The 72089-nt window shown below is 37.6% G+C and overlaps 1 protein-coding gene and 1 pseudogene across 1 annotated transcript; both read right to left on the bottom strand.

Moving 5' to 3' along the window:
* Positions 1–1783: 1783 nt before the first annotated feature.
* LOC101280124 (peroxiredoxin-4-like) lies at positions 1784–3680 on the bottom strand (annotated as a pseudogene).
* Positions 3681–11990: 8310 nt separating this feature from the next.
* Positions 11991–53468, bottom strand: EMB (embigin). Its single transcript, XM_004265942.3, has 9 exons — positions 53140–53468; positions 42297–42386; positions 29606–29792; positions 29286–29374; positions 19078–19205; positions 16217–16496; positions 15391–15424; positions 12987–13041; positions 11991–12408 (listed from the first exon to the last, which is right to left on the bottom strand). Exons 1-9 carry the CDS (start codon positions 53246–53248, stop codon positions 12391–12393), a joined length of 990 nt encoding a protein of 329 aa, XP_004265990.1. The 5' UTR covers positions 53249–53468; the 3' UTR covers positions 11991–12390.
* Positions 53469–72089: the final 18621 nt, after the last annotated feature.

The raw sequence follows: 72089 nt of genomic DNA, 5'->3' as shown, positions 1-72089 counted from the left end.
GACTAGCAGTGGGGATAGGAGACACCACTGCATTGTTCCCAAACTTAAAAAGAAAGCTTTCCAGTTTCACCATTAAGTATGATGTTAGTTATTGGATTGTGTAGATGTTCTTCATCAAGTTGAGGATGTTCCCCTCTGTTCCTCATTTTCTGAGTTTTTATCATGATTGGGTGTTGCATTTTGTCAAAGGCTTATTTTGCACCAATTGTTGATAATTGTGATTTATCTCCTTTACACTGATAATATGGTGGATTACAAGGATTGATTTTAAAATATTGAGCCAGTTTACATCCCTGGAGTAAATTCCACTTGGTCATGGTATATAACTCTTTTTATATATTGCTAAGTTCCATTTGGTAATATATTTTTAAGGATTTTTGCTCTATATTCACAAGGGGTATTGGTCTATAGTTTTCTTTTGTACTATCTTTGGTTTTAGTGTAAGGGTAACACTGATTTCATAAAAATTATTGGGAAATGTTTGTTCCTCTTTTATTTTCTGAAACAAATTATGAAGAATTGGTGTTATTTTCTCTTTAAATGTTTGGTAGTATTCACCAGTGAAATTATTTGGGCCTGGAGATTTCCTTTTTGATATGTTTTAAATTATCAATTTAATTTCCCTAATAATTGTAGAGCAATTCTATTAACTTTTGTACATTGTGTGATTTGTTTGTGTGGTAATTGTGTAGTTTGTTCCATCTAAATTGTCAAAATTTATGTGGGCAGAGTTGTTCATGCTATATCTTTATTATCTTTTTAATGTCTGCAGGTTCTCTAATGATATTGCCTTGTTTCCTTCCTGATATTGGTAATTTCTGTCTTCTTTTTGCTTTGTCAGTCTTGCTGGAGGTTGTCAATTTTATTGACCTTTTCAAAGGACCAGATTTTTGTTTCATTGATTTTGTCTATTATTTGTACTTTCAATTTCATTGATTTATGTTCTTATATATATTATTCTTTTCCTTCTGCTTGCTTTGGATTTATTTTTTCTTTTTCTAGTTTCTTGGGGTGAGAGCTTAGATTGATTTCAGACTTTTCCTCTTTTCTAATGTAAGAATTTAATGTTATGAATGTCCCTGTCAGCATTGCAATAGCTGTATCCCATAAATTTGATGTTGTATTTTCATTTTCTTTCTGTTTAATGTATTTTTAAAATTTCCCTTGAGATTTCCCCTTTGACTCATAGGTTATTTACAAGTGTATTGTTTAACTTTCAAGTTTAGAGATTTCCTGTTTGCTTTCTGTTACTGATTTCTACTTTGATTCCATTTGGATGAAAAAAATACTCTGACATTAGTTTTTGTTTTTTTTTTAATTTGTTGATGTTTGGGTTATGATCCAAGATATGATCTATCTTGGTATGTGTTCCATGGGCACATGTTCTGCTGTTTTGTGTTAGTGTTCCATATATGTAAATTAGATACTATTTGTTGATGGTGTTGTAATAGGGAAGAACAAATCCGACTCCATATTGGATCTGTTCCTTTTACTTTAACCTTGTGCTTTGTTGCCTGTGGTTAATCATGCTGGCTCTGCAGCTTTTGTAAAAGAACGTTGCCTAAAAAAAAAAAAAAAGAATGTTGCCTATAGCCTGAAATATATAGGAGCCCTATTCTCAGGGCTCTGACCTGTAAGAGTCCATTCATATAGAGATAAAAAGTTGCACAACAGAGTATAGCATGTGTTGGAGCTTTACAGGAACATCTTGACCTGACCTTCGTGGACAGCTGCAAGAACAAAGGGTTTCAACACCAAGAAGTTTGTAGCAACTAACCACTCTCCCCCCCTCCCCCCACCTTGCCTTTAAAAGTGCTTTGCTGCAGCCATTCAAGGAGTTCAGGGCTTTTTGGACACAAGCCACCTGTCTCCTTGTATGGCTCTGTAATAAACATTTCTCTGCTCCAAACTCTGACGTTTCATGTTTCAGTTTGTCCTCACTGTGTGTGGGGCACAAGAACTTGTATTTGGTAACAGTGTTGTTATTTTACATGCTTGCCATTTTTTCTGTCTAGTTGTTCTATCAGTTGAGAGAAGGACGTTGCAGTCTCCAACTGTAATTGTGGGTTTGTCTATTTCTTCTTTCAGTTCTATTAGTTTTGCTTCACATATTTTGCAACTCTGCTGTTGGTCTACATTTGCTTGGTGGGTTGATTCTTTTACCATTATGAATTGTCCTTTTCTGTTAATGGTAATTATCTTTGCTCTGACAACCACTTCTTTGGATAGTAATAGTCTCCACTCCTATTTCCTTTTGATTAAAGTTTACATGGCATATATTTCCATCCTTTTACTTTACTGTTTTATCATTGTTTTCTTTTTCTTGCATTCCTGTGGGTTACTAGAACATTTTTTTACATTCCATTTTGATTTATCTATAATAGCTTTGTATATCTTTGTTAGTGGTTTCTCTAGGTATCATAATGCATAACTTATTACAATTTACTGATGTAGACATTTTACCAGTTTGAGTGTAGAAACTTTATCTTCTTTTATGTCCCTTTACACTCCCATTTATTATGTACACATATTAAATATTTCCTTTACATTTACATTATACTGACAACCAGATCAATGTTGTAATTTTTGCTTTAACAGTAAAAAATAATAGAGAAAATCAAGAGAAGAAAGTCTATTGTATTCACTGATATTTTTATTCTTTTCCATTGTTATTTCTCTCTTCATGATGTTCCAAAATTTCTTCTTTTACAATTGCTTTCTCTTCAGATAACTTTTTTTTTTTTTTTTGGTAATAAAATACTGAACTTTATTGAGAAGTTTCAAGCATCAAGAACTGAGGAAGTATTTTTTAGTTCAGTTTATAAAAATACTTCAGTTTTCCAGCTGGATCTGGGATTACTGTTTCACCACCAGGTTTCCAACCACCAGGGCAGACTTCTCCATGTTTATCGGTGTACAGGAATGCTTGAACCAAACGCAGTGTCTCATCCACAAATCTACTCCCAGTAAGGTCATTCAGAGTAATCTGTTTTAGGATTCCTTTGTCATCAGTAATGAAGAGACCTCTAAGAGTGTGGCCCGAGTCTTCCAGATATACGCTCTGGTCCTTTGAGATCTGATGGTTCAAATCTGAAAGAAGTGGAATCCTTATTGGCCCAAGTCCTCCTTGTCTTCGAGGGGTATTAATCCAGGCCAAATGGGTAAACTGTGAATCGACAGAGCATGCTACCACTTCAGTGTTTATGGATCTGAATTCCTCAGTTCTATTACCAAAGAATAACTGATTTCAGTTGGACACACAAAGTGAAATCAAGTGGGTAGAAGAAAAAAAACAGGTATTTCCCACAATAGTCAGTTAACTTCCAGCTGCTTAAATTCTCCATTTATCACAGCTGTTCCTTCCTAATAAGGTGCTGGCTTGGAAATCTTGGCTTTGCTGAGGTGCAGGGAGTGTGTACCCACCAGGTACACTTGTCTACACGCATAGAAGTGGCACTCCTCTTCATGGGTTGGGGTCCTCTCCTCCACCTCCAAGACCCACAGAGCTTTGGCCGGCAGCAGGAACAGCAGCAGCAGCAGCAGCAGTAGCTTTCGGCTCCAGCCAGGGCCCGAAGTGGTTGCCGGTAGCCGCTGCAGCGCCTCCATGACCACGCGAGGGCAGTTGCACGTCCCTTGGCTCGAGCGCCACTTCTCCCCCCACCAGGCAGCTGCAACCGTGCACCCAATGCCCATGTGAGCCGAAGCACGGTGTTGCAAGGCCTGCCCCGCCTCCTCATTCCCCCATCCCCCGGGCTCCCCACCCGGCCACATAGGTATGAGCCCCACCTGCTCACCCCCTGCAGAGAACTTTCTTTAGCCATTCTTTTAGGGTAGGTCTGATGGTGACAAAGTTTTTTAGCTGTCCCTCATTGAGAATGTCTTGATTTCTACTTCATTATTGAAGGATCATTTCACCAGATATAGAACTTTGGATTTACAGTACTTTGAGCATTTGAAAAATGCTGTGACTCTTCTTTCTGTCCTTCATGGTTTTTGATAAGAAACCCACTGTCATTCAGTTTGTTTTTGTCCCAGCAGATAAGGTGTTTCTGTATTGCTGCTTTCAAGATTATTTATTTTTAGTTTTCACAACATGGATTACAGTGTGTCTTGGCATAGATTTCTTTGGGTTTTGGTGTGTTATTTGCACAGCTTCTTGAATCTGTAGGTTTATGTCACTTGCCAAATTTGGGGAAAGTTTCAGCCATTATTTATTTCTCGGAGTACATCTTCAGTGCTGCCATTTCCCTTCTCCTTCTGGGACTCCAGTAACACAAATGTTTGTCTTTTGTTGTTATCCTACAGGTCCCTAAGGCTCTGTCATATTTTTTAGTCTAGATGACCTATGTTGTAGATTGGGCAATTTCTATTGTTGTCTTAAGTATGACTGATATATTCTTCTATCATCTCCATCCTGCTGTTGAGCTTATCTACTGAGTTTTTAAAAAAAAATCAGTTATTGTATTTTTCAGTTCTAAAATTTCTATTTGGGTCTTCCTTATACCTTCTATTTATTTTCTGATACTTTTTATTTATTTGCTTTTTTTTCATTTGTTTATAAATGCTCACTGAAGCATTTTGATGATGGTTATTTTAAAATCATCATCAGATAATTCTCTTTTCATCATGGTATTGGCATCTGTTGATTGTTTTTTCTTATTCAGCGAGACATTTTCATGATTTATGGTAAAACGAGTGAGGTTTTTATTGAAACCCGGATACTTTAGGTATTGTGAGACACTTTGGTGGGAAAAGGGGTACTTCACCTGGTTACTGTCAGGTAGAGTTGGAAATCCAAGTTCTTTTGCCTCCATTGACATCCAGGGAAGGAGGGGTACCTTGTCCCTCTAGGATGGAAGTAGGAATTCAGCCTTCCACTAGGAGTGGGAGAGGTGCCTTATTACCACCAGGTGGGTTAAAAGTCTCAGCTCCCCACTCAACTTTTGCTGCTGGTTGTGCATGGGGGAGTCACAGTGGTGGTGTTTGGCTGGAGAAGAATACTTATTATCTAAATGTCTTTCTGCCTCGCTAGATTTTTCCTTTCCTGGTTCTTTGGCTAAAGAGAGGAGAGCTTTCTGTACCTGAACCCATTGGTTTTTCCAGGCTGTTGGCTTCTCTAGCACCTAGAATCAGGAATCTCATTGGTGTGTCATAACTTGTTTCCCAAAGTTCCTAGTTGATCTGCATTCTTGTCCTCACTTTTCAGAATATTTTACTGTAAATATTAAATATTTACTTATTTAATAAGGCACAGATTGTTAGCTATACTTGGATGGAGGAACAGAGGAAAATATGTCAACTACGTCTTTCCAGACATGGATCTCCCCAATCATTTCTTCTTTTTTTTAATCTAGTCACTGCCCAAATACAATTACTCACTCCTTTTAAATTGGCCTCATATGCTTTACAACACAAACACTTCTTTATTAGCCGTTCATCATTTTAATATATATATTTAATTATTTCAATTAAAGTAAGAGTCAAGTGTAATATATAGTAAAATATGCTATTATTCTCCCTAATGTGTTTTTCTTTTTACCTTGACTGACTGGCAGGACCATTAAAATGCTCTGTTTGGAATATTGATTCTCTTTTGTAGCAGTAGACATTTTCATAGAATACAGATTTTGAAATATTTTGTAACTGTTTTTGCTAAACTAATTGAAAATGACATTGCAATGTTGGAAAAAAAAATCACCCAGGACAACAAGCAAATATGTTCTATACATTAATTTCATTTTAAATGTCCATTTTTGTCAAGGCCACAGTTGTCTTAAATTTTCTAAACATATCTTGATATGTTTTGAAAATTCCTTTCTAACTTTCTATTTGATGTGTCAAAATACAGAATCCCAGCTGTAGGCAGTTTTTTTTGTTGGACTTGAGAAGCACAAATTGTTTTACAAAACTTGAATTTCCTGGGTGTATAATCAAAAATCAAAAAGTCAGTGTTTTCTATTATCTAGTGCCTTTAAATTCACATTTAAGTGATTATTAAAAATTTAAAATACGTTTTATAATACTTAAATTTTTAATTCAGAGTACATTTTATTGAATTTAAATACATATTAGGCATATCCTTTGAGTTATGCAACAAAAACATTTTTAAACATTCTAATACAAACATTTTCTGTGCTGTTTACATAAATACAGAAAGACATTAATGAGAATTCAGACACACATGCTAAAAAAAAATTACAACTACTAGGAAATATGTCATAATAAACCCATGGTCCTTGATTTAAAAAAAAAAAAAGTAAAGTTTATGGTCAAATTTCTATCTTAAGAGACACAAAAACAGTTCATGGCATCATATTTTATGGTATTTTTAAACCATTACATAGCATTATAGTTAATTATATATGTAATAAGTCTAATATTTTCATTTGTTTATCAAATAAACTTTAGAAAAATAAGAATTTGTGCTAATTATTTTCTGAGGTAAATTACAAATTAAATAGCAAAATCAATTTTTATAAGCAAAAGTTCTTAATAGATAACACACCAAAATAATATATAGACTTTAACCAATATCCTAAACAAGTTTCACTAGCATTCTCCCATTTGGGACATGAGAAATAATGAAATATAAATGTTACAGGTTAATCATGTGATTAAAAGTAATTTTGACAATGTTAGTCATGAGTGATGTTCACTGATTTCATAAGTAAATTTTATTATAAGGGCATAATCAGGCATTCCTGATTTATTGAGAATTATATAGATATTATCATTATGACACATTAATCATGAAGGTAAGCAAGTCCAAAGAATTGTCTAGTTCGTTTCACAGGCCATCAAAAACAGGACTTTCTTTCCCAGCTTCTCTTACAACTTGTGAATCACATTTTCAAATGCTGATACAGTTTAATCATACTACTTTTGAAAAGTAATAAATCTTTAAGCTTACTAAATTGTCTCATTATAGGCACATCTCTATAGTGAAACTCACCTGGCATTTGCTAAAGATAGGTCATTCCTTGGAGGTAAATTTCAAAGTGTGTATTACTCAAAATTGCAGATATTACTGCTGTGTCTAGGCTAGATCATCCATAAAGTACTTAGCTCCTACCTACAGGCTAAAAATGTGACTTAGTCTGTTTTCTGTTTGTCCTGGTAAAATTACAAACAGCACTTTATTTCATTCTCAGTGTTTGGATCATAAATTTTATGGTCACACTAGTTATTGAGAAAACAATGAAAACTCTCAAACAGAAGTATATTGATTCCCCAGCACCACTGCAGGAACACAAGTATGCCACAGAATAGGTTCTATAAGCCTTAAGAATAAAATTATGGAACTTATTATTTAACTGACCATCGAAAGGAGTGAAATTTTTTTTAAAGAAAGACAGTTAACAGATAATAGCCTCATTTTTCTAAGAAGCACCTAAGTAGCAGGCCAAAGCTGTTCAACGTAGTTAAACCTAGACTCTTGAGGAGGACTCCTTGGATTTCAATCCCAGATCCAAATACCTAATCTCTCAAGCTTCAGTTTCCTCATCTATAAAAAAGTAGTTAATAGTTTCTGTAGCATAAGATGATGTGGAAATTAAATGAGATAACACATTTCAAAGTATTTAGCACAGTACCTGTCACATGCTAAGCACTCAACAAATGTGTTTATTACTATTTAATAATATGATATACCCTCAATAAAGAACTCAGCTGATAAACTGAGCATGTAACTGACCTTTCAGGTATACTGCAAATACATTCCTAAATATCACGTGAAAGAAATGCACATAGATAGTTCCAGTTTTCTTTTTATCTATGCTAGAGAAGATAAATTCGCAATTAATCAAAATCAAAGTAGATAGTACATAAATATGTATAATTTAAGATTCCAAAATAATTGAGTCATTCATCTATTTTTCAGTCATTCAATAAATATAAATTCAGAGAAAGCTATAATAGGTCAGTGTGCCTTTTAATAAATACTGGAACACACACTTGAACTTGCTGCCACCTAAACATGCTAACGGGAAGCAAGTCCCTAATTCATTGCATAACTTGTTCAGTTAGAGAAGATTCATTTTCTATAAAGAAGTAGATATTCAGTAAATAATTTGCATAAATCTATTTAAATGCCTCAAAGATGAAAACCCAGGGAATAAGTGAGCAGAACTGACATTCTTTTTCTTTTGATGAATTTAATTAACGACAAACTTTCAGTGACCAAAACTAACCAACGAAAGCTTTCTAAAAAATATATTTAATACAAATTTTGAATTGGATTCTGAGATATTCTGAGGTACTTTTGAGGTACTTTCAGATATTCTTGAGGTATTGGCAGGGAGGAGGAAAGAGAAAATTAGTGGAGTGGACACTAATATCTACAGTACCATGAAAAGAACTACAATTACTAAAATTCTTTATGTATATAAAGTCAATACACTGTATTATTAAAATAAAGGATTGGGCTTCCCTGGTGGCGCAGTGGTTGGGAGTCCATCTGCCGATACAGGGGACACAGGTTCGTGCCCCGGTCCGGGAGGATCCTACATGACGTGGAGCGGCTGGGCCCATGAGCCATGGCTGCTGGGCCTGCATGTCCGGAGCCTGTGCTCCGCGGCGGGGGAGGCCACAGCAGTGAGAGGCCCGCGTACCGCAAAAAAAATAATAATAATAAATAAATAAATTAAAATAAAGGATAAAAATAAGGTTAACATTTGCACTGCCTATGAAAAATAAAGGACAATAGGAACTTTTTTTTTAAGTTTTTTTGATGTGGACCATTTTTTTAAGTCTTTCTTGAATTTGTTACAATATTGCTTCTGTTTTATGTTTTGGTTTTTTGGCCGGGAGGCATATGGATCTTAGCTTCCTGACCAGGGATCAAACCCGCACCCCCTCCATTGGAAGGCGAAGTCTTAACCTCTGGACTGCCAGGGAAGCCCCAATAGGAATTTAGATAAGTTGAAAGCAACATACCCTGTATAATAGTTTAGGAATCAGAACTCCCTTTGCTCATTTGATTATTACACGTTATTAAAATCTGACAGGACTTTTTATTCTATTATTACTGTTTTTCAAAGAAGTAGAAGCAAACAATGAAGTTTTAAAGGCTTGTTTATCTCTGTTAAAGTATTTTGTTTCAATTCTGAAGTCATAATTTAGATTTTTCTTCTAAAAATAAGTATAACTTTATGAAATTTGATGTTTACCTGTACATTTATCCATGCACCACACACTTCATGGCATCTCCAATGTACCCTCTCTGTGGTAGGTATGGGATACAGAAATAAAAGCAGAATCCAGGAAGGAGACATAAAAGTGCATATTTATAATACAGGGTAATAAGCACAAAGAAACATGGAGTTATTTGAGCCCATAAGACGGCACATACTCAGCTGGGTATGAGGGATCTGCCAGGAAGTAACATCAGAGTAAAGTCTTGAAAGCTGAACTTGAGTTCATCAAAAGGGAGGAGCACAGGGGGCAGCATTCTGGACAGACTCTCTATGTCAAGGCTAAATCAAGACAGTGGGAAAGGATTCACAATTTGGAAAACTGCAATACTAAGATATGGCAAAGGTGAGCCTGTAGAGCTTTGTCATGGAAGCTGCCACATTAAGCTACATAGTGAGATTTGTGTTTCAGAAATATGGCCCAGCAGCAATGCAAAAAATGATTAACCGAAGATGAGATTGAGGTAGGAAAATCAAGACCTTAGCTGTTGCAGCTGGCGAGCATGGGGTAGGGGAAGCAGTGGGTGGATTAATGAGCTATTAAAAAGGCCAAAGGAATAGAGACTCATGACTAATAAACATTAGTTAATAGAGAAGAAAATAGCACAGTGAGCTCTAGGTTTTGGCCTGGGTAACTAGATGCTGAGAAAAAAGGGAAAGACTGCAAAGAGAAGATTTACATTAGAGCATAAACTGAATATGAAAAATCTGGGAATTTTAAGACATCATTAAATCTACTTATTATGCTGCAGAACTCTGTTGGCTAGAAAGACTGATAGAATTTCCCAAGGTGTCTAATATATAAACGTGGAGTAGTTTTCCTACTTCAGCTTTTCTGCTTGCTTAGTATTTTCAGTTGGTCATTTCAATTTACAATTGGTCATTTTTAGTTAATCCATTCATCTCCGTGAGGTTAGTTAATGGAAGCATTCCATTTTTAACCTAACAGTGGTGGAATAATTTTCTGGAAGTTCTCCAGAGAGACTCTGAAAAGCCAAAATTCAACTTTAATTTTCTGAGTACCTTTTCTGCTTAAAGTTACTGAAGTGAATTGTCTTTGCTAGGAAAAATAGCAAGCATTAACACTTGAAAATTCAATTTACTACATAAATATTTCAGATTATTTTACATTGGGGTAGCAATTTTTCTTGCTTGAGAACCATTTTGTGGTGGCACAAGAGAAGAATGCGTACTGCATATAAGCTACAAATTGGGGATTTGTATGTGTCCAGTCACAAATACATTGTTTTGAATTGGACTTAGTCAAATAGCAGGTCTGAATAATTTTTCACTGAATTCAAATTGTTTAGATTAATAAGTGAACTGCTTGGTTGTCTGCCATCATATAGATACCACCCAAGATCATTTTATCAAATTAATAATTAATTAAACCAAAACAAATGCCTGGCTTATTGCTCTAAAACAAGAATAAGATGAAACTTGCCATTACTTAAATGATGTAGTCTATTCAACAAAACTTGTGTCAACAGTTAACATCTTTACACAAAACACTGCTGCAACAAAATGAGTAGCTTCCAAGTGACACTTTATGTGTATTATTTATACTAGTAATATTTTCATCATTAGTTAAGATGCCATATAAAGTATAATTTTTCACTACCTGAATTTTATTATAATTTTCTCAGCCAGAACATCATATAAATGTCTAAAAAGTATTTTTTTCAATAATTGAACACCTCTTTTTCAAGCTTTAATCCCCTATTCACCAAGATCATGGGTTCTTTGCCCCCATCCCAAATCCTTCCCTCTTTGCCTGTGATTGTTCGGAACCCTGCTGCACTGTGAGCAGGGGGACATCAGAACCAAGGGCCCCCCAGCAGGTTTCACATCACTGTCTTAAACCTAACCTAGTATCCTGCCATATGATGTTAATGTTACATTCAAAACCATTAACAACTTTTTATGTCTATTCAGATTTCATTGGACTTATAGTGATTTTTATAAAATAGTTCAGTTATATATGCAATAGAAACAAAGTATTCTATTTTAAAGAAAAGTCTAAGTTACTGGCAGCAACATAGAACTGCTTTAGTACTTCTTGATTTCAGACAAAGGCATTAGTATTATAAACCAGTAATAATTCATTTTTAGATATTTAGCCAGCCATGGATACCAGGAAATCATGAAGCACGGAAGCATGTCAGTAGCAGTGCTACATCCCGTCTGTGTGAACCTGTACCCTACAACATCAACACCAGCTGTCACTTAAGAAATCCAAAACCCATAGCTTTAAAAAAATGTTCTCCAGGGGGCTTCCCTGGTGGCGCAGTGGTTGAGGGTCCGCCTGCCGATGCAGGGGACGCGGGTTCGTGCCCCGGTCCAGGAGGATCCCACATGCCGCGGAGCGGCTGGGCCCGTGAGCCACGGCCGCTGAGCCTGTGCGTCCGGAGCCTGTGCTCCGCAACGGGAGAGGCCACGGCGGTGAGAGGCCCACGTACCACAAAGAAAAAAAATAAAAAAACGTTCTCCATAAAGACTAAATATCACTTTAGCCTGGTGTGGGAAAACAGTGGCGATGAGTGGAATGAGATTAGGAAATCTGCTTTCGTGGTGATGGAGATTTGGGGCAAGTGTATGGTTTTATTTCCTTGCCTTAAACCAATATTTTTGTAAGAAAAGTATGTTTTTCTTATGGACATTGTACAGTAACCATCATTAACAAAGGTAGAAAGTGCTAATTTCCCCTTGAGGACACTTTTTTTCAATATGACTGAAGGATGAACTTTACATGAAAATTATTACAAATACTTCTACACCTAGTAAACATGATTGGGGAAAAAAGCTTTTTAAGACAAATGGCAAAGGGTTTGTCTTTAATGAATTCTTTGGTTATAAACAGGTCTTGAGTGACATTCGCTCTGTGTACTATTTGGTTTTGCTGGTGTCTGTTCTGTGTGTCACTTGAGGACTAGAATGAAATTAATTGTCCTGGGTTACAGCTCATAGAACATACTTAATACAATTTACCTTTCTTTAATGTAAAATAATAATAGAATGAAAATATATCTTTAGATCCGAAATAGCATATATTATTTACAAAGCTACTGCTGAGCATCTTGCATAAACTTTTCATCCTTTTAAAAATAAAAATTCACGTGTTCTTAACAGGAAGCAGAAACAAAGCTGAAATCCAAACTCTTTGACATCTTCCTGTGACTCTTGACATGATGTTTCTCATTCACTGGCCCACAGATTCCTGAGTTACATAAAGCATAATGAAACATAATTAGCATAACCTGGTTATTCTATAATAACTTATTATCACTTTAGCAAAGCAAAAATGTCTGGAAGAGGTGATCCAAACTACTGCCAAAACCAACAGTTCCTATTCTAAATACTCAAGGAAAAAAATGTTTATGAACTATGAAAATTTTGATTCTAATCAGTAAAGAAAATAAGCTAATATTGATTCATTCATAGCACCAAGTATATGGGAATATGTGACAATAAAATAGGAGAATCCAGAAAAACTGAGAGAGAAAAAAAATAAGACTACATAAAAAATTGTAAAAGAAACTAGCCTGTGGTGACAAAAGAAACAATATATATCTGCAGCGTAATAGATTCACTTTTAGATTGGTTGTTACATGTTCTCTGGTGGAAAAAAGATGCTTATTTTTGTGTAACTATGTATATTCTCCTATAATATTGTTTAAAAAAGCATATCCAAGCACATAGTGAATGACTAGGTCTTTTTAAAACTAAAAAATGTAGATGGATTAATGGCCTATGCATATTGAATTTTATTTGGAATACCATTTTGAAGCAACTTACATTTTTTCTGTGCCTGGGGGCATTATTTTCTATACCATTGCTATCATCTGATTTCCTGTAGAAAAAACAAGAAAGAAAATTACTAGATGTTTACATTGCATAAAACTAAGGTCAGTACACCACCTATATCATGGCCATCAGGTTAAAATTTAAAAGGTCAATACAGACAGAATTTATTCTTCCTAAAAATGTTTTACTCATAGTGTTGATTTTATTTGTATGCCATTGCTTGGAGAGGAACTGTTGCCACAGGTGACAGTGACAAAGGCCTGTTTCTTTTATGCAGAGGGAGAATTGTTTCTCCCCAAGCATGAGTGGAGGCTTGGGTATATAGCCTAACTTATATGTTGTTATATAGCCTAACTTTGACACATGCAAGATAATAGCCAATCAGGAGCTCAGCCAGTATGTGCAATACAGGTGCTGTAATTCAACATGTTTATTACATTGAATTAGAGGTTAAACATGGTTCTTTATCTATCCAATGTGCATCAGAGTAAGACCACAATGTGGGCTCCAGATTCTTAAGGAAAACTAAACTAGGTTACAAGGGTATATAATAAAAACCCTTCTAGATGTTATTGGCAGGCTTGAGCTCATTAAACTAGTACCACCAGATAATAAATTCAACAACCTAATCGGCTGTCTAAAAATTTGGGGGATGGGCCAGGTAGGTTAAATATTGTGTGAAATTGTGTGGGTTAAATATCTGGGTGGATCAGATAAATGCTGTTTGAAATGACTAGCTTGTTTTGATGTTATATGCTTATTTAGTAGTGTACTATTTTTAAAAGTCATTTTCACCAAGAAATTCTATGAATCACTGGTATCTAAACACATATATAAGCATCAAATATAAAATGTATTGATAAACAATATTCTCTGTAAAGAAAAATTTATCTCCTAAACTAAAAATTCTAAAAACAGCATTGGTGAAAAGTTGCTCTAAATGAGTACAAGTGCCCTTGATACTTGATTTAAATCTAAAGATACTGAAATAACCTAAAGATGAGAAATGTGACTGCAAGGGACTGGATAGAAGCACTGGGGAGGCTGAGCTGGGAGAACAAAAGAATCCAGGCAAGGGAGTAGTTGTTTCAAATACCTGAATGACGGTCATGTTTTTTATATGACTCTGAGTATAAGAAAGGTAATCAATACATGGGAACCAGAAAGATAAAATGTTCAAATCAATACAAACAAGATGTCCAAGTTCTCCAAAAAGAGATTCAAATTCCTTCCAACCATGAGAGTCTCTGATTCTAAGACAACACTTTTTTCCTATCTGGGGTTATGGAACTCCTGACCCATAAAATAATTATTTTATGCCCTTAATTATTATTTTATGCTCTTAATTTAGAAGTTATATCCTGTTGATTTAAGTTACCTGCCATGTGTGAACTGAGTAAAAAATAACTATTTGAATAATGTCTACGAATATCTGCATGACAGCTGTCCGCCCCACTCCTGCTCTTTAACTGTGGCTATAGCACTCACACCTCAGAGCCCCTGTTGACTGAAAAAGATAAACTTCAGGTGTCATTTTGGGTTGGTAATAGTTGCTCAGCCCTCCCATTTCCTAGGTTTCTTTCGGCTCCTTTAATCTGGTCTCATTTTCTTGGTCCCCAGCCCTTGGCAGTGTTACTTGGACTTTAAGCACCTCTCTCACTAGGCTCCACTGTCAGTTCTCTGGCTTGGTGGGCTCAGTAACTCCCATGTTCACCAAACCAAATGATATCCCTGGTAATTTTCTTCCTAGTTCTCCTCATGCTCCGCTCAACTCTAAACAAAGGAGACTGTAACAGAAATATGCCACAATTTGTGTTCCTTCAAAAATAATGACACAATTCTAGCCCAGTGATTTTCAACACTGAATTCTGAGAATCAGAATCAGTGATAGGCACTTTAAAGAAATACAGATGCCCAGGCACCCATCCCAGAGGTTCTGATCTAAGATATCCAGTTAGGTCTGAGTAACTGTAATTTTAAGGAGCATCCTAAGTGATCAAAAATATAGCCAGGGTTGAGAATCATTGCTTTACACAAATAATACTTCCTCATGGTTCTTGAGTGCCTCCTGTGCATCAAAGCCTATGGTAAGAATTTTTACACATAGAAAGTCATTTAATCCAGAAACCTTATGTGGTAAGTAATATCATTAAACCCATTTTGTTGAAGAGAAAACTGAAGCACAGAGACGTGAAAGTAAGTGGTGGAGGGGGATTCTGTTGCATGCAGGTAAATGCCAAATGCCATTCTTCACCACAACATGGACATCTACAGAAAATAACACACACGTTATATACTCTTGTACTTTTTTCCTCTAACTGCAAACATTTTATTTAATTTCATATTTACCTGTATTTTACGCATGTGAAAATTAACCTATAAAAATAATACTTACAGCTGTTCAATTTGTTCAAATTCCTTCCCATCATCTGTGTAACAAAAGAAGAATTTAACTCTTAAGATTGGTTTATTATTCTTACAAAGCATATATGCTCAATTCTACTTTCCCCTGAATTCAACATCCCCTGACTGCCTGTGCTGTTTTCCCGCTCTGGAATGAAAGAGATGGGCCCCATCAGACAGCTGCCCCTCCATCATGTCCACTCCTTCCCTGCTCTCCCGACTTGCAAAATTGCCTGCAGTTTTGATCAAGCATAGTCTGGTGCCTGGGATCATCAAAAACAGAACTGACTGATTTGTAATTATTTAAGTTATGAAAAATTTAGTACAAAATCAGGAAAAAATACAGAATATAAAATAAATTTTCTTAGGGGACCATTGGTTTCTCAGTCTGTTATCCATCAGGCACAGGCTATGAAGACAGAAAGCTGGCAGGCAATGTCTTTTATGAGAATTTCAGAATGTTTGATAAAACGTTTTTAAAAATGAGTTATCTAAATGAAAGAATAATTGTTTGTCTTTGAGATCTTTTATATTAAGCTAATGCAGAATTTTCTAATATTCCAGTACCAGTGCACATATCATTTAATTGGTGTGCTGGTCCCAGTAACACCAAAGAAAAGGGAAAAAAGGTATATTTTAACATTAAATTTTTTTAGGAAGTTGATACAGGAAGACCATCAATATAAGCTCATAGCTCACTGTCACCATTGTTATTAACATAAATACCACTACAAAAAACAAAAGTTAGATTTTTTTCTAAAGCCACCATAATGGATTAAGTCATAACATGAGAATTATCTAAAAAAAAGAAATCCTACCTGAGTGCTTCTTTTTCTTTTGGGTGTACATTTCAAAAAGCAGAATAATAGCCACTAAAAGAACTACCTCAACAGCTATTCCAAGAAATGCTTTGAGAGGCACCCAATAACTCAGCACGACAAGTTCAACGTGTTCTTCACTCTCGCCTAATTGGAATATTGCATGGCACCAGTAAGATCCCTGATCTTCCTCTGAAAGTTGCATTATCTTGAGCCTTGTTTCATTAGCATTTTTTCCATTGATCACATACTTATTGTTCATTGGAACACCAACAGGAACCTAATAGAAGGAGACATTAAAATGCATTCCTATCATATTGCATAAAAGATACATGTCCTGAATGATCTAGTTTTGAGTGAAAGCTACAAGATAGTACCAAGAAAACTGCTTACCAGAAAAAGGGCATATTAGGGACTTCCCTGGTGGCGCAGTGGTTAAGAATCCGCCTGCCAATGCAGGGGACAGGGGTTCGAGCCTGGGCCAGGGCAACTAAGCCTGTATGCCACAGTTACTGAGCCTGTGCTCTAGAGCCCGCTAGCCACACCTGCTGAGCCTGCGAGCCACGACTACTGAAGCCCGTGCACCTAGAGCCCGTGCTCCACAACAACAGAAGCCACCGCAGTGAGAAGCCCGCGCACCGCAACGAAGAGTAGACCCCGCTTGCCGCAACTAGAGAAACCACGAGCGCAGCAACGAAGATCCAACGCAGCCAAAAATAAATAAATTTATTAAAGAAGGGAGCACATTAAAGTATGTGAGAAGTTATACATACAGAGCTCAAGTCTTACCATAGTTTGATCTTTTAAAGGTAGCAAACAAAGGAAAAGTACACTTTGCTTTAACTACTTAGCACTGAATGTTTGAAACTACAGTGTGCAAGTCATCGTGGGTAAATATTCTATGCGAATTAGAAATACAGAAATTTTCCAGCCATCCGGGTTTCATGTTACAATCCCTGACTAGTTCAGAATACTTCCTCCTTCACAATTGCAGGCATACATTCATTAAATCAACTATTAAATTAATGAAGCTATTATATCTGATCATTCCTGTAAAGGAAGTTCACTGGCTCATGGCATTGGGAGTTCCTCAAACTGGAACTGAAGACGAAATCTTCAGGCCTTTGAAGCTGATGTAGAAGAAATGGTAGAAATCCCTCTAAGCCTGGTATACATGGTGGTCTGCGCACCTTGTCTTCTCTCATAGCTGAATTTCTCTCTCTTTCTGACATGTTGGCTTCTGAGATTCACTGGGTTTTCCTCAGCCTTTTAAGATCCATACTAAGCTATTTGGTGGCTAATTTATTTAATCCATTTAAATTAAATTTTATTCTCAGGCCATTTGATGCCTTCATTGCTCTATCACTCAACTGCACTGCTCAGTAAATGCTAATTTGCATACAAATATTCTTGGAGGTTATCTGATGAAGAACTGTCTGTGAGTTTATCATTTGCCAAAAAAATTATAGCAACCTGGCTCACTGTGCACAGCATTGCCTATGATGCTTGTTACAAATGTACTCTAACTCAGAGCTGATAAAGTACTGCATGTTTAATAGGTGCCCCAGGTAAGCCTGATGAAGATGATGGTTCGCCTACTTTTTGAAAAAACACTTGACCTAAAGTTTTGACTTGCACCCTCTTCCCTGCGCTTTTCTCATATCCTAACATAACCCATGCTTAGGGCCAAATTGAGAGAAACTTAGTGTAGCAAATGGAGAGAAGTACAGACTACATTCTAAAAGTTTAATATAATTAGACAAGCTTTTTTTGTCTAGTATCACATATGCATAAATAAATTAGGCTATGTAATTCAGAAACTATGTCTGTTACTTGTTTTTACAAATTTACATGCTCTTTAAAACTATTTCCATACACAAAATGATTGCCTTTCCTAATCATCAATAACAAGATAAGTACAAATATTAATAGTTTAAATCTACTCCTAAGTGATTTGGAGCTATCTCTTTGAAAACTCAAACCAATCACAGAATCAGTAACTCACCCTTTTAAGTCATTCCCTCTGTCGTCAACAGTCTACAATAGCATCAATATTGTCTAAGAAGGAATTTAATATTTCACTAAGATCTACCCTGTCTCATACCGTTCCTTCTAGAATTGCCTTTACAAGACTTCAATTTCAATGCTCATTAGCACCAGGGCAATAAAAGGGTGTCCCCTAAAGGACAATGTCCTAAATTTCCCTGCTATTAGAGGCTATTTGGGAGGAAGAAAACCAGAAATGATTTCTTAAGTACTCATGTTTTTCTTAATATCAGCTCTTTGAAAAGCCATTAATTCTTTAATAGGAATTTAAAGTATTTGGCTTCCCTTAGGTCTCTGGAAGTCCAAAAGAGCTCAGTGACACTAAAAGAACCTAAAACCTGAGTTTAAGTTACCAAATTTTCATTCTTTTCTCAGATGCTGCCAGTGTATTGCATTCTATCACAAATGTTTCCAGAGACAGAAGCAGGAAAAGAAAACTCCCTTTCTTTTTTTCTAGTTACTCTCATGAAATGATAAGGAAAAAAAGAATCTTTTTTGTTGGGGTTATATCTAAACTTGTCAACTAAAAATGAACTGTAACTTCCTTTCATAGAATTTTAATAAATGGCTAAATCTAAAAAACAAAGTACCACTTAATGAAACATTAAGAGTATCTTCAGATGTATAATGTAATATGCTAAAAACACCAAATGACAGCTCCATTCATCACTATTCTTTCTTCATGAACACATATTAAGGAACAAGATAACAGAAGTATAAATAGTCCTAAGAACTGTGAGTGTATTATAATCTTATTATTTATCAAATAAAAGTTTTTATTTTGTTTTCTTCAAGTCAAAGAAATATGATCTTACCTGTACACTCCCATTACTACGGTACCAGGTCCAATTTAAAGGAAAACAGTCTTGACATTTACACATCAAGACAACTGAATCCCCTACATAAGTGATCAATGGTTTCTTTTTTTCATGAAGTTCAGGGACTAAGAAAAATGGAGAGAAACATATGTTACTGAAAGAGTTTGAATAGGGGGAATGTATTCAAATTGAATAGACCTATAGTTGTAGTAGGTAGGTGGTGCAATGTAATTGTCAGTAATATAGAAACAGAAGGAAGGTCTTCTATTATTGAGCCAATAACAATTACAAGTATTGTAATAGACTGTTTGTTACATGCTTTGGATAAGAAAGAAACTTCATGTTTTCAAGACTGTTCTTTCTTCCCACCTACTAAGTTACATTAGAGCAAATATTTTTTCAAAGTTTACCCTTAAATGGCACTCTAGTGAGGAGACAAAATTTTCAGGATTTAAAATTTTTATTTGACACAGATTTATGAAAAGAGTTGGAGAAGATGGGAAGATGAGAAAGGAGCAAAGGAAATTTTAGAGAAAGAGAAAAGAATAGGAAAGAAAATGAGATAAAAAACACTTTTGGGCTTCCCTGGTGGTGCAGTGGTTGAGAGTCCGCCTGCCGATGCAGGGGACATGGGTTCGTGCCCCGGTCCGGGAAGATCCTACATGCCGTGGAGCGGCTGGGCCCGTGAGCCATGGCCGCTGAGGCTGCGTGTCCAGAGCCTGTGCTCCGCAACGGGAGAGGCCACAACAGTGAGAGGCAGGCCCGCATACCAAAAAAAAAAAAAACCCACTTTCATGTGGTTTTGTAGGAAAAAAACAAAAACTAATATTCATTGTGATAAATTTCTTAAAGTTTGAAGCAGATGCCATTAGTAACAATAAAAATGAGCACTGAATTTAGAAAAATTAAGTTTTAAGGCTATGAATAACTTGGTAAAGAAAATTAAAGCATAAGAACATAAGCAAAGCAATAAAAAGCCAACCAGCAGCTTCCATAGTGAAATCAGTTCCTTCTGATTGACCTCAAAAGATGTATTATAAAATGTACACTTTTATGAGAGACAGACTTATCAACAAAGATGACTTTTGTTGATTTTTTTTTCTTTTACTAATTTTAGCAGGTTTTGTGTTTTGTTTTTCCTTTTTGTTTTTTTGGTTTGCCAGCAGAGAGACAATGTCTAAATTTTTAATACTGTGTTGACAAATTTTATAGATACTGTTTGCTATTCACTTGTTATCCTATTTTTAGATTTTATTTTGGGGAGGGTCAGGGTGGAAAATGGAAAGATCAATTTTAATTGCTAAAATTAGGTTTACAGATTAAATACATTTTCTAAATGCTCTTGGCTTTCTACTACCAGAAGAATATTGGGCATTTGCTGGATGTATGAACTGTAAAGATGAGGAAGGGGAAAATAACTGGTAATAAGTGGAAAAGAAATTCTGACTTCTATAACCACTTGTATAGGGGTAAACATAGGGTTGGATTTCTTCACAGGTTCTGTCTTTAGGTGATTAATGTTACAGTGATGAGTGTCAGAAGTCTTCAGTTTTCCTTATGGTTTAACGTGGGCCTAAATACAATTGGACATATCACCCCTCCTTCATCAGCAGTGCTGACCAGCAGAGTGTTGAATGAGGCACTGCTAATAATAAAGAGATGCAAATAAGGAAGGTATATCACCACTGAAAGTGTAAATCATAAGATGACAGAGCAATCTATAAGTCAATGGTTCTCATACTTTTCATAACCAAGGAAATATGTTTTGATAAAACTGAATGAATTTTACATTACCCAAAGATGTGAACTGCCAATCAGAATTTATAATCACCCCACTAATAGTTTATGAGCACCTAGTAAGGTACCACTAGGGTACTCCTGAGGTAGGAGAGAAGTGAACACATGTGATTGGCATGACTGAAGTCATCCCAGCCAGAAGAAATTGGTGAGTTGACCTTGCCAGAGGATATTCTGAACACTCCTTTCGAATGGCTACTAGTGTCCCACACTCCTTATTGGTTACCATTAGGCTGAGGGACACTAAGGGAAATGTGGTTAATATGTGTCCATTTCAAAGCTCAGTGAGCGTTTGAAGTAGTCAGCACAATGAGACAATGATGTGACAAACATGTAAGATTTGGGTCCAGGAAATATTAGAATTATAGCTTCAGTGTTACTAGTGTTGAGGACGTAGGTTGGTCATACCCTTCTACAATGTTACTGTAAAGAATTAAGTACAGGAACACAATATATAAAGGGCTTGGTGTAGAGCAAACACCACAAAATTCGAACTTTTGTTGTCATCATGTACTGGTATTGCTTTTCTTAATTGAGTTTTTGTACAATTTGTAATGCCCACAGCCTTCCTACATTAGCCAGCTTAATGGCATGGATTATTGTCACGTGCAAGAATAATTTCTAGGCCAGTTGGCCATGTGGAACAGAGAAGAAATAAGACACAGAATAAAAGGAGAACTGGAAATTCACCTGAATTCATCTCAGAACCATAGGAATGTATAAAAACACCCCCAAATGTGGAAAAGGGTCCAAACTGAGCCATTTACAGAACACCCAGACAATCTGAGAAAGGCGATTAAAAGAGATTAAAATGATGAAAAATAAAAGATGAATTCACAGGAGACAAGGCCCAGAAGAATGAAGAAACAGCAGCTTTGAGATGCTGGAGGTGGCACCAATCCATCCTTTAATAACATATATTAAAAAACTTTTCAGTGAAGCTGTAAAACCAATTCTGCTGCTTGAAACACTTATGCAAGTCCTTGACTAAAGCAGATGAATAAGGGTTTGTGGAGAGGAACCAAGATGGCAGAGTAGAAGGACGTGCTCTCACTCCCTCTTGCGAGAACACCAGAATCACAACTAGCTGCTGGACAATCATCGACAGGAAGACACTGGAACTCATGAAAAAAAGATACCCCAAAGACAAAGGAGAAGCCACAATGAGACAGTAGGAGGGACGCAAGGTTGCCCACTCTCACCACTGTTATTCAACATAGTTTTGGAAGTTTTAGCCACAGCAATCAGAGAAGAAAAGGAAATAAAAGGAATCCAAATCAGAAAAGAAGAAGTAAAGCTGTCACTGTTTGCAGATGACATGATACTATACATAGAGAATCCTAAAGATACTACAGAAAAATACTAGAGCTAATCAATGAATTTGGTAAAGTACCAGGATACAAAATTAATGCACAGAAATCTCTGGCATTCCTATACACTAATGATGAAAAATCTGAAAGTGAAATTAAGAAAACACTCCCATTTACAATTGCAACAAAAAGAATAAAATATCTAGGAATAAACCTACCTAAGGACACAAAAGACCTGTATGCAGAAAATTATAAGACACTGATGAAAGAAATTAAAGATGATACAAATAGATGGGGAGATATACCATGTTCTTGGATTGGAAGAATCAACATTGTGAAAATGACTCTACTACCCACAGCAATCTACAGATTCAATGCAGTCCCTATCAAACTACCACTGGCATTTTTCACAGAACTAGAACAAAAAATTTCACAATTTGTATGGAAACACAAAAGACCCCGAATAGCCAAAGCAATCTTGAGAACGAAAAACAGAGCTGGAGGAATCAGGCTCCCTGACTTCAGACTATACTACAAAGCTACAGTAATCAAGACAGTATGGTACTGGCACAAAAACAGAAATAATAGATCAATGGAACAGGATAGAAAGCCCAGAGACAAACCCATGCACATATGGTGACCTTATCTTTGATAAAGGAGGCAGGAATGTACAGTGCAGAAAGGGCAGCCTCTTTAATAAGTGGTGCTGGGAAAACTGGACAGGTACATGTAAAAGTATGAGATTAGAACACTCCCTAACACCATACACAAAAATAAGCTCAAAATGGAGTAAAGACCTAAATGTAAGGCCAGAAACTATCAAAGTCTTAGAGGGAAACATAGGCAGAACACTCTATGACATAAATCACAGCAAGATCCTTTTGGACCCACCTCCTACAGAAATGGAAATAAATCAAAAATAAACAAATGGGACCTAATGAAACTTCAAAGCTTTTGCACAGCAAACGAAACCATAAACAAGACCAAAAGACAACCCTCAGAATGGGAGAAAATATTTGCAAATGAAGCAACTGACAAAGGATTAATCTCCAAAATTTACAAGCAGCTCATGCAGCTCAATAGCAAAAAAACAAACAATCCAATCCAAAAATGGGCAGAAGACCTAAATAGACATTTCTCCAAAGAAGATATACAGACTGCCAACAAACACATGAAAGAATGCTCAACATCATTAATCATTAGAGAAATGCAAATCAAAACTACAATGAGATATCATCTCACACCAGTCAGAATGGCCATCATCAAAAAATCTAGAAACAATAAATGCTGGAGTCCGTTCTCTAAGAGGTCTGCGTCTTTATTCCTGCTTTACCCCTAGGTTCTTCATAACATTTTTTTCTTAAATTCCATATATATGTGTTAGCATACGGTATTTGTTTTTTTCTTTCTGACTTACTTCACTCTGTATGACAGACTCTAGGTCTATCCACCTCATCACAAATAGCTCAATTTCGTTTCTTTTTATGGCTGAGTAATATTCCATTGTATATATGTGCCACATCTTCTTTATCCATTCATCCGATGACGGGGCACTGAGGTTATGGGGAGGGGGAAGGGTGAGCTGTGACAGGGCGAGAGAGAGTCATGGGCATATACACACTAACAAAGGCAGTAAGGTAGATAGCTAGTGGGAAGCAGCCGCATGGCACAGGGATATTGGCTCGGTGCTTTGTGACAGCCTGGAGGGGTGGGATAGGGAGGGTGGGAGGGAGGGAGACGCAACAGGGAAGACATATGGGAACATATGTTTATGTATGACTGATTCACTTTGTTATAAAGCAGAAACTAACACACCATTGTAAAGCAATTATACCCCAATAAAGATGTTAAAAAAAAAAATAATAAAAAAAATAAATGCTGGAGAGGGTGTGGAGTAAGGGAACCCTCTTGCACTGTTGGTGGGAATGTAAATTGATACAGCCACTGTGGAGAACAGTATGGAGGTTCCTTAAAAAACTACAAATAGAACTACCTTATGACCCAGCAATCCCACTATTGGGCATATACCCTGAGAAAACCATAATTCAAAAAGAGTCATGTACCAAAATGTTCATTGCAGCTCTATTTACAATAGCCCGGAGATGGAAACAACCTAAGTGTCCATCGTCGGATGAATAGATAAAGAAGATGTGGCACATATATACAATGGAATATTACTCAGCCATAAAAAGAAACGAAATTGAGCTATTTGTAATGATGTGGATAGACCTAGAGTCTGTCATACAGAGTGAAGTAAGTCAGAAGGAGAAAGACAAATACCGTATGCTAACACATATATATGGAATTTAAGGGAAAAAAATGTCATGAAGAACCTAGGGGTTACACAGGAATAAAGACACAGACCTACTAGAGAATGGACTTGAGGATATGGGGAGGGGGAAGGGTAAGCTGTGACAAAGCGAGAGAGAGGCATGGACATATATACACTACCAAACGTAAGGTAGATAGCTAGTGGGAAGCAGCCGCATAGCACAGGGAGATCAGCTGGATGCTTTGTGACCGCCTGGAGGGGTGGGATAGGGAGGGTGGGAGGGAGGGAGACACAAGAGGGAAGAGATATGGGAACATATGTATATGTATAACGGATTCACTTTGTTGTAAAGCGGAAACTAACAGACCATTGTAAAGCAATTATACTCCAATAAAGATGTAAAAAGAAAAATTAAAAAATAAAAATCACAGTAAAGTCAAATCCCATAATTGTCGGGTGGGTGACTCACAGACTGGCGAACACTTATACCACAGAAGTCCACCCACTGGAGTGAAGGTTCTGAGCCCCACATCAGGCTTCCCAACCTGGGGCTCTGGCAATGGGAGGAGGAATTCCTAAAGAATCAGACTTTGCAGCCTAGTGGGAATTGATTACAGGACTTCGACAGGAGTGGGGGAAACAGAGACTCCACTCTTGGAGGGCACACACAAAATAGTGTGCGCATCGGGACCCAGGGGAAGGAGCAGTGACCCCAGGAGAGACTGAACCAGACCTACCTGCTAGTGTTGGAGGATCTACTGCAGAGGTGGGGGTGGGGGGTGGGGGCTGTGGCTCACCGTGGGGACAAGGACACTGGCAGCGTGAGCCCTCCCAGAGTCTATCATTAGCCCCACCATAGAGCCCAGGTAGGCTCCAGTGTTCGGTTGCCTCAGGCCAAACAACTAACAGGGAGGGAACCCAGCCCCCACCCATCAACAGTCAAGTGGATTAAAGTTTTACTGAGCTCTGCCCACCAGAGCAACAGTCAGCTCTACCCACCACCAGTCCCTCCCATCAAGCCACTTAGGTAGGCTCATCCACCAGAGGGCAGACAGCAGAAGCAAGAAGAACTACAATCCTGCAGCCTGTGGAACAAAAACCACATTCACAGAAAGACAAGATGAAAAGGCAGAGAGCTATGTACCAGATGAAGGAACAAGATAAAACCCCAGATAAACAACTAAATGAAGTGGAGGTGGGCAACCTTTCAGAAAAAGAATTCAGAATAATGATAGTGAAGATGATCCAGGACCTTGGAAAAAGAATGGAAGCAAAGATCGAGAAGATGCAAGAAATGGTTAACAAAGACCTAGAAGAATTAAAGAACAAACAAACAGAGATGAACAATACAATAACTGAAATGAAAACTACACTAGAAGGAATCAATAGCAGAATAACTGAGGCAGAAGAACAGATAAGTGACCTGGAAGACAGAATGGTGGAATTCACTGCTGCGGGAACTCTGGATAAAGTAGGACACACAAAATCTTGGGGTTGAAAGAATTCAAGTTTAAAGATGGTGAAATTGCTGATTCAAGCTAGTGTCTAGGAAGATGAGGTCTAGGAACTACTCAGTGAAAGTGAAAACCTTATGGAGTTGTAAATCTTAGAGATTTATATTTGCATATTTATGGACTAGAAAACATTAGCCTGTGTCATTTTTGGCTCAAGGATGTTTAGGTGTTATCAAATTGGGAAAAAGATTCTTCCATATAGTCAAAGACAGCGAACTAGGTTTTAGCACTGGGGTTTGAAGCTTAAGTTCAAACTGATTCTATTACTGTGCTCTTCCATTTGACTCCTTGGATGCTTCCCAGTGAGGACAGATGGCTGGGCCAAGGCAGGTTTCATAGCACTTGGTACTATCAGAATCTCACCATGTCTTCCAAGAAGTTCTATGTCCTATTACTTATGCTTTACCAACTAAGTTTCTGTATCTTTTTACTAAGAGATTTTAACATTGATGGTTATTATAGAAATTTTCAGCATCTACCTCAGAATATTTGACCTACTACTAAAAAACATTGCAGACCACCACCCATCTTTCTTGGTGAAAGGCAGTCAGTGACATTAGCAGTTGCAAGCTTCCAGTGTGACTTTGGCTTTCTCCCTGTACTGTCATCAACAGCCAAACACACAAAGTCAGCAGGTTTTTCCACACTGTACTAATCAGTGATGTTGAGGCCCTTTTATAATCCTGTAGTAATAAATCAACCAGTTCCCATAAAGGCAGAAGGAGGGACTTTGCTGATAAATTGTTCTGAGGACTCAGGCTCATGCACTTTAGTTGACTCATGTGATCGATAGCAGAATTTTTTTTTTTTTGGCTCAATTTTAAAGGGAGGATAAAACAGGCTTTTCATCCACACTCAATTGAACAGATAATCCTCTTCTTAGGAAAAGCCATAAGCAATCCATGTGGAGAAAGAGTAAAATAGGATATTTGTAAAAATAAAAACATACACCATTCTAGAAGCCTTACAAGATCTAATTAAATAATAACTATAAAATGAATTGTTCTGCAGATGCCTTTAAATTGTACTCAAATGAAATGATTCCTCCAAGCAATATTCAACTTAGATAAATTAAAGAGAATTATTATTTTACCAAAGAAAATCTGGAAGGGCCCAACTTACTAATTGTATAAAAATCTTTAAGATATAGTACATACTTAAAAGTTACATTGTTAAGTGGGCATTTAAAACAAATTAACTGAACTAAACTGCTTTAAGAAAACTATAAAAAGAAAAAAATATTCAGTGGCTCTTTGCATTCCTCAAGCACTTGATTTCAAACCTAGACCTTGTGTAGGTGCTTCTGACACCAGCCAGCATCAACCTAGTTACTCAAAATAGATACAGATCAAGAGGCCTTCTTTAAGACTACTTGGCATTAAATTTATTAGTACACTGAAAACTAAAATGCTTCTGTTAATCTTCACATTAGAGACTAGAATGATCACTTACAAGTAATAATTTAAGTAATTTATCATAACAGTGCTAATAAGAAAAAATGTAATATATTCGATATTTAAACTTTGAACAGGCATGACTAGTACATATTTCTAGAAAACAGTGCTATTTAGAAGAGGGGAAAAAGCAATTTTTTTTTTTTTTTTTTGCTGTACGCGGGCCTATCACCGCCGTGGCCTCTCCGATCGCGGAGCACAGACTCCGAACGAGCAGGCTCAGCGGCCATGGCTCACGGGCCCAGCCGCTCCGCGGCACGCGGGATCCTTCCGGACCGGGGCACGAACCCGTGTCCCTCGCATCGGCTGGCAGACTCCCAACCACTGCACCACCAGGGAAGCCCAAAGCAATTTTTAAAGTTGAATCTCCTGGAGGCACTTTGAGCCTCAAGATTTGATGAGTATTTTCTCAAGACCTGTAGGCCTTCTTTACACATTTAAAGGAGACACATAAAATGTGTACTAGGATTGTGTGTTTGTGTGTGTGTATGTGTGTCCATGTGTTTAGTATCTGTTAGTTCATTAGGATGGCAAGGCGGGGGCAAGAGAAAAAGACTGAGGAAAGAAAAAGGAAAGGGAAGTTAAGAAAAGGAATAAGGGAAGGAAATGTATATGATATATCTATCCTTCACTAGGTTAAATTTGGCAAATGGAGGAAAGAAGGTTAAAAGAGAATGTACATGATCAAAATAATCAAAAGATGATAATAGTTTCTGCCTTTGCAGAGACCAAAGTGCATAAATACAAGGATTTATTATATTTACCCAGTAGGAATATTTATAAAACCACAGGAAGGAAATGAGTCTGAGTGCAGAGGGACTATAGGGAGGGATGAAGGAGGGGACCATCTGAAATCATGGCAGTGATGAGTCAGCCCATTCTGCTACTGATGGGACTTTGGGGATAGAATTCGTATTTTGTCATAGCAGCTAGCTGGATTTCACAATTTTTAGGAAAAAGTAAACAATTTCTCATGTGTGCTGGTAAATTAATGTGAAGCAAAGCCCAAGATAGTTAATATGGCAACAGACTGCATTTCCCAAATACCATCAGGGACAGTGACATTCACTTATCTATCAGAGAATATGGGTTTTTCATGAAGATAATTACCCAACTTGAACAACTAGTCTCTATTATGAGATTAAGACCTTTAAAGTTTTGGTTTAATGACGGTAAGAGTAAAATACTTTGAGTTTATTTTTTCCTGTGGGGGAGAACTGTGGATTACATTCTGGGGTTTGTCCTTACTTGATGAAATCAAAAGCAGGCAACCTTTGTGCGTCTCCAAATTATTTTTAAATTTTATGGGTTCCTAAAATCCCAAGTCCTGGAGCCACTGATACAGAACACCAAAGCATATTCTCACAGTCTAGGAATGCAATAACTCAGACACCTAGAGGAGTATTATAAAAGGTCTGAGTTGGGAGGGCTAAATAAATAAATAAATTCAAGAGACTGCTACAAGAGAGGTACAAATAACCTGGCAGCCTGATCTTTCAAACTAAAACCTGTGTTTTAAACTGGGGGAGGGAGCACTGGGAAGACACTGTGAAGCTCCATTTTCAAGGTCACCACTTATGATTCAATAGAAAGCACATGATGCCTTTTTTTTCAGCTGTATTTTTAGTATTGTAATAATAATTTTAAAAATTGAGGATTTATTTGTTTATTTTCTACAACAATTATTTTGTGAACACAACAGGATTTTAGATGATGGCATAAGATCCAAGACCTTTACATAATGGTAAAGATTTATTTCAGCACAAAAACTAGATATTTTCTTCCCAACAAATTTGAAGATTTAGAATTCTAAGAATATAATGCTAAAGTTATTACTCTACAAATTATTAGTACTGACCTTTGAAATTAAATGTGCCCCTTTGTTCCTTTTTCTCCTCAAAGAAACAAGAATAACTTCCCATTTGTTCGCTATTAACGATGGTGAACCTAAAGATAATTTAAGTTATTAATACAGGCTTAGTTCTCGAAAAACTCTCCTTAATGAAAATGAAAGACTCAGCCGTTAATCAAAATTTAAAGATGAAAAAAATTTGTAAATGTGCAAATTAGAATATTAGCATAACATTCAAGTGACAGCAAAGGAAAGGATGCTCATTCAGGAAAATATTTAGAATTTAATTTCATCTAGCCATACAAGTTAAAATTTTGTTTACTCACATGTATTGGGTATACAGGATGCTTCCTGTTGCATTGATGAGATAGTTATTCTCAAGTAGTTCATCACCTTTTTTCCAAGTCACATTTACTGAATTCAAATCTCCAGATGTCATGAATTGGCATGTGAGTTCTATATTAGAAGGTCTTTCTAAAGTGATATTTTTTTCGACTGGCATATTGGAATGTTCTGTTTACCACAAAAGAAAACAAACAAAAAGATGTTGTAAAAGTTACATTTAGGGGAAATCCAAGATATAAAAAAGTTTAAATAATCAACAGTAGGGCTATATCAGCAGTTTCCTAATGTAACAACAGTGCTACATCAACAGTTTCCTAATGTAACATTCCTTTGAAGAATTATTCCTCTGTAACATATATTTAGTTCCCTTTATTATTTTCTTTCATAGGCACAGCTGAAGAAAAGTTTTGTTACAACAGAAATGGAATCACAAAAGCCTAACGCTGTGATCTTAATCTGCTTAAACTCACTAGCTGACAAGGATACAGGGGGAAGAGTACTGTTGAAAGAAGTGCCATGTGCTCTGACAGTGTAGAAACAGTACAACCGTAGAAACAAACAGAAACTAGTAAGGAGAGAAAGGAGTGACTGTTTCAGCTCCTTTCAGTAATCATGTTATTGGTAGTTACTACAAGAAAGTTTTGTGTGTAATGTGGGTTTGTGTGATATACTAATTCTATCGTTCCCAGTCTTCTTACTCCTTAAGAATTTGTAGGGATGGGATAAAGATACAGTCGTGAGACAGAAGAATTTAAATAAACATCTTGCAGTTCTGAATTTTCACTGCATTTGAAATATCAGTACAAAGCCATTAGGTGATATATCTATATATAAATATGTAGATATAGATATTGATATATATATCCAACTTAGAGCCAACTTTTTAAAATTTTGAACAGTGGTAAATAAAGAAAAAAATATCAAGTAAGCACACTGCTCTTCCTATACTAAATGTACCACTGGTAACCAAATAATAAAGGAAGATAACTTTCTGTTTATAGAATTCCAGCAAATAAATGAAGAAATCATAGAAATACAGTACAATGATGCAGGAAACCCTGGTGAATCATGAATCCAGTCATTTTGCATCAACTACTGCAATCATCTCAAAAACAGAATTGTGTGTCTCCTGAGGAGGAACACCCCACTACCTAAGAAGTAATCTTGTCCAAAAAAAAAAAAAAAGTAAAGTGGAAGGGGGCAGAGCACGGGCTCTAGGCACTCAGGCAGTAGTTGTAGCACGTGGGCTCAGTAGTTGTGGCTTGCAGCCTCTAGAGCACAGGCTCAGTAGTTGTGGCACACAGGCTTAGTTGCTCCGCGGCACGTGGGATCTTCCCAGACCAGGGCTCGAACCTGTGTCCCCTGCATTGGCAGGCAGATTCTTAACCACTGCGCCCCAGGAATGTACCCCTATGTAATAAAACAATTTTAAAAAGCAAGGAAGTGACTATACAAAAATCAGAACAGTGATGGTTACTTTTAATGGGAAGGAAAGGGCTGTGTTTGGGAGAGGGCACTGCATTATATAAACATTTCTCCATCTCACGCTCAATAGTATAGTATCATTAAAAGTAGAATGCAGAGCCAAAATGTAGAAAGAAAAAAAATAGAACTTAAAATAGCATAACATCCCTTTTAATTACATTTAAAACTTCACAAAAGTGCTTCCTTAAGCAATGACTACGTGCAAAGTTTTGCCAACAGTGAAGTACAACTAGTGTGAAGTGCTTTGTGAGCACATGCTTGAAATAACCGCTCGTGTAATTCTAAAATTGCTGAATTGAATTTTATGCCCAAAAAGTAAAACAAAACAAAACAAAAACCCTAGCTATGGGAAGACCTTAACAAAATTCAATTATACAGGGAAAAAAAATTGAGTCAGTAAAACTGAAGGGATTTATACATTTCAGCATATGTACATGCAGAAATTATACGAGGTACTAGTAATAGGAGAAAATGTTTCAAGATCTGCTGTATTTGGTTCTGAGCTTCTGTTTTCTATAAATTTTCCTCACTTCATCTTTAGCTCTATGACAGCCTTAAAACTTAGTCCTGTCTGTCAAAGAAATTTACTTCGTTAGCCAATTTCTTAAGAGTTTTCTACACACAGTCTCTGTCCTCACCCATGTTCTCATTTCAATATGGCATATTCTAGTATCTTACCACATTACAGAAAGTGCTTTCTCTTGGGTTAAAAATGGCCTATTTAACCTGATGACCTCTTTTCAGAGCTCATGTTTTGTTTGATGTGTCTGAAATATCAGATGTTGCCAGAGACTACCGACTCCTAGAAATTTCCTTTACTTCACTCCCATTTCATGATCCTAACATTCTGCTAGCCACACCAATTCTTCCAACTACCCCTAAATGTTGGTCTCCCTTGGGACTTTGCTCTCTGGTCTCTTTACTTTTCTGTTTGACACTCCCATGTTGGATTCAACTATTATTTCTAATATCCTTTACTTGTAAAACTCTTGGCTCCATTCAAGACTTCCTTCTTGATCCCCAGGCCCACAGCTCCAGTTGCCTACTGAGCATCTAAACCTAGATATCCCAAAGGTTCTTCAAACTCAAAATATCCGAGGGAGATGCATCAGCCTTCTCTTCTCCTGACCCCTAAGATTAAATCACATCCAGTAGAATTCAGTCGATTCTTACCTCTGAAATGTCAATCAGATTTGCTCAGTTGTCTCCAACTCTTCTTACTGTAGGGCTTTGATGGGGTTGAGAACATGCTATCCCTAAAATATGGCACCTTGGTATACTAAATGTCTTACACTGAAGGAGTTTGTGAAAATAGCAGAAGCAGAAAGGTCACTCTGACATTCCCCCTGTGCTTCTCCCTTGAAACAGGTCATAAAACCTTCATGGGAGAGGTGCCTTCTCTATAGCTGGGGGAAAGGAGCATCCTTATCTCCACAGACAAAGGGACACATAGAAGAATTATAACAAATAGGATTTGCTAAATTTCCCCCAGTTTATTACACTTATCTCATACTCTCTGATCTATCATATTCTCCCACGACTCTCCACTCTTCATCAAGCCTAGCATAAAAATACTCAGATTTAACTGTTTCTTTGGGTCCTCCTCTCCTTATGAAGGATGCTGTGTCACATAAAACTTAAATTAATTTGTATGCTTTAATCCTGTTAAACTATGTTTGTCAGTTTAATTTTCAGACCCAGTTAGGGACCCTAAGAGGGTCAAGGAAAACTTTTTCCTCCCCTACACCTTCATTACCTTTCACCAGGATGAGAAAAATGACTTCCTAACTTCTCTTGGCTAGTTTCTCCTCCTCTACATGTTTTTTTTAACACCACCAAAGTTGTCCTTCTAAAGTAAAACTCAGATTATTATTCTACTCTGATTAGGTACCTTTCATTTGCCAAAAAAAGTATACTTTTTTTTTGTTTTTAATTCGTGGTAGTAACACGAGACCTACCCTCTTATCTGTAGGCACAATGTTGTACAGTAGATCTCTAGAACTTATTCACCTTGCTTAACTGAAACTTAGACATTTGACTAATACCTCCCCATTTCCCACCCCTCCCCAACCCCTGGCAACCACCACTCTGTTCTTTGCTTCTGTGAATTTGACTGTTTTAGATACATCATGTCACAATAGCCAAGATGTGGAAACAACCCAAACGTCAATGGATGAATGGACAAAAACAGTGTGGTATATACAAACAATGGAACATCCCTCATCCTTTAAAAAGGAGGAAATTCATTTGGCAATATGCCACAACATGGATGAACCCCAAGGACACCAGGCCCAATGAAATAAGGCAGCCAGAGAAGGACAAACACTGCACGATTCCATGCATATGGAGGGGTCTGCATTTTTGCAGTCTCTGCTCATAGTAGTTACAGCCTTTTTTTGGTACTGCATGGCTCCTTTGAAGACTGAACTGGTTTGGTTTATCTTCCTGCTTTGTGTATGAAAGGAAAGCTTAGCTTATAAAGAAAGAAGAGGTCTCAGGAGGTCAAAATGCCTAGGACATGTGGTAGGTGGACCATGACTCAACTCTACAAAAGACTCTTTCACATCTGGCAAAACTCTGCTTTAGGAATAAAATCTTTGTAGACGTCTGTGAGTCTCCTCCCTAGGTCTGAGCTGAGCTGATTCCTGCTGGATGCTGCTCAACCCAAGTCTAACTCGTGCAGGGTTCCCCTGCTCAGAACGAGGAGGCCCAGGCCTCGCTCCAGTGCATGGAGCTGTAAGAGGTTCCGGCAGTCAGAGCACCCAGAAAAGGCTGTTTGACTCTTGCATTATTTCTTTGGCACCTCGTGAGGCTGATGACTAACTTTCCTGGGGAGAACTGGCAGGGAGATGTAGCTGCATTATCACCCCTAGCAGGAAACAGTACAGAGATATTAACATTCCAGAAGGTGATTCCAGGGCATGGTGCTCTGCTTGGTGATGTGGTTCACTGGAGCCTCCTAAGTTAGAATATGAATTATTACCCCATTTCACAAGAGAGCAGCCCAATGTCAGGGGCTCTGTGCCTGAGGTTACTTACAGGGCAAAACAAAGTATATTTATATTGAACATCTCAGTTTCCCCATTTATAAAATGGGACAATACATATTTCATAAGATAGTAGAAAGGATTAAATGAACTATCATAAGAAAAGTATTAGTAATATAGTAACTGCTGAATAATTACACACTTCCTCCCTATCACCATTTATCTCATTTGGGTAGTATAACAAAAGTTATCATGTATGTTGCTAAAAGTTATACATTGATTGTATCATTTAATCTTCACAGAAGTTCTACGGGGTAAGTACCATTATTCTCATCACTATTTCATAGATGAGAAAATTGAGGCAAAGAGAGGTCGACTATCTTGCCCAAAACCATGCATCAAAATAATAACAGCAGAGAATCTCAAATTTAGGTGTGACTGAGTCCAGATTCTCACAACCAACTCTCAAAGATATGAAATGCTCATGACAGTGAAATTAACTTCTTCATCACTTTCAAACTACTGAACCAAGGTTTTAAATGAAAGAAAACATTAAAAGAAGATGAAACAAATTTATAATTTAGCAATGTGATGATAGATGATGTGATCAACGTTTTTTTAATTTAAAAAATTTTTCTCTTCCAGTTTGAGATATAATTGGCATACAGCACTATATAAGTTTAAGGTGTACAGAATAATGTTGTGATTTACATACCTTATGAAATGATTACCACAGTAAGTTTACGGACCATCCATCACTTCATAGAGATACAAAATAAATGAAAAAGAAAAAATATTTTTTCCTTGATCAACATATTTTAAACATTCATACTTTCAACTAAGTGCTTCTATTAAAACCGCAATGTAGCCTTTCTTCTTGCCAAGCCATCCTCCAAGCCCTAATTGTTATCTCACTGTTTTTTATACTTTGCTGATGCTTCTGCAGCCTGATTTCCTTCCTGTCAGGAAATCACAAGCATCAAAAATACGTAGAAAGTTTTATCCCTAATACTAAAATACTTTTTGGTTAGCCAGAAAACTAATGTGTCCATTTAACTCAATGGACAATGTTTCAACTTCCCCAAAACTCCACAACTGCAATGCATTTCTGCTGTTTTAGAATGTTATAAAAACATCCATGACATCGACATTTCCAAGACCATACCCATTTGCTCGGTTTCTGAACTACACTTTTAAAAAGAATGTTCTTTAAATCATACAGTAATTTACCTCTGTCTAAATACTCTCTTAAAAATTTAAGGGTAAGCTGGGACAAAGAGAGTGGCATGGACATATATGCACTACCAAATGTAAAATAGCTAGTGGGAAGCAGCCGCATAGCACAGGGAGATCAGCTTGGTGCTTTGTGACCACCTAGAGGGGTGGGATAGGGAGGGTGGGAGGGAGGGAGACGCCAAGAGGGAAGAGATATGGGGATATATGTATATGTATAACTGATTCACTTTGTCATAAAGCAGAAACTAACACATAATTGTAAAGCAGTTATACTCGAATAAAGATGTTAAAAAAAAAAGTATATGGACCTTTCTTAACATCAAAAACACAAACAGGGGCTTCCCTGGTGGCGCAGTGGTTGAGAATCTGCCCGCTAATGCAGGGGACACGGGTTGGAGCCCTGGTCTGGGAGGATCCCACATGCCGCGGAGCAACTAGGCCCGTGAGCCACAACTACTGAGCCTGCGCGTCTGGAGCCTGTGCTCCGCAACAAGAGAGGCCGCGATAGTGAGAGCCCTGCGCACCGTGATGAAGAGTGGCCCCCGCTTGCCACAACTAGAGAAAGCCCTCGCACAGAAACGAAGACGCAGCACAGCAAAAATAAATTAATTAATTAATAAACTCCTACCCCCAACATCTTCTTAAAAAAACACAAACAACCTGATTAAAAAATGGGCAGAGGACCTGAACAGACATTCTTCCAGAGAGACATACAGATGGCCAACAAGCATGTGAAAAGATGCTCAACATCACTAATCGTCAGGGAAATGCAAATCAAAAGCACAATGAGATAGCACCTCACACCTGTCAGAATGGCTATTGCCAAAAAGACAACAAATAGCAAGTACCGGTGAGGATGTGGAGAAAAGGGAACCCTTGTGCACTATTGGTGGGAATGTGAATTGGTGCAGCCCTTACAGAAAACACTATGGAAGTTTCTCAAAAAATTATATATAGAATTACCATACAATCCAGCAACTCCACTCCTGGGTATCTATCCGAAGGAAACAAAAACACTAATTCAAAAAGATATATGTACCTCTATGTCCACTGCAGCATTATTTACAATTGCCAAGATATGGAAGTAACCTAAGTGCCCATTAATAGATGAATGGATAAAGAAGATGTGGTGTACACACACACACACACACACACACACACACACACACACACAATGGAATATTACTCAGCCATAAAAAAAGAATGAAATCTTGCCATTTGCAACAACATGAATGACCTAGAGGGTATTATGCAAACTGAAATAAGTCAGACAGAGAAAGATGATTACTGTATGATTTCACCTATATGTGGAATCTAAAAAACAAATGAACAAACATAACCAAATAGAAACAGAGTCACAGATAGAGAACAAACAGGTGGCTGCCAGAGGGGAGGTGGGTATAGGGTTGAGAGAAATAGGTGAGGGAGATTAGGAGGTATAAACTTCTAGTTACAAAATGAATAAGTCACAAATGTGAAATGTACAGTGTTGGGAATATAGCCAATAATAATGTAACATATTTGGTGACAGATGGTATAGACTTAGCTATACTTATAGTGGTGATCATTTTGAAATATATAGCAATATCTAATCACTAAAATGTGCTCCAGGAACTAACATAGTGTTGTGGAATCAATTATACTTCAAAAACAAACTCATAGAAAAAGAGATCAGATCTGTGGTTACCAGAGGCAGGGGTGAGGGGAAGGGAAACTGGATGGTGGCCAAAAGGTACAAACTTCCAGTTACAAGATAAATAAGTACTAGGGATGTAATGTACAATTTGATAAATACGATTCACACCTGCTGTGTGTTATGTTAATACTGTACTGAACACTGGAAATATGCTAAGACAGTAGATTTCAAGTGCATTCTACACATACAAAAAATGATAACTGTGAGATGGTATGTTAATTAGCTTGCTTGACTGTAGTAATATATATATCCATACAGTCATGTTGTACATCTTAATTATATACAGTGTTTATTAAAAATTATATATATATGGAAAAATTTAACTATAATAGATAACCTAAGTCAAATGAGATCTAAATCATCACAGGTGATAATAGAGTATCATAAAAATACTAATTCTCCCCCAAATTAATCTATAGATTCAGTGAAAAATCAGTCAAAATCCAAAAAGTATTTTTTATGGAACTTGATTAGAAACAAAAAACCCACATGAAAGAGTAAAAGTCCAGGAAATAGGAAAAGTTATCTTTTAAAAAAAGAACAGGGGCTTCCCTGGTGGCGCAGTGGTTGAGAGTCTGCCTGCCGATGCAGGGGACACGGGTTCGTGCCCCGGTCCGGGAAGATCCCACATGCCGCGGAGCGGCTGGTCCTGTGAGCCATGGCCGCTGAGCCTGCGTGTCCGGAGCCTGTGCTCCGCAACGGGAGAGGACACAACAGTGAGAGGCCTGCGTACCGCAAAAAAAAAAAGAACAAAAGTATAATGTTTCAAAAATTAATATTAATTTGTTAGTGCTGCTAGAAAACACCTAGAAAATTAATGGAATAAATAAGCAGAATTTTTCAGAAGCAAGTTGGAAACTATTAGTGGATCAGGAAATAAATTTGGTAGTTACCACCAGATTTGTTTTTTAATGGGTTGTAAGAAAAGAGAAATTATCAAGTGTAACACATCTGTTAGGTGTGGGTGTTGCTTGACGTGTGGGTGCATGCATGGTAGTGCATCAGTTTACAAGGTAAGTTGTTCCTTACTTTGTGTAGCACTATAAAAAGTTTGAAAAACATTGAAACAGTAGAGAGACAGAATAGCATATGGGAATTTGGAATATGATTAGTGTGCTATTTCACAGCAGTAGGAAAAAGAACTGTTCAGTAAAGGGTGTTGGGACATTAGCTATCTATATAAAATAGTAATAAAGTTAGTGCTCTATCGCACACAATACGTAAAACCATATTTTAAATGGTTTAAAAACTGAAGGTTAAAAACTCCTATTAAGAACTCCTATGAAAATATTAGGAGAAATGTGTAAATGAAATTTCTACACAATAAAAAACACCATGTAAAATTTTGAAGACAAGAAAGAACATTTGCAACTTTTATAAAAAGTACAGATTAGTACTCAAAATGTATAGCTGTCTCATTTACATACATTGAAGAATTTATAAGCCCAATAGGAAAATGAATAAAGGGTATTTAACAGATAAACATACACAGATATAAGTATGCCTAACTCCAGGATGCAAATTAAAACAATAATTTGTTTTATTAACAGGTTTTCACACTCAGAAAAGCGAAGAGTTTAATACTATCAAGGTTGGTCAGGATCTAGAGAAAATTATACTCAAATATGCAGATGGGGGAAGGGGTAAATTGTCAGGCTACTTTGGAGGGCAGTTTGCAAGTATGTATTAAAATTAAAATGTGCATAGTTTCTAACTCAGCGATTCTACTTGTGGCAATTATTCTAGAGGAACACACACAACCATGCCCAGAAAGAGATATGTAGAAGTGTTCACTGCTCATGGTTTACAATAGAAAAATTTTTAACAAACTCAGATCTAGTGGGTAGAGGCCAAGGATGCTGCTAAACAACCTACAGTGCCCTGAACATGCTCCCCCCAACTCCAGCAACAAAGAGTTATCCAACCCAAACTGTCAATATTTATGCTAATGAGAAACCCTAGTGTAAAACAAAAGTTGCTAACAGCCACTACCAACTGTGTTACTATGGGCGATCCCTCTTCTACCTTCTCTTTCACTCTCTGTGTATATTAGGATTCACATTTTTTTTTCCTCTGTACATCTACAGTCTACATAAGATTTGATAACTGGTGGTCTGCTTCTGAGAAACATCCTAAACATGTGAACCTAATTAGAGTCATTCTGGGATCTTCCCTGCAACAAAGTGTCTGAGCAGCCAAATGTAAGAGACTCTTGCTTCTTTTCTTTTTTCAATCTGATTGACCAGGCACTTGAACCAGGAATCTGAATGGCCCTAATACAACTTCTTGTCTAGCTGGTCTAAGCAACATGGCTGCCTTTCCCGACCTTGACTAATCTTCCCAAATTTTACTCCATGCCTTAATATATGTATCTGTAGCTCCAATGCCTGCTTTGTCTATCTCCCTGTCTCACGAGGTCCTTGCCAGGCCAGCTGCTCACATCTCAAAATGATAAATAAAATGTGCCCGTGGGGAGAGCCTATGCCAACATTACCAGGGTAGTCAAGAAAGCTGCCAGCTGATGCTTTGGTTTTAACCTCTTGGGTTAAACTATAACACACTAATGGAGGCACCAAACACTATAATATGCACAGAGAAAGAAAAAAATAAAACAATAAAGAAATATTCTCATTGCTATAATACAATGACTTCTGAATATTGACATTGGGAAACCTAGCACAGTTGTGTTAAAATAGTCCATTATTAAAAGATCAAGTTTTGAAACACAGTGACATCAGACAACTGGAAAAAAAAAAAAAAACACTTCATGCTTAGTGAAGTCAATTATACTTTTACAAAGATATCCATTATCTCAGCAAATGCAATTTCCAAGACAAACCTATTTAGCAAAGGGCAATCAAAATACCTTTGTTTTCATTGTTTTTGAAATTTCTTTCCATAGTCTCATAGCGAATCTAAGTTTCCTTAAAATAGGTATAATTGTATTAATAACTGCTGAAAGAAATGAGTAACTGGGCATTAAGAAAGTCTGCAAAGTATGATGGTTAATAGCGTGGCGCCTGGTGTGAGACAGTCTGGGTTCAAAATCAAACACCCAACTTACCACCTGTGACCATGGTCAGTTCACTTGATCTCTTTGTGCCTCTTTTTCCTCATCTGCAAATTGCAAATAGTAATAGTACCCATTGCTTAGGGTTCTTATGAGGTTTAAACTAAGTTATATGTAGAAATACATACATGGTACATAGTCGATACCATATGTCTGTTAAGTAAATGATTAGCAGTATTTTAAAAACATAAAACAAGTAAACAATTAGGCTTTCATGAACCAAAGGTCATGTTTTTCACTCTCCAAGGCACAGGACCTGTTTCCCAGTCTCAAGCATCTTTGAGGAAATGTGCTATGAACTGGGCCAAAAGTTGTCATGCTGGTCCAGAATCTGCAACTAATGTACTACATTTGCATCTCTGTAAAAAAAATTTTTTATCCCAACAGAGAGATCAACTTCTAAAATGGCCAGAGGGGAAGAGAAAATAAGTAACAACACAGAAATGTTAAGCACAATTCAAATAAACAATGATATGACAAAATATGAAAACATTCTATTTATGAAGTAGATTAAAAATCCTGATGGTAACAATAAGAAGAAAGCCTATGGTTCCTAATAAGCATAAGTATGTCTTCAGATTTAAATTCTATATTTCAATAAAGGCAGTTCCTAAGACCAAACTTCTTGATGGGAAGGCAAACAGAACAACAAGGGTCACAGTTCAGAGATCCTGTGTTTCGAAATTAATGTCAAATCTTTTCTTTTGTCAAATGAAAACAAACCTAGACTTAAATAAGGAGAGACTTTATTCCAGAAGTCTATTGCAATAGGGAAAAATGCTCCAAGCTTTGGATCTACAAGTATCTCACTGTCAAATAGAAAAAGACTTTTATAGGGAGGGGTAAGCAGGCTAGCAGGAACTTTTGAGAAGAAATGAGGCAACTGTCGGCTAGAAGCAGACAGCACGATTGGGCTGTGGTCATGCATTTACTGCTGGCTCAGACTTGGGGCATGCCAAGTTCAGGGGTCTGGGAGGAAGAGAAAAGCCTGACTAAAGTTTGATCAGGCCAAAGCTGAAGGTGAGTGATGGACAATTGTGAACACCTGCTCTCATGAATACTGTAGGAATACTGGTACCAGAATAAAAGAGTGGTTAGGAGTGAAACCCTCCAAACGGGTTAAGTAAATAACCAACCTGACATCAACTAAAAAGTCCAATTTTTTCTCTCCCTTTGGGCACCTGACCCTTTTTTTCCCAGGCTCCAGCTACACAGGATAAGTGAGGGGTGTGCTGCTGCCAGCATTACCAGGCCAATCAAAGGATTTGCAAACTTATGTTTTCACATAAATCTCTCTTAAAGAAACATTCCATCCTAACAAAGGAAACCAACCTAGAACGCGCAAAAAGTAAAAGAAGAAGTAGCAACACAGGAGTGTTGTAATTACTTTTTACAAGTAGGAATAAGCTCCAAATACTAGGATGGGGACATCTGGGAACAAACAGGGGTTGCACAAAGTCATAAAAATGTTCTCCTACCAGAAAACTCACTGCAAATATTCCACTGGTATCAGATTGAGGGGAGGGGCACACCTTTAATTCATATTAAACAGAAATAGAGGAACCGTTCTTAAACTAGAGGACAGTTAAAGCCTGGACATATAATTGGATGAAACTTATTAGTGACTTAAAAAATAGGATTAAAATTCTAATTATACTTTTGATATTGTTGCTAAAACAGATAACTACTCTTGCTCATTTAAAGAACTCTGAGATTACTTTTAAAATACTGGAATCCAAAACTGTGAAAAGAGAAAGCAGACTTGAGTTTTATGTCAGGGTTCTTCGCTTGATTTTCCATAGCAGTCATAGATAACATCTTTAATTTTTTGCCTAAAGGCCTTCCAGCAGATACATGAATTCTCCTCTCAGTGAACAGTGGTTTGAACAGATGTACCAGCAAGGTGTGATGAAAACCGAAGAGCATCGGCACATCAAAATGAGCCCTCCTCTCGTCCCAGGTGCCCTCCTTCTAGAGAGCATTTAACCCCCATGCCTGGAAAGGCTGCCTCCTCCCTCACACAGGGCACGTCAGCCTGGTCGCATGGGACCCCATCACACTGTGTTATGACTGTATAAGGTACTGGTGTGTCTCCCCCGCCAGTCTGGCAGTCTTTAGTACTTCATAATTCATACAGTAGCTTAATTAAAAATGAAAAATTATCTGGCATTATATTATTTGAAACACAATACACTTACCAGTCAGTGATATGTTATGACTCTCCAAGGAAAGGTTAGAGTATTTCGCCATCATTTCTTCCCGGACAGGTAGGCTTGTGAAAGATGCAGCTGTAAGAATAAGAACATGTGATTACATATTATTATCAAGGTTAAGTGACTGTCTAAAAGTTAGTTCACAGCAGCTAAAATGGTATATTGTATACTATTAATGAAAAATAATGTTTTCAGGAAGCTCTGATTCACTAGGTCTTACACGCTCCACAGACATTCAGAAACACACTGAGCTATTAAACAAAATTTCCAATTTTTCTATGTTATTTTCTTACTGAAAAATCCCTATTGATTACATCAAATGGCTTTAAAAAAACCCTTTCCTTATCCTAAAATTCATAGTTTCTTTATAAAACATAAATGAAGATATGGAGAAATTAGATAAGACTGCCAGGGGAAAAAAAGGACATAGAAAGGCAGAGAGAAGATGAGAGCACAAAAAGGGACAGAGAGACCAAAATAAAGGGCATAAAAAAGGAATAAGAGAGAGTGCACCGGGCGCTAGAGGACAGAGAACATAAATGGATGGACAGGGAGAGTCTGTGCTGCTCTGTTTTCCAGCTATGGTGACGGTCCAGTGTGTCCGCTACCAAACCAACTTTCCATTTTTCTGTCACTTATGTCTTCTTTCAAAAACGTTCATCGAAGAAACAAGGTTTCCATTTCCACCTGTCCCACTCTCCTCAAAGATTCTTTTTTTTTTTTAACACTAGCTACTGTTTTTTTGACTTTAGGACACAGACCTTACCTCCCACGAAAACTACCCCAACTTTACCAAACAAGTCAGAGGAGAAAGGCTCATTATTGTAAACTTGGCTGCATTCTTAAGACCCTTCATTCACTTTAAATTAAACCTGGGCCTTTTTTACACCACATTTTTAATACTGTGCTCAGAAAGTTATTCCTAGTGCAAGATTAGATTTCTAGTTCTTTTCTTATATGTATGAAAAATGTTATCAAAGCAAGTGATCATTTTTGTTGCTTCAGCTTACACACAGCTTTTCAATATTGCCTAATAAAAAAACCTACCTCGCAGAACCTAGCTCTCCAATTAGCCATATTCCAGAGCTTTTATCACTTCTAATACAGTCTTGGAAGGTGGAATGCACTTTCCCATAAAATAATCCTTTAACAAATAACATACCTAAATCATACCACCCTCTGACACTGATTATTTAGGAAAATATGCCCTGAGTTTCTCACTAGGCTGCCAGGAATACAAAACTTCTCCTCCACCCACACCTAATATTCATTCATTCCTATTCTCTCTCTCTGTCACTCTCAAGCACACACACACATTGCCAAAAAGTCACCTATCAATATGAAAATTCTTTTTTTCTATTATTGGGCATAGCTCACTTACAGGTTGCAGCATCTGGGAACAGCAGATGGGAAAGAAAGAACTGTTCCACTCTATCATCTGTTCTGTGAAGCTTGCAAACATAAGCTTTGATATCTTTGCTTCCTTTGCTAGGGAGACCTTTTTTCTTGGCCTAGCCTATTGCAGAGCAGAATGCCATCATGAAGATCTTCACCACACTTTTTATCCCCGAAACAAGCTCATAACCCTTTTGAGATGGTCTGACTATTATTATTATCATTATCATTATTCTTAGTCACAGTATCAGCAATAGTAAGGATGACATAAGCTGAAAAAATGCTGTCATTCTGATTCTCATTTCACTTAAATACGTGAACACATACAGCATACATGCTTGATGCCAGTAAGGAATATGAAGCTGAGTAAATTTGGTTCCTGGAGGGCTGCATGGATCATAATAATGTTGGTTTAGGCCCACAATTTGTTATTGAGAGTCATTAAAATGTCAGAGTAGCACCCATTTATAGTATTGACTGTAACTAGCCTATGTGGTATATACAAGTTGGTATGTGAGCTACAGAGTATGAAGTGTGATTTACATCTTTGAAGGACTCTGGAGGTAGAATAGAGCTGGAGATAATGCCAAGGAGATGAGCTCTGAGGCTGGGGTTATCTTCCCATTTTGCATCAACAGGATGTGGATGGATGGGTCCCCCTAGGACCTACATTAGAACAAGGAGAGAAAAGGGGTCTAGGCTTGGCTTGGGCAAAATATAAGCTTTTGAAAGTTGAAGGAATAGGAGGAAAAGGAAAAACCAAGCTTCAAGAGTAGGAAAATTTGGATAGTTCCAGAATATAGTAACTGTTGTGACCACTTCCAATTGCCAACTCATATATTAAAAATACAAACAGACATCTGTAATCCAGCCACCACCTGTATCCTAACTTCCTATTGCCTTTAAAGCATTCACGATCAGGCTCCAGACTCCACTGAAGAAGCCCCAAGTGCCAAAGGGCATGTATAACTGTTGTGATTTTTGTCTTGGGAAAAGTTCCTCTAAGAGTCTTGAGTACAAGAGCAGGGCAGTCTGCAGAAGGTGTTAGAATATTAAAGTGAGAAGTTCACTGTTTAGCCAAGATATTTTTTAATCAAAAAAGTGAGAATGTAAACCTTATTGCTTTCAGTAGGAGGACAGCTGGGAGGAGGCTGATGCAGCTGATGTTAGTGTCTAAAGGAAACTGGCAGGAGATTCAGGCAGATGTGGTTTGAATATTTCCCTGAAAGGATTAGGCTGAGTCACAAAAAGAAGTACAGAATGGAGAGTCAGGGATTTGTATCCTGGTCCAAGTTCTGCCAATGACTTGTTACTTGGGGTTTCATTTCATAGAGAAGGGAGGATCAGAAAAGCTGGATAATATTGAGTGATGGTGCCAAGATCATAACACGCATTCCTTAAGTTATCATACTCACTCCTCTATTAATCATTGCTGGAAATTTTCCACTCAGCATTCTTTTACAGGTAGTGGCCAAAATGCCAGCATAAAAGAGTAGCTTTTAGTAGTTGTGACAGAGATTAAAAGATTTTTCTCCCTCTACTTGGGCGATGGGGCATGAGGGTGTTGCATCAAAGAACTGTGTAACATTCTAATTTTCACCTATATTGTTTCATGGGAAATTGCAAAATGATCTCCACTTAGATATCTTTAACATATTACATTTTAAAACAGACATTCCTAGAAGGGTTTATAATTTATGCTATTAACATTTTAAATGAAATAAACATGCTATAATTTCTATTTAATATTAAGGTAACATTTTCACTAGTTTAAATGGGGCCCTATTAAATTGAAGTAAATTGGGAAGAAAAAAAGATAAACACTAAAAAACTGCATTGGGTTTTAAGATTTGCTTTTATTTAAGTCAGAAAATCAGTTCAACTATACCTCTGTTTAAGAATAAGCATTTTGGGGCTTCCCTGGTGGTGCAGTGGTTCAGAGTCTGCCTGCCAATGCAGGGGACACGGGTTCGAGCCCTGGTAATGGGAGGATACCACATACCGCGGAGCAACTGGGCCCGTGCGCCATGGCCGCTGAGCCTGCGCGTCCGGAGCCTGTGCTCCGCAACAACAGAGGCCGTGACAGTGAGAGGCCTGTGCACCGCGATGAAGAGTGGCCCCCACTTGCCACAACTAGAGAAAGCCCTCGCACAGAAATGAAGACCCAACACAGCCATAAATAAATTAATTAATTTTTTTAAAAAAGCATTTTCTCTAACATACCCCCCGCAAATCTCTTATATTTTAAAATCTTGGAAGGGTCTGGACATCATTTAAAGAAAGGTATAAGAAACAGCTATTAGGATAAATACCATTCCCTGCCTTTCTCTCTCTCATCCACATAATGTATTGATTGCTATCAACATGTATAATTAAAATTATTTTAATAAGTCTTAGTTTTAGCGTTCTGATAAATAGCAATATAAATGTGCAACCCAATGACAGAAACACAACCTAGGAATGGATAACATATATTATAAAACAGAGGTTTCAAACTCAGAATATATTTCCCCGTGGAAGCAACACTATCATTATACATAACCATGAGATCCCACACCAAATTGTAAAAGCCATTTAAGCCATGATATAGCTGAACTACAGCATTAAAATGTCTAATTACCAATACTACATTTAGAGTTCTACCGCTGGGCTCTAGGAATATAGGATCCCTATCCCCTGTCCCTAGCGGCAGTAGTAAAAGAAGAGAAGGGGAATACAGCTACCTTGATTCCTAGACACTATACCCCAGAGAGAGTTTGTCAAGAAAAGAAGAGGAAAGAAGTTTTGGCAAGAAAATAAATTCCTGATAGGAACATTTATAAGTCAGACTTTCTAAGTCAGGGACAGGTAACAGTCTAGATAGGGAACTCATATTTTTTTATATACATGGGAACTATTGGACAAGAAGGTCATTTTTAGATTAGTTTAAAAAAAATTAAAGAACAATTAAAAAGCCTAATGACAAAAGCAATGTGTACTTTTACACAGCCTTGTAAAACTATTTTTAAAACTTGGTCACACAGAAATGCAAATAAATTGACCCTTTCTTTAAAATATGATTTTTGTAATAAAATATATTTTGAAGGGCAGTGTGGAAACTAATGTTTCAAACTACCTCCACCTGGGTCATTAAGATATTTTAACAGTGAAACTTACGCCAAATAAAACTAGGATTTCTGCTCTTTCTAGAGACTGTGGGTTTTTTTAATGTTTCACGCACTAGGTTATTCTCTTATAGGACTTAGATTTTGTTTAATGGTTCTCAACTAGAGGTGATTCTCTTCTTCCCTGCACCCTGCCCAGGGGATATTTAACAATGTCTGGAGACATTCAGGTTATCAAAACTTGGAGGTTACTACTTGTACCTGGTAGGCTATATTAGTTTCGTAGTGTTGCCATACCAAATTACCACAAATACGGTGACTTAAAACAACAGAAGTTTATTTGCTCAGAGTTCTAGAGGCTAGAAGCCTGAAATCAAGGTGCAGGGCCTTGCTCCCTCTAAAGGTGCCAAGTAAGAATTGTTCCTGCCTCTTCCTAGCTTCTGGTGGTTGCCAGCAATCCTTGGCACTCCCTGGTTTGTAGATCCGTCACTCCAATCTCTGGCTCCATTTTTACACATCCATCTTCCCTCTGTGTGTCTGTGTCTCTAGATCCAAGTCTCCCTCTCACTTCTTTCATAAAGACACAGTCATTGGGTTAAGGGTCTATCCTAATGTAACATGACCTCATGTAACATGACCTCATTTTACCTTGATTACATCTGCAAAGACCCTACTCTCAAATAAGGTCACTTTCACAGATACCAAGGGTCAGGACTTGAACATCTTTTGGGGGGTGACACAACTCACCCACTACAAAGGTAGAGGCCAGTGAGGCTGCTAAGCATTCTACAGGACAGCCCCCCATAGCAGAGACTTATCCAGCCCAAAATGTCAATAATGCCAAAGTTGAGAAATCCTGATTTCACAACAGGTACATCTTCAACCCTCATTCCTCAAAGTGATGATTTTTAAAAATCTTCAAGTGGCCCTATAGCCCTGAGGTCCTGTTTTACATGGTTTAGGTGCAGATATTTTAAAGCATGAACATTTGCAGCCCTACTACCTATTTTGAGGACCTTTTCCAAAGTGGCACCAAGTGCTGGATGGCGTTTTAAAATGCAAACTAGGAAACCAGTTACAGCTGTTAGCTAGCTCCAGGCTCTTGGCTACATCACAAAAGCACTCTGGGCTTCAAGATCAATCAGATGAGACATCTAAATTCTCTTTCAGGATCTCAGAACTATATAATTATAAGGCAATAGTAAAAAAGATTCTATCTTGAGAGTAGGGATACATTAGTAATGATATGACCACAGTAACTTTAAAAATACCAGAAAAATATTATTTTCAATTAAAAGAGAAACACCATTTTTAAATATAACATCTATTAATTCTATACTAACAATATATTATTTGAGATATTTTGTTGTGCATGAATAGTGACCATGTTTTATAAGGAGTAGAGAGTTTAATTTTAGTAAACCATTGTGAGGTTTTTTTCCTTCTATGTCAATGTGTGTGTCCTAAGTTGTTTATTTCCGAGGTTCACCTAATATTGTGAAATATGTGAGGCCAGCTATACATAAGTAACTTGAAAAGATTACAATCTAGGACAGACAGCCTCAACACTTACAATCTGTCTCTGTTTGAGGGCAAATACTCCTTTGGAAAATCGTACCTAATTACATAAACTGATGACTATTTCTCAGCTATCCTTGTAGTTTGTCTGTTAATTCAAGCTTTCTCAGAGTTGAAATTCTTTTTGCTTTTCAAGCAATCTCAAACTAACAGAAAAGTTTTCCATACAGAGTAAAGAATGTTTCCCCTGAACCACTGGGGAACAAGTTGGTCACCTGATGACCCATTCGACCTCAGAAACATTACAACATTATTTCCTACAAAGGACATAGTCCACTTCACCCCAATACTGCTGTTAAAATCAGGAAATTAGCATTTATGCACTATCATCTCATCCCACATCTTATCTAAGTTTCAACAAAAGTCTTTATAATGTACTTTTTTAGTCAAAGGTTTCAGCTCAGGATCACATGAGCTGTCATGAGCCATGTCCCTCTATTCTCTTCACTCTAAACAGCTTTAGTCTCTCCTGACTTTTATGACCTTGATGCTTATGAAAGTTCCAGGATAGTTAAGTTGTAATACGATTACATTCAGAGTAGACATCTTTGGCAGGAAAATCACAGAGGAGATGTTGTGTTCTTCTCACTGCATCCTATCAGATGACACACAATTTTCTTTCTTTCTTTACTGATTTACACTCTGATCATTTGATTAAAGTGGTGTCTGCCAGGCTTCTCCACTTAGAAGTTATTCTTTCTCCCTTTTCATTAATGCCAATTTTGTGGGAAGTTACTTGGAACTATATAATATTTTGTGCCTCATCAAACTTTCAATTGACTCATTTAATTAATTAAGTTCAGTATGTACTCATGAATACCTATATAATTCAATGGACATTACTCAGTGCATATGGATACTAGTCCATTAGTATTATTATTTACTTTCATGCTCTATTTGTCCATTCGTACCCACTTCACTTTGGCTTCTGTATCCTTTTGACGTCACCCATTATTCTTTGAACACTTCACTGCTTTCTGGCATAAGATGTTCCAGGCTTATCCTATCCTTTCCCCACTCCAGTCCTGATATCAGCCATTTCTATAAAAAGTCCAGGTTATTATTAGTGAAAAAAAAATGTATTTAGAGTCAAGATTTGGGTGCTAAGTATGTTCATCACTGCTCCATCGCAGTGGGCAGACCTAAGAATACATGTGTACATATTCATACACACACAAACATATATATAATGGGTATAATATACATACATATATACAGTTGGCCCTTGAACAATGAAGGTTTGAACTTCAAGGGTCCACTTATGCGCATATTTTTTTCAAGAGTAAATACTACGTTACTGCATGGTCCATGGTTGGTTCAATCCTTAGATGCACTGATACAGAAGGCTGACTATAAATTATACATAGATTAACCTTTGTGTTCAGGGATCACCTGTCAATATATATGACACATATATGCATTATACATATATTTACACATACATGTTTATATTTATGCATCTATTTATATAGATATATATAGACATAAGACATGGATAGAGATAGATATTTAAAGTCATGAATTCACGCTAATGCTGCCAATTGCAGTCCAACACCACAAGGTTCATTTTAGTCTTCCCCGTTTATTTCCTTCTTCTCTAGAGAAAAACCTAGATTCTATTATCCTCACCAGCTTTACTTATTTGATCAATCCCCCCATATATAACTAATCTCCTGTTGGCCCCAAAGAGATGTCTTCCTCGCCCACTTAGGCTCCAGCATCCTGCACTGTCTGCTCCTGCATGCTTTACCTCCATCCTGTGGTCAGGATCAGACCTGCATGCCATAGCTGCGTAGAAGCCCTTGTCACTCTGCTCAGCGCTGAGGCCTCTCGCCAGACCACCCTTCTGCAGGAACGCCCACCTCACGTGCTTCGGCTCTAACACTCTACACGAGGCTGCCCTCCTACCTGGATGCCATCCTGACTGGGCTCAGCTTCTAATTCCCTGATCTGAAACAGTTTGGGTCCCTTCAACAGGGGAGACGCTTCCGCATTTCCCCACCTAATGACTACAGGACTCATTCCCAGAAGGAAGGGAAGGAGATGGGGATGAGAGGTGGGGATAAAAGACCAGGACGAGGAAGAGCCAGTTGAACTAATTCTTAACAAAAGTGTATATAATGTAATTTCAAATGTGATGGTAATTTAGGGTCAAAATTTTGATGCCTCAGATACAACCCTATTAAAGACAGGCTTATACCCCATCCGTTCCTTTAAAGTTTAAATGCCATGAAAGGTAAAAACTGCTAAAGTTTTCTGCTTAGATATAGACTAACAATGTAAGGCATATGTAGGTACTCGAATATTTGTTCCAACAAATATTTACTACCGGGCAGTTGCTCTGTGTGTCTCTAGAAAGGAAGGGGGCATTGATCAAGGAAGCATGTAAGCAACATCCTTTAGAAGTTAAAAATGATCATTTCAAATGACTCCCCTGCAAGCATTTTTCAAAAGATAAGCATGACCCTTTCCTTCAATTTGTTCTCCCATAAGAGTAATAATAATGATTTTTAAATATTCCCATTTATGTAATATTTCTCCTTCATAAAGATATTCTACATTTCTTATTTAATTAAAACAGCCTAAAAGAGTTAAGGTGAGTCCTTGTGCCAACTTTATTCCAGGACTCAAACTGAGTCAGCAAGCCGTACAACCCAAATCTAGCATTTGTATCCACACACTCTGCTGTCAGTGATTCCAAACTTTCATAAACATACCCACTCATCTCAGAGAGACAACTGAGTTTAAGAACACAGTATTTGGAATCGGACTGAACATGCTAAATTTCCTGCTCTACTGCTTAATCATTTGTACTTAGGCAACTATTTAGCCTCTCTAAATTTCAAGTTCCTCATCTGAAAGTCAGGGATAATAAAAACTAACCCATAGAGCTATAAACTATATGGTGCAATGCCTGGCACACAGTTGTTACATAGTAAATATGATACATTTATGATAAAAAATGATAAACATTTTTATTTTTAAAATTTGGCCCCAAATCTTAGGTTTATAGAACACCTACTTCCAAGTAGTTAAAAGCACCTAGGTAAAAAATAGCCAGTAAACTTCACAATGGTCTTTAGCGAGGAGGAAACTGAACCTCACCGACATCGATACAGTATCTATAAAGTGAGATGAGGCTGCCTCACAAGTTTTAATTCTGCCTTGAAATGAGATGTTAAATAACTTCATGCCTTTTATATGTCACATTCTTCCATAATTTTAGCTTAAGTGGAGCTTAAAGGACAGGACTTGTGCTACATACACACACAGACATCGGCCGTACATATATACATCATTCTTTTTATTTAAAATGTTATTTGTTAATTTATCCCACCTTCGTTTGTTTCCTACTTTTCTCTTTGGAAGTCTGCTCTAAGTGTCAATTTAAACCTGACTCCCTGATACCAATGGAATACCTATCCAACAGTGCACTCTCTAGGCCATATCATTTCAAAGCAGTGGTTTTTCAACCTGCTTAGGATCATATGATTAAAATCACATGGGAGCTTTTAAAACTCCTCACGTGGAGGCTGAATCCCAGGCCAACTGGATCAGAATTTTTGAGGGCAGGATCCACTTATCAGCATTTTTAATGCTCACTGGTAATTCCAACATACAGCCAACTCGAGAACCAAAGTTCTAGGACACACCTAGAATGCGTTGGTCCTCAGAAGTGTAGTACTCTCAGGTGAATGATAGGTGAATCAGGGATAGGCCAAGGTGTAGAAAACGTCCTTGACCATTCTTTATAAGTGGTGTGAATGAAAAAGAGAAAGGTGGCTGCAAAGCGGGGTGAGGAAATTTAGAAACAGAGGCAACCCAAAATGTTTTGTCCAAGTTGTTAACAGCTAGGCCTGTTAAAGGACATTTATTTAAAAATGAGTCATCTTATTATTTGATTATCTTTCCATCTTCAAAGTATGTTACAAAAAATTACATGCTATAAGCTCATAAAAAATGAATTCCTATTAAAGGTTCGAAACCTTGTGTAGAATAATATCCTGATTTTAGTTACTGATGGGCAATATTTGCAAACTTGGAGGTGGTCTGTTATCCTAATCAGCCGCTAATACTTTGAAATTTATAACACAGGAACTTGCATTAGAAAGTACGCTAGATAGAATACTTTCACCATAAAAAGTAATTATAACCAGGTGAAGCTAAAATGGCAGATCTGGTGTTCGTTTCCCTGATGCTTTGCACCAAAATCCCTCTTTCAGTGTCTTAATACAACCACAAATACAAACAAAGAAAAACCCATGGTCTTTGTTTTCAAAGACCAAGGTAGAAAAGAAGATACACACATTATTATCCTTAAGTCGTGGGGCTTTGTTTTGTTGTTGTTGTGTTATTTCAGCTCAGCTCTAAAAAACATCATCAAAGCCAACCCACCTGCCAGGAAGGGAGGAGGGGATATTTAAGCCTCACTATCGATTTAAGTGAAGGGCCTTGGGAAATGTGGCTTTCAGAAATCCTGCCACTTTAGCAGAGGCCAAGTCGCTGCCTTGTTCCTGCCCGTACCCTCACACCCTTTTCCTAGGAACACCCAGTCACTGCCCTACTACCCACGACCCCGTCTCGTAGGGCGCTGTTCGTTCCAGCGGAGGAGCCCGAACCGCACCGGCCTCTCGGCCAGTTTAGATAACCCTAGCGTGGCAAACGGGCGGAGGCGGACGCCGTTCCCCACCCGCGGTAGCCAGCATCCCCGCGCGCTCTCCGCCCCCTCCTTGGCCCAGAAACCATCACACCTGGGGTACGGCCGTCCTCCGAGCTCCGGCGCACCGGAGCGAGGAGGCATAGGAGGAGCAGCGGCAGGGGCGGCGCCCGGGGCCCCCGCAGACTGGGGAGGGAGCGCATGGCGCCAGCAGGTCCGCCGCGGTCCTCGCGCACCCACCGCCGTCGGTCCCCGGAGTCGCTGCGCACACTCGCCGGCGGCCCGGCACCCGCTGCCAGGCCCGGGGGCAGGACACTCGAGAAAAGGCGGAGTGGGAGGGGCCGGCCGCCCTGCCCTCCTCCCCTGAGACACTCTGACCACGCCAGCAGCACACCCAGAGCTGCGCCCGGCCCTCCATCAATTATGCAGCCAGCGGCCGGCTGCAGGAGCGCCCGGATGTGCGGTGACCACCCCCGCGCCGCATCCTCCGCCGCCTCCTCTCCGCCCCAGCAGGTCAGGGAGGGAGATAGCTGAAGACGCTGGCAGGTGGCGCCTAGCCCATCTCCTGGGAGAGAGGTCGAAACTCCTAATATTTATATGTCTATAGATATATCTGCAGACTATCCTTTGCAGTTCATCTGAAGCAAGGTTAACTTATTTACTTTAGTGGGACAGAGGGTGGGAACGCGTTTCAGCTCCCCCGGCCATTCTGGGTTAAGAAGGCTTATGTGTGCGCTGGTGGAAGGCGCTATCCAGCTGCCCGGCATCCTGGACTAATGTCTTTGCTCTGCCTACCAATCGCACACAAGCCTCCTCTCCGGTCTCTGAAGGCTTAACCGGTTCGCTCTAGATTACGGTTTCAGAGTCTCAAGAGTCCCGCAGTCTGTTTTCCTTTTTCTTTTGTTTGCTTAACCTAGCAGTTTCCGAGAAGCCACTTAGAGCTCAAGAAACAAAACTACGGAAAGTAGATAACTGTGTAAAATGCACAAGCCTGTAGACCTTTGTCAAACTCCAACACCGTTTAAGATGTTATCCCTTACTGTAGTTGGAATTTTTCAGTGCTCCCGACCAAATAAAATAAAACAGCTAAAAGCTACTGCTTTATCGGAGAGGGTAGGAGGAATCTAATTACCACATAAAGGAGTAGTAAGATGTGATAATTCTCCAGGCTGTTATAACACATTAAAAGATATATTTTAAAAGTATTTCTCATGAGTTTGTTCCCCCTGCCTTTGTCTTTGCAATGTCAGGTTTGATAGTCATAAATTCAAAATATATCAATGTCAAAAAAAGGATTGAAAGAAAATGTTAGATACGAATTTTGAAAATTGAAGTGCAAGACAAGAGCTATGCTCACCTCATACAGGAATGATTTTTAATTGGTGTGTATTTTTAAAATATTCCTGTTTCCAGTTTAATGTTACATAGGCAAAACTTTGAGGGAAAATGTAGATTATTTGAATTTGTATCGAGAGAACATGAATAATACAGTTCGTTAAGCAATATTAAATTTCCACCAAGTGCCAGGCAATGTGTTCATTTCTTGTATTGCAAGGAGTGCCTGCATGTGCGCGCGCGCGCGCGCGCGCACACACACACACACACACACCTAGAGAGCTATTTATCTATGAACTACAAATCTAAGGAAAGCCTCGTCTCAGTCAGAAAATTATGGCTATAATGATTAAACCTTTCTGAACAAAGCCTTATGAGAGACCCTGAAGGACTACATTTTACATCATGACCCTCTTAAGACCTTGAGCGGACTTGCTAAACCCAAACTGCCTGATCACTTGTCGCTAAGTCACACCCCTGTCTTCCTGCCCTGCATCCTGTCTCAAGACTAACTACAAGCATTTCCCTATGTCTTTGGAGAGTTTTAACAGTTAAGCACTTCTCAAAACAAACTGGACTCTGACTGACCTTCCCCAATTACTCCAATAAAATCCTTAAGCTCAAATTCACCTTTCTTCAAATAAGCTGACCTCATTTAAGGAAAAATTATCTTCCCAGTCAGATCAACGTGTTTATGAACAGAAAAAAGTGACTTGCCAGGTTGAGGCAAGTTTCCACTTCTCTTTTGCTGTTAGAGCAAAATAAATTGAGGAAGAAATATAATTCTTGTTTTGCTAAGCATTTTGAAAGTTCTCCCCATTAGTACTGGTTTATATTTATATATTTGATATTTTTTAGCCTTATCCCCAGTCCATTTTTTTCAAATGATCCGTATCCTTTAAAATCAATTTATATACTACCTTCCATGTACAGCTTTTTCTGACCTTTCTGGTCCAGATTGACCTTTCCCTCCATGGTGAATTAAATATGGCCACATCTGCTTTGACACTGTCCTCATCATGAGGTATGTTGAAGAAGAAAGAGGGTCCTGTATTTCCTCCCCTTGAGCTGGGTGACTCCTGTTGACATATTGAATATCGCTGAAGTAACACTGTGTTACTTCCGGATCCAGACGACAAGAGTGTCCATTTCCTTCCTTCTTGTCTTGCAAGACAGCTGCCAGGAAAGAAGTAGGACTACCTTGAGATCACCGTGCTGTGAGAAGCCCAAACTACATGGGGGGCCTAGAAGGATGAGGTGCCATGTAGAAAGAGGGGCTGAGGGGCAGTAAGGTGTTCTAGTTTTGTGAGGGACCCTTCTTGGAGCTTCAGACAAGGCCTGCTGAGTGCCACGTGATGCTCCTTGAAGCAGAAGAATTGTCCAGCTGAGCCCTGCCTGTACTCCTGACCCACACAATTGTGAGATGTAAGAACACTATTGTTTTAAGACACTAAAGTTAAGGGTAGCTTGTGTCACCACAATAAATTATCCAACCACTCTCCTCTGAATCTCCCTAGGATTAATTTGACAATTAACAATTTACAGCCTTGTGACTTGACCTTCATGGTTGGTTTCAACCCCCATTTAAATATTTTATTGGTATTCAACTTATGTGATTATATCTTCTTTCCCGACTACATTACAACTCTTTTCAGTATAGGCAAACCATCTCTTTTCTTCTTCTGTTTTTCCTAAAACTCTGTTTTCCCTTTTTCTATAGTAAAATAATGCTATAAAATCTTTCTTTTTTTTTTTTCCTTAAGCTATTGTTGAGTGAAAAGTGTATGACATGATCCCGGGAAACTCTGAAAATGAGAATGGGAATGTGGAGTGGGTTAGTTCCTACTGAAAATAATATTTAATTTTAAAATTTTATTAGAAAAAAGCATTATATCAGACAGTAATATGTAAAGTACTAAAAATAAAGGTGGGAATTTGCTACTGCCCATTAGTAGAATACAAATCCAAGTCATGAGATAATGGTAGGCAGAATTCGTCAGTGGCCCCCCCAAGATTCTTGACACCTGGTCACATGGGGTGATCCTGGAATGTGGGCAGGTTTGTGAATATGTTGGGGTAGTCACTATTTTGATTAGGGTACATTTGATAAGACTCTATTTCAGCAGGCTGGAGGGAGACATTCCTAGTGAGGCAGATACCCTCATGCTTGTCTGGAAAAAGCAAACAGCCACATGGTGAACTAACTGCCCATGGAGAGGGGCATCCTCCAGGAGCTGAGCATGGCAGTCCTACAACCCCAGGGAACTGAATTCTGCCAACAACCAGTGAGCTTGGAAGAAGCCCCAAGCCTCAGATGACATCACAGCCCCAGTCAACACTTTGCAGCCTGGTGAGACCCTGAGCAGAGGATGCAATTAACTGTGCCTGTCTCTTCTGACTCATGGAAATTATGAGATCATAAATTTGTGTTAAATCACTAAGTTGTTGGTAATAAACTAATACAGGGCATCCCATCAGTTGTGATTCTAGTTACATTGTAAAAAAATGATCCTATACTTGAACAAGGTCAGGAATGGATATGGAAGGAAAAAGAAACCACATTAGTTGTCTCTAGATATTAAGAATTAGATGAAAAAGTTCCAAAGCTACTCAGAAGTTTATACCATTTCTAAATTGGGACCTATGACCATCTGACAGTCATTTGCTCTCCTTCTCTGGAGGAAGAAAAAGAATATATAGATACATTGATATATAGGTGTGTGTGTGTATATATATATATATATATATGCACATACATGTGTGTATATATACATGGGTATTACATGTATAGACATGCATGTATATATACTGTATACACATATGTATATATTTAATAATTGCTAAATTATTTATGCAATGTATGGAGATCCTTTGATCTCAGGGATGGAAGTCCTCTAGTACATGCTAGGAGATAAATCATAATTGGTCTAAAACCATGAGTAAAATCTCATTCCCCTTAGCAATGGTGTGTCTAAGGGGAGCATAGCTGATGAAATACAAGAGCAAGTCTGCTGTGAATGGCTTCCCTCATCAAACAGAGAAAAGCTTTAAGTAGAGAAGGCTTTTTTGTCCCATCCCTTTGCCTCTTTCTTCCTGCCTTGAATATAACCATGATACCAGTATCAGTGGTGGCAACTTTGCAATGATGTGGTGACCAGGCAACTTTTCCAAGAATAGCAGAGAAGAAAGAAGAAAGAAACCTGGGTCCTTGGTACATCTCTGAGTTACTGTACCAGCCCTGAGATGCCTCCCTCCAGACCTGTATCAAATAATAACTACTGGTTACAGCACTCTTTTTGGTTCATAGCAGTTGAATGCATTCCTATCTGTTCGAGTACTTCCTTAGTTTAAATTAAAAGCCTTGCACTTTGCCTTGGAACTCCCATTCTGTCTCCACACAGGATTCTCCTTCCACCTCCTAACTTTAGTTACTCACCTTTTCTGTGAGGATAATATCCAGTATCTAAGGACCTTAAATAATTCTTTAATTTACCTTTCGACATTTTCCCCCACCCAAACTATACTCATCCTGAAATACTTAGAATTCCCCCAAAGTTGACTGTTTTGTGTGCTCACTGACTTTACCTCTGATTATTTTCTTTTTCTTTTCTTTTCTCTTTTTTTAATGCTTGGAATAGCTTTGCCTATAGCTCCACTGCCAATTCTCACTTCAATTTCTGCGTGCCCTTTTTTCCAGAAAGTTCTCTTTGTGCCACTTCAAGAGCTTCTTCTCTGGCTTCCACAGCATCTTGTGTGCACACCTATCCCAGCTCTTAATGCATTATGCTATAATCATCTGTGTAGTTATGTCATTTAGCTCCCTAAATGCTGAAACAGTGTCTGGTTTACCTTCATGTCCCATGTGCCAGAGCAAGCAGCACACAGTTGTCACAGAGATGAATTAAAGAATGAAACTCAAAATCTACAGATGCTCTCTGAAAAGTAACCATCTCTTGGCATGTCCCTCACCCAGACTCCCTCCCCGGAGATGATAGTTATCTGTGCTGCCTTCTTCAGGGATATTCCAAATCTATGCAAAACATTTCTGTACGCCTATGCCTTTTCACATGGATGGCGGCATTCCGTGCCTACTTTTCTACTTTGACAATATATCTATTTCCTCTGAATAGAGCTTTCCCCTTTCAACAGCTAAATATCATTCCATTCTGTGAATGTCCAACTATGTATTTACCAGGTCTCACTTGACTGCATTTATACCGTTTTAAATACTTCCATTTACAAGCAGCTTAAAAATTAATATCATTGTACATTTCTTTAGTGGTTCATACAAGGGTATACATGTAGACTATAATCATGGAAATAATATTTCCTCATCAAAAGATATTTGTGTTTTAAACTTTGATAGATACTGTACCATTGTTTTTCTTCAAAATTATTAGTTTACATTCTCACCAACAGTGAAAGGGCCTGTTTCCCTATATTAATGCCAAGAAATCAAATCCTTGATCTTTGCCAATCTGACAGTTGAAAAATGGCATGTATTTACAATTTGTACTTCTTTATAAGAAGTTGTAAGTCGGGATGTGTATTTTTTATATGTTAAAATGTGATGTACAAACATTGCAAACAACAAAATCCAGTCTGGCTAGTTTAACCAGAAAAATAACCTCTTAAAGTTTATTAGGTCCTACTTGGGGTTGTTGAAGAAACAAACTCAAGGATAAACTTCCAGGAACACCAAGAACCATACAGTATACTGGTCTGATATGGATACCACTGATGCCTCCTCCATCAAACATGAAATGCCAGGGACTCAGCGCCCCACATCCACTACTGCCTCCATCACTGATGCTGCCTGTGTGTCAGGAACTTGCTCCTGCAATTCCTGCTGCCACCTGCACCAGCCAAATGGGAGAGCTACCCTGCATAAACAGGAGTGCCGCCAGGCTCATCTCTGAATTGGTCTCATTCACCTGGGTGTGTGAAGGGCTAGGGCACATGCCTGAGTGCTAGCTGCAAGAGAGGCTAGTATTTGAGTTCTGATCTCAGTGGGGGGAGGTAGGATTCATAATGTGAAAATTTCCCCAAATACAGAAGCGTTTTCAGAATATAAGAAGTCCTGAATATGTCAAATATTCTCTCCAGTCCTATTCACTGTTGACAGGCAACCCTTCTTCATACTTATTCTCTGAAACAAAAGCAGATACTCCTTCAACTAAATATAGCTTCTACTCATATCAAATGCAGACACTCCATCTAACCCCAGAAATAGGCAAGTCTTGTTAGAAGGGGAAGTCAGATCCATGACTTGTACAGATGCATTCTAAGGCTCTGGGACAGGAACTAGTAATATGTTCACTTTCCACCTGATTTTTTGTCAAATTTCCTAAAGTAAGCTGTTTTAACTGGAACTACTCAATATGACCATTTATTTCTACTCCAACTTCTCTTGCGTCATACTTTCCCACATGTCAGATGGCATGCTGTGACTGTTTTGGGGGTCCTGCTAAAAGGAAGTTGAGTTAAGGATATACTTGGTAGAGATTTATTCTAATATAATTTTGTGTTTTGCAGTCCCTTTGGTATAGAGACAAGTTATTGCTAGCCACCTAGTCTAGAAATGACTTAAAGGTATACAGACCTTTTGCTGTGGGACTCACTCAGCACTGTGACTGAGGAGATTCTGGGCGTCCCAACATAAAGGTGAAGAGTGGAAGACCAAAGCCTGATACCCTATGATCACTTGGCACAAAGTGTTATGGTCTGAATTGTGTTCCCCCAAAATTCATATGTTGAAGCGCTAACCCCCCAGTACCCTAGAATGTGAGTGTACTTGGAGATAGGCCCTTAAAGGGGTGATTAAGGTTAAATGAGGTCATATGGGTGGGCTCAGAATCTGACTAATCTTGGACATAATCCAAGATTATAGAAGAGACACCAAGGATGTGCATACAGAGAAAAGGTCATGTGAGGACACAGAGAGAAGGTGGCCATCTACAGGTCAAGGTAAGAGGCCTCAGGAGAAACCAAGCCTCCTTGGGTCACTTGTCACTGTCTATTTCACTTCTGGTGGTAACTTTTCCCAGTATGCCTTTTGTCTTCAGCATTATCACCAAAAATTATGTATCATGCAGTCAGATTAACCAGTCTTTAGAAAAAAAGAAAAATGACTTCTGCTTTTGTCATAGCTAGAAAAAGCCTCCATTATTTTAAGAAAAATATAAAAATATCTATGATTTCTTCTAGTATTTTTTGCTTTCTCTTTTTATGTTTGATTTTTTTGATGCATTTATAAACAACAGTTATGACTCATCTTCCTGTCAAATCCAGTCATCTTTTATTTTAGAATTTCATTTTGCTTCTGCGTTTGGGCCAATAAAATAATCCACTCATTTAAATGAATTATTCATTTATTATTTGTTTAATATTCCTAACTGTTTCTCGTACTTCATGCTAGCTCAAGGAAGTGACAATGTCTAATTAAAACTATGGGGAAGAGGGCTAACCGAATATATGAATGAGAAAGGAAAATTAAATAACCTGATTATACCCAGTTATCTGATTATTTAGACTGATGGAAGTGAAGATTTCATAGCTGGACTGATTCTCAAGAGATCCCGTTCATGTTCACATTTTAGAGATAAAGCAGTTTACAGAAAGCAAAATCAAAGATGTCAAACCTGATCCATAAAATTTTATTTCAACCTTTACAATAGGAGTGAGGGGTGAAAGAGGGGACGGCGAGAAAGGACATTTTCCACTATAACTGCTTTCAAATTCTCAATTTTCATCCAAATGTTTGACTTTCTGCAGAGAGTTTTATCTCAAAATAGAGCCAATATATTATTTCCCATAACATTTTAACTGTTTTGTTAAAATTTTTTAAAAATAAGATTGACAAGTTAAATAAAACTGATTGATCTCAACAACTAGATATTTGGCCGTTTGTAATGATGTCCTCTTTTTTTTCATTAAACTGTTGCCAAGAAAACATATTCTTAGTTTTTACAACCTGTTAGGTGCTCTATAAATGTCTTTGAAGATGTGGCATAAGAAATCAATCAATCGATCTATCATTTGTAACCCTGATTTGCGTTCTGATACAAAACAGCTTTGTAGTCATTCTGGAAGATTAATGGTTGCTAAGGAAAGTGTTTAGTTAATAAACTTAGGTATTATTTAAGGAGCTCTTGACTAAGAGGGAAAGACAGGAAGATTAGCTTTCCTCAATGAAAAAATTAGCAAAAATGAAGATGCCGTATAAAAAAGGAGAAAACTCAGCCTGTGGATGAGACAGCCTTGCATGTTCACACTGATTAAGAAGATATTTGGAGGCAGCAGTTTGGAGACTGAGCAATACCACTTAATCGTTTTGTAAATTTGGGAATATCACTTAACCACTCCAAGCCTCAGTTTCTTTTCCCATAACATAGGAAAATAATACATATCTGCCAGTGTCGTAAAGGTGAAAGAAACAGTTTTGGCAGTATTGCAAATGATAAAACAAAATATGTGAACGTTTGTTGTTGTTACTATTATTATTGTAGATTTCACAAAAGTTATATTTTTTTCTAGTTTTGTGGTGTCAGGGAGGAAAAAAACATTTCTCTCTACCTCTCTGGGTTTTTCTGGCTGGTCTAAGAATGAAATTGACATGAGATAGATAGATTAACAGGAGAAAATCAAACAAAATTTTAAGAACATCTATACGTGGGAGAGACCCAGGAAAACTAGGTAACTTAGCCAAAATGGCCAAAACCCTCATCTTTAATACCATCCTTAGCTAAAGACAGAAGAGGTTGTTGGGGGTACTGGTTTGGGACTTCAAAGGGGAGGAAGGCAATTGACCTGGAGATGAAAAAGCAAATGTTTGGTAAATAAACGGTTTATGAGCCAAACAGACACAATGGGAAACAGAGTGGACTCTGATCTGCAGGCCTTGCTGAGTCTGCCCACCACACCTAGCCCACATTCTTTGCAGATATCTCTAGCGATAGCGCTATTCAACAGGCCCTTTATATACATTCTGCAGTTAAGGGGGAGGTAAAAAGAAAGACTTCTGAGTCCTCTGTTTCTTAAAAATAAGCAACCTAAATTAATCCTTATTCCAAAGAGACACATTTTGGGGTGGCAAATTTTGCTCCCCCACAGTGTCGAATGCATCCGTTTGGAGCTGTGTTTTGTTGAAGCCGCTACCAAGTCACTCTAATGGGTTAAGAAACAAATTTTATTGGCAAAGCATAAAGTGCATGATCACAGGAAAGAAATGCACAGGTCCTCCAATATGTCCCCTTATCACACAGAGAAGTATTCTAGGGCCAGAGTGCTCTACTGGACACAGAGGGAGGGTTAGCATTCACAGGAAGGACCCTACCCCACGGTTAATAAAGAGCAACCTTTTTGGTGGAGGAATAAAAGATTACTTATCAACAGGCATTCTGGATTTGGGTAGCTAGCCACATGTAGGAGTGGCAGAGAGAAATCAGCTACTAGCGGTCTGTGACCTTGGTGCCCATGGAAAGCTAGATTTAGGCACAGCTACTTTTTGAGGGAGGGAGAAGGAAGATGAAAGGCAGTGCTAGAGAATTCTGTGAAGTCCAATTTAGAAACAGTTAGATCCCTAGATGCCCACTTGAATTATACGTTGCTGGGCAAATGCCCTTCTTCCACCCTTAAAGAGAACTGGAGAAGATAAAACTGACGGTTTTTGGCCTTAGATCTGCAGACTTGAGGGTGTGGATACCCAGGACTGGATACATAACTTGCTGGGTTCATTATTCAAAAATTACTAATTTCAAGATAATTACAATAGACAAATCAAGTGTGGGGCTCTTCTCAGGGCTCAATGTGACTGTACAATTTGGTTCTGCCCCCATATAATTGGCTACATAGTACTTTACTGAAGATAGGAGGGTCAGTGTCCACACACGTAGTGTATGCTGAACACTGAGAAGCCTTTACTAATGGGCCATTACCTTTACTCTCCAGATAGGAGATTGAAAGAATATTTTCAAGTGTATATGACCAGCCCAAGGAGCCCTCAAAACATATTATTTAAGATAATCTTCAAGTGAAGTTTAAAGTCAAAAAAGTCCAATACACTCAAAATGATTAAAATAAAATTTTAATCCCACAATCTTAAACAAAATAAACACCTAAAGATTTCCAAACACCCAAGGAAAAGATTTAATATGGAAAAAGAAACCAAAACAGAAGAAACATCATTTATAAGTAAAAAATACACACAGAGAAAAAATTTCAATAGAAAACTATCATAAAAACCCTCATATTAAGAGACAATTTTACATCTATGAAAAAGAGAGCAAGTTATTATGTAAATGAACATTTAAGAAAGAAAAAGGTGATCAGATTTTAAAACATGATAGACTAAATGAAAGAAGTTTTGGAAAATAAAGTTAAGAAAAATCCCACAGCAAGTGGAGCAGAAGGACAAAGATAGCTGTAAGAAGAGAAGAAAGATAATATTAAATGATTAGTCCAGGAGGCTCAACATCCAAATAACAGAAAGATAGGACAGAGAAAACAGAAGGGAGGAAATCAACAATGAAATAATTCAAAAATTAAAACTGAAGGAAATGCAGGCTGAAGGGAGCCACCACGTTCCTTGTCAAATGAATGAAAATAGACCCACACCGAGGCACATCACTGTAAAATTTCAAAACACTGGAAAAGGAGAAAATTCTATAGGTTCCATAGAAGGGGGAAGGAATATGGAACTGGTCAGAAAATAGAATAGTTTTGATGGTCTTAACAGAAGAGAAATATCTCCAAAATTCTGAAGGAAAACATTTACCACCTAGAATTCTGTACCCTGTTGAAAAGTCAATTAAATTTGAGAATGAAATACACACATGTTAAAGTATGAACTGTCTCAAAAAATTTATCTCCCATGCATACTTTTTCTCAGCAAGCTACTGAAGAAGGAACTCCTCAAAATCAAGAGAGTAAATCAAATGAAAGGGGGAGATACAGGAACAGAAATCATCAGGATGACATTGAAGGGAGATCCCAGGATGATAAATGAGCACCGGCACAGAGCACCATCAGCTCAGATTAGAGTAGTGTAACTTTTTGAGGGCTCTCATCCCCCTGCCTCTGCAACAAATCAAGTAAGAGGAAGATGAGAGCCATAAACAATAGATCCAAGCCAGAAAAAGACAAAGAATTCAAAGTATGAAGGAAAAGGGGAGTCCTAGAATGACCGTTGTGCTTCAGACCCAGAGTACAACCAGCTCAGACCGGAAAAAGAGGGTCTCCAGGAGGATTGTTTCCAGGAAAATAACTGAGATGTCTAAGTTCACCTTATGTGATTGACCTTGTTGGAAATTGTATTTAGAGGCTACTACTGATAAGCGGTGGAGGGAAATAGCAACAGATACACACACACACACACACACACACACACACACACACACGCACACGAGAAAAACAAAGGGAGGGGGAAAAACAAAAATATTCCTAATACGCTAAAATTATCAGCTGTGAAATATATTATATAGACCTAATAATGTAAACACTGAATATTTATCAATACCACTAATAATACCAAAATAGCAATTTAGCAATAACACCACAAGGTCAAATGGGGTATATTTTGAAAGAATAATTCAACCTTAGGGAACTACTCATGTAATTTATTATTTTATATTAATGGAGAAAATTATATAGTTATCTCTGTACATCTCAAAAGGTATTTGATAAGAAGTCAACATCCATTTTTCTATTAAAATAATAACAACCCAAAAACTTTCAGTAAGCAAGGAATAGAAGGAAACTTTCTTTGTATAATTATGGGTATCTAGCAACAACAAAAATATATATATTTAACAGCAGAATACTATAGGAATTCCAAAGTATTCAATAAGATCAAAATAAGTCACAAATTTTTAACTATATAAAATTTAAAAGAAAACATTTACATGATGAAAAATGAAATACAGATTGGGAGAAAATATGTACAGGGTATCATCTACAAAGCATTAATACCCTTAATATTAAAAGAATAAATCAGTACAAAAGATAAAGCCTCCACTTGAAAAAAAGTGGGATGGGATGCATTTGAGACAATATATAGATGGATTAGGCTTAGTCTTAAAAGTCTGTGTAAGAAAGTAGAGTCTACTGCAGTTTCTCAGCCTCCTTTTCTAGACTCCAAACACCATAGATCTCAGTTCATGGCTTCTATAATGAGCTTCTGCATGGATTAGAAATAAAAAGGACAGATAGAGCCATCAGAAAAGTCTTTGGCACAGAGACAGCCGGAAAAGTAACCAGCAGGTTCATTCAGATCACGGGGTCCAATGGAGGAGCCAGGTGCCGAGCAAGTACTGCAGGTTCTTTGTATCTTTCAGAACTTTGAGGGAATGAATTACATTCTCCATCTGTGACTCAGCCAGGCTCCTTAGGCAAAGGAAAAGAGCTCCATTGTCTTGGCAATGCTGTGAAAAAAACATTTTAGAAATGCTGGCCCCATGGTTGGCAAAGCAAGTTAACAGGGCAGGCCAGGGCAATGGTGTGAGTCTGAGTGAGTTGGCCCCAGCAAGCTTTCAAAGAGAATCTGGAGAGATTTGCCACAACAGTGGAGCCAGGAAGGGTGGTCAAAGTACCTGCTGCAGCACCTGCGAGACGGAATCACTGACATCTGTGCCACTGTGGTATCCTCTCCAGGGCCTCGTTAAACTGGGCAGAGATAGCTCCATAATTTGCAGAACCCAATGCAAAATGCAAATGTGGGCCTCTTGTTCAAAAAGCAGGAAGAAGTTTCATTACCAATACTAAACTATAAAGTTTTTAACTTTCTTCTGTGTTCTCTCCCTTGACTTATCATGTCTTTTTTATTTCCTATGTGATGGTGTTCTAAGTAAAGAAAAAAAATGTTTTTAATTATTAGAAAGATTTTACCGTTCGTCATTAGATTATGCAATACCAGATTAGATGTAAACATAAGAGCATTTAACTCATTTGCAGAATCACTGAAATTACACAATTCATATTTCATAGCTTATATATAAGTATATATTTGGTTCTTACCAAGTGAATGAAAATGCTGCTCAAAAGTAACTCAGCTGTTTTTATTTTGCTTTTTGACACATGCACATTATGCCTACTCTCTTCCTTCAACTTACTGATGAGTAAGGAAGGACTGACACATGAAGGAACTAAGGTTTGCCCTATGTTTCCTTCTATGTCATTTTCAGTGTATGATGAGGGCTCATAGTTTACATGTATTGATTTCAAAGGTGATCCATTCTTCCACACATCATATTTATTAATGAAGATTACTTGGTAGATTAGTCTTTAAAGGATTATAATGTACAAATAATAAATGTACCTTACATTTCAATATTTAATTATTTTCCTGAATAGATGAGTCTGTTATACATCAACTATACCTCAATAAAAATGATTATTTCAATATAATACAATTAAACTTTAGAAACCGTAAAGAAAGTGTTTTATATTTAAAGTTAAATAAACATTTTTACTTTAAAATATTATCAGAAGTAACTATAAATACATAGCAAAGTTCTTTTTCTTTTTAATTTTCTCCTATCTCATCTTAAAAGCTACAGTATTTTGCAATTTCTAGAGTATTTTCAAACAACTGATCGTACCCATCAGTGGCATTATATTACCTATGTTTCCTATTTTAACAAAACCATTTATCTTTGAAGTGGAGTAGTGTGAGATCAGATATCATTGCTCCTCAAGGAACTGAAATTCTAGACATCTGTCTTTCAGTTTCACTTCTCTAATCAACTCAAGTTTATAGATGGGGAGACAAGTAAGTAACATCAAGAGAAAGGCAGAAGAGAAGATGGACTCTTGCCAATCTGTTACTAAAGAAACTCCTTGGGTGAATTTGCTTTCTTCCACAACTTCAGCCATTCCACCAACTTTACATACATTTCCGTTAAGAGTTAGTACCTGACTGGGTTAACATCTCTACATTCGGAGTTATTGCTTCTTTGACAGCGATAGCCAAATTTTTCTCTAAAATTTATATTTCCGAAAGTTCCAAATAGAGACTGGTCCTAAAGATGTATTGTTCTGTGTGTGCATGTGTGTGTGTGTGTGTGTGTGTGTGTGTGCGCGCGTGCATGCGTGTATGTAGTATATGGAGGTACTGATTACTGTCTATTCAGTAGGATCTGTACCTTATATATCTACTACCAATTTCAAGGAGAGTAAATGCAAAAATATTTTATGAAAATTATAATATTTACCGTTAAGTATTACATATATTTATCAGATAGCTCTACTGCTACATTCTGCATTGCATATAAATGGACTTGGACTATAAAATGGTATTTTTCTCTGTATTCTCATCTAATGAGGAATTTCATCAACATTATACATATATTATAAAAATTTTATACCTTTAGACATACCATTAGACTTTTAGCGTGACTAGGAATAGTTATCTGTTTAATATCCTTTATTGCCCTGAATTATTATAATTAATCATCTAAAACACTTGTTAAATATTTTGTCTAGATTTTTTTCCTTAATTCTATTTTATCTGCAGAAAAGAATATTCAGAAACTCTCAAATAACAAAAGTAATGCTCTCAGGGAATGGAAGCAAACAAGATGGCCTTAAAATACATAAATTCAGTTCAAATCACACACACACACACACACACACACACACACCCCTATATAGATTTATATATATATATATATATATACACATTCATATATATCAAATTCATATATATAACAAAATATTTTCAGTTTAATAAATCTATATCCCCAAAATATGTGATTAAAGTCAGAATATTTGACTAAAGTCCAAATATTCCATGAAAAAGTAAAATTTAATGTTTATTACCCTTTGAAATATGAAACTATACATACAACTTATAACTACTCAGAACTTTTTTGTATATGAACTTACTAGTGGTATTAAGATAGCAACATAATCCTGTCAAATAGCAGTGGCTGTTCCATCTAAACTCCAACTCTCTCAGTCTAGGATCAAACCTAAGCTTATTTCAATCCCTATCTTTCTCAAATTAAACTATGTAGTAAAAAAAAGACAAACCAGAAATGCACTATAGTTTGAAAACTACACATCACTGAAGCTCTGATACTGATTGATTTTTAAAGATATTTTACTAGAAAATAACTTTAAACCTCTGAAAAATCAAGGTGTCTCAAAATATAACTACTGCAGCAAAGTCCAGTTTTAACCTTGTAACCAATTGTAGTTAATTTGGTTTAAGAATCTGTACTCTGAATAGATAATGTTCTCCCTTAATACTTCTATATTATATTCATGACAGCTTGACTTTGAAATTTATTATGGCTTCTGATTCTGTGTAGTTGTTTTTCTTAGGCTTTTCCTCTCTCCCATATTTTGTTATGGAATAAAATTCCAGGTAATTCTTGATGTGAGAATGAGCTTAATGGAGATGAGCTTCCAATTTTGAGCCATCTTTTTTCCTTTGGAGAGATCCTTCACTAATATTCTAATGGTGGATCAGTATCTTACACTAGACTCATATTATAGATGATTTTTTTGTGGTTGTGCTCACTTTTCTATCAGTTCATTGTCATACCCCTTAGATGATGGTTCTCAACCTGAGTAGCACATCACCATCAATTCTGGAAATGTCTAAAACTACAGGTTCACAGTACAACCCAATTCAGATCTACTGAATTAGAATCTTTAGGAAGAAAAACTTATAACCCTTTTCCTACCCTCCTTGCCTCTCTCCCTTCCTCCCTCCAACTTTCTCCTTCCTCCCCTCCCTCTTTCTCTCTTCAACCATATTACAAGGACAAAAATCACTGATGTAAGATGGAAGAGAGAAACAAAGAAATAATGAAGAAGTCAGTATCAAGAAATCCTTGCTTAAGAAAACAAAAGCAAATATTCAAATATCCTAGCTCTGCGTTTCTTTTTTAAGTGAAAAATATGATGGTTTATCCAGCCCGTTTAAAATCACACCAAACTATTCAAAAACAGATGTAAGACCAGGAAGACAGCCCCCATTTTATGCCTTTTAAAATACGAACACTTCTTTCAAAAGTCAGTGGTCCCTACTATCATTTTCCTGTAGTATTTTTTGAAATTTCTGGAGATGCTTCAGCTGTAGGCCTACTCTGATGGTTGGTTTATTTGCCTACCTATGTTTCTATAATATTAATTCCTTAAAGGAAATTTAATAGTACTGAGCTTGTCCTCAATTTTGCCCAATGTGCCCTGCCTATTCATTGCTTCCACTGCCTAAAACACCCTTTCCCACCTTATTCATCTCTTGAATTTCTATTTATCCTTCTAAATGAAGCTTGTACATTCAGTAAATAATTACTGAATGCCTCTTTAATGCAAGAATTGTGATTGCACAGAAAATATGAATTGAATCAGTCTTTGTCCCTTCACCAAGGATATTACTGTCTGGCTGTTGAGAGTGATAAGTAAATAAACAGTTACAGCAATGTGTGATAAGGATGATGCCTGAGAACACTTTGGTAACGCAGCAAAGCAACATATAAATTGAATTAGAAGGCCAAACGAAGGTGAAGCTAATAGTAGCACATGTCTGTACAATGTCCTTCAGCCTCTCCTCTTAATTTTTTTTTTTTTTTTTGCGGTACGCGGGCCTCTCACTGTTGTGGCCTCTCCCGTTGCGGGGCACAGGCTCCGGACGCGCAGGCTCAGCCGCCATGGCTCACGGGCCCAGCCGCTCCGCGGCATGTGGGATCTTCCCGGACCAGGGCACGAACCCGTGTCCCCTGCATCGGCAGGCGGACTCTCAACCACTGCACCACCAGGGAAGCCCTCCTCTTAATATTTTTATCATTTGAATGAAAACATAGAAAATATTCTTAGCAAGACTTGAGGGAAAGCAAAGCTTCAGGTGGGAAATCTGATATGCTAGAGAGTTGAACCAAGATCCAAGCTAATGTCAACTGTCTAGGTTGAGGGTCCAAAATCAATGTTACCACATTTAATAAGAGAAAAATATAGTATGGGATGGAAGACACCTATACAGAAAATATTTTTTAACAAAAGATGTACAGATTTAAGTAAATAATTTTTAAGTCCTCACTGTCGTATGGCTGCCTAAAATTTTGCCATTTATTTAAAGTTCAAAAAATATTCAAAATTAAATAATATATACATTAAAACTTTAAGAAAAGCAAGGAATGATAAGCATAAAATTCAGATCAGTGGTTACTAAGAGAGAAGAGGCATCCGTGAGGCCGTGCATGTATAATAGTAATGGAAGCATAAGGGCACCAGCATCAGATGGATCAGTAATGTTTTGCTTCATAAATGGGATATATCTGTGTGTGTGAATTATTTCAAAATTAAATTAGAAAATAATAAAAACTTAGTAATTGTATATGTTCAGCTAGAGAAGCAGAACTACTAGGAGATAAATATATACAATTTGTTACAGGGAGTTGGGCAAATGTGGGAGCTGGTTAAGCAGTCTTAGGTGGTTGTCCCCGATTCTAATGCTGGAGCATGAAGTCCACTAGGAAGGGAGGCAGGAAGGGAAGATGGACGTAAAGTGGAGGAGATCAAGGGAAAGCGGGAGCCCATAAGCACGAATGGAACCACAAGAGGGCAGACTGAAAGTCACGTCAGTTTTTGTTGCCTGGGACCTTGGTGACAAGGGTGTCCTGCCGAATTTCCCGGGTCCTTTGTCACAGAGCTAACACACACACCTGACCCAGGTGTAAATGAAGCTGACCTCCGATTCAGGGCAAGCTAGAGCAGTTGCAGGCCCACCCAGCTGCTACTTCACCTCAAGGAGGTGAGTCAGCAGAACAAAAACATTTGTGAGCTACAAAAGAACTGTTGCTTCCCCTTTCGCCTCCAGTCTCCCAAGTATCTCCCTTGTGGTTCACCCTAGCACACAAGAAAGAGAATTACGGAAAATGTAGTTCTGCATAGCCAAATTGACACATTACAAAACCTCAACAATAATGACGTGTTGTTGACATACCAGCTGCTTTAAAATACTGCATACCATCTGTTTTCTCATACTTAATAATTTAACTGTTTGGGTAGACAGTATCTACATTCAATTCTGGGTATTGCATTTTAAGAGGGTCTTGGTGGAAATGAAATGTGATCTGAGGATGCACTCAATACTTGTATAAGGAAGGTTCTGGTGAATCTTGAAATTTTTAAAGAGCCTCTCATGTAGAAGAGGTAATAAGTGTAATTGGTTTGCTGCTGAGGTTGAGCAGTTAAAATGTCACAGGAAGGTAGATTTTTTGAGATTTTTGGTTCAATTTAAAGTCAAAACCCCATCTGGACTGCAAGCTCTACAAAGGCAGGGAATATTATGTGCGTGTGTGTGTGCACATATGCTTCTAATTTCCCATGCTCAGTACATATTGACACGTGTGTAAAGTGATTTAAAAAAAGTGAAATGGACTATAAATGTATTCCATACTTCCATTGTATCACAGTATAATAAGCACACCATCTCTTCATAAGCCTATGTTATTACAAGGTTGTAAAAATCAGATAACAGGAAACTTTAAAAACATAAGCAGCCTCCATAAAAGATTCATAAAAATCTCAAATCTTAGAGAAATTATAGTTTAATAGAATCATAAAAATAGTACAATGATGAAAAATATTTTATACTTTCTTGGGCAGCTTGAAATTGTCTATTGAATTATAAAACTAGGTGGAAGAGAAGTAAAGGTTTCCATTTTCCCTGGTAGTAATGTCTATTTGTTCCCTATGAGATAA

Source organism: Orcinus orca, chromosome 3 (assembly GCF_937001465.1).
Source record: "Orcinus orca chromosome 3, mOrcOrc1.1, whole genome shotgun sequence".
NCBI classification, from domain to species: Eukaryota; Metazoa; Chordata; class Mammalia; order Artiodactyla; family Delphinidae; genus Orcinus; species Orcinus orca.
Note: the sequence above shows the minus strand (reverse complement) of the source record. Positions and strands in the feature narration are given on the sequence as shown.

Bases quoted from the DNA above. Each gene is read 5' to 3' on its own strand.
- EMB (XM_004265942.3), bottom strand. From the start codon at position 53,248: ATGCGCTCCCTCCCCAGTCTGCGGGGGCCCCGGGCGCCGCCCCTGCCG. The intron at 42,387-53,139 runs GTGTGATGGTTT...TTATTCTTACAG, and splicing joins GGAGGACGGCCGTACCCCAG to CTGCATCTTTCACAAGCCTA. The intron at 29,375-29,605 runs GTGAGTAAACAA...AATTATCTTTAG, and splicing joins ATCCTGTATACCCAATACAT to GTTCACCATCGTTAATAGCG.